Source organism: Salvelinus namaycush, chromosome 38, assembly GCF_016432855.1.
Source record: "Salvelinus namaycush isolate Seneca chromosome 38, SaNama_1.0, whole genome shotgun sequence".
Lineage (NCBI taxonomy): Eukaryota > Metazoa > Chordata > Actinopteri > Salmoniformes > Salmonidae > Salvelinus > Salvelinus namaycush.
In genome coordinates this window covers 20,144,134-20,216,222 of record NC_052344.1, presented here as the reverse complement: position 1 = coordinate 20,216,222, position 72,089 = coordinate 20,144,134, and the positions used below count along the sequence as shown (strand labels likewise).

At 43.9% G+C, this 72,089-nt stretch overlaps 2 protein-coding genes and 1 long non-coding RNA gene across 4 annotated transcripts in view; all 3 read left to right on the top strand.

Annotated features, from left to right (window-relative positions):
* The window catches only part of LOC120032324, an 11,808-nt gene extending 9,068 nt beyond the window's left edge, over positions 1-2,740 (top strand). Inside the window, exons 3-4 of one of the 2 annotated variants that reach the window (XR_005473807.1) lie at positions 1,639-1,690; positions 1,946-2,740. This is a non-coding gene — a long non-coding RNA (uncharacterized LOC120032324). Of the gene's footprint in view, positions 1-1,638; positions 1,695-1,945 lie in introns of both variants that reach the window. The other variant, XR_005473808.1, reaches the window with a different exon arrangement.
* A 7,916-nt stretch (positions 2,741-10,656) lies between these two features.
* Positions 10,657-27,215, top strand: LOC120032086 (neuroepithelial cell-transforming gene 1 protein-like). Its single transcript, XM_038978029.1, has 3 exons — positions 10,657-10,868; positions 22,923-22,989; positions 27,114-27,215. The coding sequence occupies exons 1-3, from the start codon at positions 10,732-10,734 to the stop codon at positions 27,213-27,215; spliced, it is 306 nt and encodes a 101-aa protein (XP_038833957.1). The 5' UTR covers positions 10,657-10,731.
* Positions 27,216-35,465: 8,250 nt separating this feature from the next.
* LOC120031753 (neuroepithelial cell-transforming gene 1 protein-like) lies at positions 35,466-43,831 on the top strand. Its single transcript, XM_038977547.1, has 8 exons — positions 35,466-35,706; positions 39,154-39,438; positions 40,174-40,236; positions 40,476-40,649; positions 40,839-41,096; positions 41,211-41,381; positions 41,740-41,926; positions 42,050-43,831. The coding sequence occupies exons 1-8, from the start codon at positions 35,614-35,616 to the stop codon at positions 42,493-42,495; spliced, it is 1,677 nt and encodes a 558-aa protein (XP_038833475.1). The 5' UTR covers positions 35,466-35,613; the 3' UTR covers positions 42,496-43,831.
* Positions 43,832-72,089: the final 28,258 nt, after the last annotated feature.

The following is a 72,089-nucleotide window of genomic DNA, read 5'->3' as shown; positions in this document are numbered from 1 at the left end:
GTGTAATGATGAGAACATCCTTTCCAGAGTCAACCCTCCATCATCCCACATCTCCTTTCATCATTCATTCTCCTCTTATGCACCTTGACCACAGTCTACCCTCTCGCAGTCCCCCCACGTCCACAGAGCTCCGTCTGTCTGTCTCCTCCTCTTGTGGGAGGCGTTTATGTGTGTTTGAAACTCAGAGTGGACGACTTGCAGCACACACCGCTTCCACCCTTTTCTGAAACTAACAAATTAATAACCTTCTGTCACTTTTTTGGATGAGTATAAGATGAAGTCTAATCTCACTAAATAGGTGTGCCGCAAGGCAGATGTGCCCATACAAGTTTGGACAAAAGAAAGATGCTACTCTACCCAGCATAGGAATAGGCCGGCCTCTCCCTGAAAAAGGAATCTCATATAATTTTCAGGAAAATTACCCCCCCACCCCACTCCACCACCATCCAGGCTGTTATATAAACACACAACCGTCACTCTCTCTCTTTCTTGCTCTCTCTTGATCTTTTTGATACCCCGAGTGAAGGAATGGAGGAGCAGCAGCAGGAAGGGGGACATTACCGTCACCCGCAGCAGCTAGGGCCTGCCGGGCCGGTGTGTGGGATTCTCTATCTCTGCATGTTACTTCCTGGGAGAGAATGAAACAGAAAGCGCAACGGCCAACCCTCCACAAGGGCTCCTTTCACATGGGGGGAGAGAAAGGGAGCGGTAGAGTTGAAATGTGTCTCTTACTTATTCATTCATCCCACAGGGTGTTGTTAGGTTTGAGGTTGGCGTCTCTCTTTCCTCTCCCCTACCATGCTACGGACTGGTGCTGGTGGGTGACTACTTATGGTGTGGTTTATGTTGTTATGCTGCCCCCTGGTGTCCAAAGGCAGGACTGTAGAAAAGTGTCACGTGATGATACTGTTCCATCCAACTGTGTTTTCCTTCTTTACAACATGCTCTGACATACACTATGCTATATGGCCAATACAGGTCATCCAACACCCAGCATTCAGACACCTGTGATTGACTGTGAGAACCTCTGGGACCAACTGCTATTAAGCTGTGTTGTCATGGCGACGCCATGGTTACGTAAGTGTTTTGGCCTGGTTCTCATAATCACACAGCACAGAGCTCTTTGTGTCCCAGTCGTTTTTTCCGACACTGAACACCCCAGCTGCGATCTGTTCACTCACTGTACATTCCTCCACCTGAATGTGATATGATGAAGATCAGGTGGGATACACAGGTGTGTGTGCTGCCTGCCACGCCCTATGTGAAACACACATGTGTGTGTGTTTGTGTGAGGTGGGTGGTCATGATGTCATCTTCAACACTAGCCCCATTGTAAATAGAAATAGGGTTTGGGGAGGTGCACAGCGGTGTGTCACTCTGTCACATGGACAGCAGCCTGTGCCCTGCCGTGTCCATAGATACCTGCAGGACAGGTACAGTAAGCAGGACACAATAAGGAAGCTATTGTAAGGCTATGAGGCAAGCACTGTAAAACAGGTAAGATATCACGACTAGTGTTTAGTGGCTGTGAGAGTAGTTTGTTTGGTTACCCATGGATGTGGAGTGTTTGCCCAAACACACACACAGACACAGACACACACTCAGTGGTCATGTGGTGTTTCTATGTGTTTTTCCCAGGACCCTTGGCAGGCAGAGAGGTCGCTGAGCTCTGAGAACAACAGTTAGTTGGGTGGGTGAGTAACATTGTGTTCATGTTTGTTGGATGAGTTCTAGAATAGAAGACTAGTAGACTGGTTAGATGTTGTTACCTATTTCTTACAGTCATTTATTGTTGATAGATAATGATTGCTGTAATGAATTGTGCATACAAAATTGTATCATTGTCCGATACTGTCTAATATTGTAATGTGTTATGTTTTCTTTATGTTGACGTGACGAGAATAGTATCTAAAGATATTTTATTATTCTTATAATGTTACTGCAGATCTTCTTCACAGCTCTACTGTTAAGAGGTAGTGTCCAAAGTGTGGAGGATGATGTCACACGTCAGCTGTCCTCATAGCTGGGCTTCCATGGCAACGACATTCATCAGAATGACTTCCTGCAAAAGCAAAGCACTGTCACGATCACTTTCTGTACTGACAGATCACTTTATACGGATAATTATTGTGTTTGTGTAAGGTTAAGCATTGAAATGCTAAGCCAAATGAGTGGACTGTCTTTGTAAATCTACTTGTCATCCATGTCACAACTGCTGCACAGAGTTTCGAAATAAGCAAAGTATCCTCCAAAATCTTTGCTGCTGCCGTGCAACCACTGCATCCCTATTGTCCAGCAGGGAAAGTCTTCCCCCAGAGGCTGGTTTCACATGGTGGTTTAGATGAATGTTCCCAGTGTCTAGCACCATTTGAAATCAGTGTTCTTGGGGACAGGAGAACAGCACTGGGCCTCTGATAGTGTCAGTCAGTCTACTGGAGCCATCCTCTCTCTCTCCCCTTTAAAGGATGACTGATTTCCTCTGGTGTTTAGAGCCCCTTAAAGCCTTCTAGCACCATTTGAAATCGGTTATAATGACTGGGGATCAATGCCTCAATGTCTTCACGATGTCTACATGTCAACTCTACAGTCAAGCAGACAGGAAATGAATTGGATGAATGTTCGTATTATACAGGGTCTGCTCTACAGATCCTGGAATCTAAATGAGTTGGACAGGAGCTCATTTCCAGTGGGACAGTTTTAAAGTTTTTATTGAATAAATGTTCAATAAAACTGAATTGATATTGCATACTTATTTTGCTTCTTCCTGTGTCTATGTTATCAAATTTGTGTCCGTGGTTCTGAACCTGCATGTGAACTATATAACCCTGCTCTGCTATGTATAAAACTTATCAGAGCTCAAGGGATCATAAGTCTTTTCACAATACCCTCACTCATAACAGATTTAATCACTGTTATATCTAGAAGCACTCAACACAATCCAACACTTACTTTATAGCGTGATAATGGAAACAGGAAAGGCTTTTTATTGCAGGGCTTGTACCAGACACTGCACAGAACCACAGAAGATAGCGTCTACTGAGTACAGAATCTTAAACCAGGAAAGTTCCTGTTCTATAATGTGGATGAATGAGTTCCAAGGAAGCCTGATGTTTTCAGTAAGATTTTAAAGTTGTGGAATTTTATCTTATCTCTGCTCAGTGTCCCTGTCGCCTGTGTTACCATGTCACTCTCCGGGTCTGACAAGACATGCAGTGCACAACCAGTATCTATTCATTTAGTGTGTTGTTAGGTGTAGATAAAGGTGTTGTGGATAGGGCGATGGCATTGATGGTGGTTAACATGGTAGTATGAACATGATCATGGAGTTGAACTTGGAGACCATCCCAGAGAATGCAGTTGAACTGGGAGAGGAAGAGGAGGAGGCAAAGGAAAAAAAATAAGTGCCTCTCCGCTACAGAGGTACAACTTGGACCCGAGGTCATTCTGTGTACATGATTATTAGCTGAGATACTATGCAATTTCAACTCATATCATTATTTTAGAACCTGCCATTATTCCATAATGAGCTATTTCCCTTAAATCAATGGGGTTTTAATGGGGCCTAGTTGTCCTTGCATCTTTCCCGTTGTACTAGGCCTAGGGCACTGCAGTAGTACACTTTTCCTATCACCTTGATGGTCTTATATGAGTCAAATGCAAACAGACATCAATACCACCAGTGTGTTACCTATCTCCTGACTGTATGGGTGTTTCAACCCCCATAGATGAGCTTTTCACAGGTGGCTGATGGTACCCTAATTGGGGAGGACAGGCTCATTGTAATTGCTGGAATGGCATGAACGGTAAGAAACACATCAAACCTGTGGTATTATGAGCCATTCTCCCCTCACCAGCCTCCTGTGGAGCCTGTATTGGCTAGGTTGAAGACAAAATAGGTAAGGACAAGTTGTATTCATGAAATTAAACAGATTCATGTTTATTCTAGTTGATAACTAACATCGCCTGGTCGTTCTTTAAAAGTAATTTCCTCACCATCTTAAATAAGCATGCCCCTTTCAAAAAATGTAGAACTAAGAACAGATATAGTCCTTGGTTCACTCCAGACCTGACTGCCCTCGACCAGCACAAAAACATCCTGTGGCGGACTGCACTGGCATCGAATAGTTCCTGCGATATGCAACTTTTCAGGGAAGTCAGGAACCAATACCCTCATTCATAACAGATTTAATCACTGTTATATCTAGAAGCACTCAACACAATCCAACACTTACTCGCCCAAGCCTCCCCAGCTTCTCCTTCACCCAAATCCAGATAGCAGATGTTCTGAAAGAGCTGCAAAACCTGGACCTGTACAAATCAGCTGGGCTAGACAATCTGGACCCTCTCTTTCTAAAATTATCCACCGCCATTGTTGCAACCCCTATTACCAGTCTGTTCAACCTCTCTTTCGTATCGTCCGAGATCCCTAACCCTAACCCTAAAGATTGGAAAGCTGCTGCGGTCATCCCCCTCTTCAAAGGGGGTGACACTCTAGACCCAAACTGTTATAGACCTATATCCATCCTGCCCTGCCTTTCTAAAGTCTTCGAAATCCAAGTTAATAAACAGATCACTGACCATTTCGAATCCCACCGTACCTTCTCCGCTGTGCAATCCGTTTCCGAGCTGGTCACGGGTGCACCTCAGCCATGCTCAAGGTACTAAACGATATCATAACCGCTATCGATAAAAGACAGTACTGTGCAGCCGTCTTCATCGACCTGGCCAAGGCTTTCGACTCTGTCAATCACTGTATTCTTATCGGCAGACTCTACAACCTTGGTTTCTCAAATGACTGCCTCGCCTGGTTCACCAACTACTCCTCAGACAGAGTTCAGCGTGTCAAATCGGAGGGCCTGATGTCCGGACCTCTGACAGTCTCTATGGGGGTACCATAGGGTTCAATTCTTAGGCCGACTCTTTTCTCTGTATATATCAATGATGTCAATCTTGCTGCGGGTGATTCCCTGATCCACCTCTACGTAGACGACACCATTCTGTATACATCTGGCCCTTCTTTGGACACTGTGTTAACTAACCTCCAAACATGCTTCAATGCCATACAACACTCCTTCTGTGGCCTCCAACTGCTCTTAAACGCTAGTAAAACTAAATGCATGCTCTTCAACCGTTTGCTGCCCGCACCCGCCCGCCCGACAGCATCACTACTCTGGACGGTTCTGACTTAGAATATGTGGAGGAACTACAAATACCTAGGTGTCTGGCTAGACTGTAAACTCTCCTTCCAGACTCATATTAAACATCTCCAATCCAAAATTAAATCTAGAATCGGCTTCCTATTTCGCAACAAAGCCTCCTTCACTCATGCTGCCAAACATACCCTCGTAAAACTGACTATCCTACCAATCCTCGACTTCGGCGATGTCATTTACAAAATAGCTTCCAATACTCTACTCAGCAAACTGGATGCAGTCTATCACAGTGCCATCCGTTTAGTCACCAAAGCCCCTTATACCACCCACCACTGCGACCTGTATAGTCTAGTCGGCTGGCCCTCGCTACATATTCATCGCCAGACCCACTGGCTCCAAGTCATCTATAAGTCTATGCTAGGTAAAGCTCCGCCTTATCTCAGCTCACTGGTCATGATAACAACACCCACCCGTAGCACGCGCTCCAGCAGGTATATCTCACTGGTCATCCCCAAAGCCAACACCTCCTTTGGCCGCCTTTCCTTACAGTTCTCTGCTACCAATGACTGGAACGAATTGCAAAAATCGCTGACGCTGGAGACTTATATTTCCCTCACTAATTTTAAACATCAGCTATCTGAGCAGCTAACCAATCGCTGCAGCTGTACATAGCCCATCTGTAAATAGCCCACCCAATCTACCTACCTCATCCCCATATTGTTTTTATTTACTTTTCTACTCTTTTGCCCACCAGTATTTCTACTTGCACATCATCATCTGCTCATTTTTCTCTCCAGTGTTAATTTGCTACATTGTAATTACTCCGCTACTATGGCCTATTTATTGCCTTACCTCCTCACGCCATTTGCACACAATATACACTGCTCAAAAAAATAAAGGGAACACTAAAATAACACATCCTAGATCTGAATGAATGAAATATTCTTATTAAATACTTTTTTCTTTACATAGTTGAATGTGCTGACAACAAAATCACACAAAAATTATCAATGGAAATCAAATTTATCAACCCATGGAGGTCTGGATTTGGAGTCACACTCAAAATTAAAGTGGAAAACCACACTACAGGCTGATCCAACTTTGATGTAATGTCCTTAAAACAAGTCAAAATGAGGCTCAGTAGTGTGTGTGGCCTCCACGTGCCTGTATGACCTCCCTACAACGCCTGGGCATGCTCCTGATGAGGTGGCAGATGGTCTCCTGAGGGATCTCCTCCCAGACCTGGACTAAAGCATCCGCCAACTCCTGGACAGTCTGTGGTGCAACGTGGCGTTGGTGGATGGAGCGAGACATGATGTCCCAGATGTGCTCAATTGGATTCAGGTTTGGGGAACGGGCGGGCCAGTCCATAGCATCAATGCCTTCCTCTTGCAGGAACTGCTGGCACACTCCAGCCACATGAGGTCTAGCATTGTCTTGCATTAGGAGGAACCCAGGGCCAACCGCACCAGCATATGGTCTCACAAGGGGTCTGAGGATCTCATCTCGGTACCTAATGGCAGTCAGGCTACCTCTGGTGAGCACATGGAGGGCTGTGCGGCCCCCCAAAGAAATGCCACCCCACACCATGACTGACCCACCGCCAAACCGGTCATGCTGGAGGATGTTGCAGGCAGCAGAACGTTCTCCACTGCGTCTCCAGACTCTGTCACGTCTGTCACATGTGCTCATGTGCTCAGTGTGAACCTGCTTTCATCTGTGAAGAGCACAGGGCGCCAGTGGCGAATTTGCCAATCTTGGTGTTCTCTGGCAAATGCCAAACGTCCTGCACGGTGTTGGGCTGTAAGCACAACCCCCACCTGTGGACGTCGGGCCCTCATACCACCCTCATGGAGTCTGTTTCTGACTGTTTGAGCAGACACATGCACATTTGTGGCCTGCTATTGGTCATTTTGCAGGGCTCTGGCAGTGCTTCTCCTGCTCCTCCTTGCACAAAGGCGGAGGTAGCGGTCCTGCTGCTGGGTTGTTGCCCTCCTACGGCCTCCTCCACATCTCCTGATGTACTGGCCTGTCTCCTGGTAGCGCCTCCATGCTCTGGACACTACGCTGACAGACACAGCAAACCTTCTTGCCACAGCTCGCATTGATGTGCCATCCTGGATGAGCTGCACTACCTGAGCCACTTGTGTGGGTTGTAGACTCCGTCTCATGCTACCACTAGAGTGAAAGCACCGCCAGCATTCAAAAGTGACCAAAACATCAGCCAGGAAGCATAGGAACTGAGAAGTGGTCTGTGGTCACCACCTGCAGAACCACTCCTTTATTGGGGGTGTCTTGCTAATTGCCTATAATTTATACCTGTTGTCTATTCCATTTGCACAACAGCATGTGAAATTTATTGTCAATCAGTGTTGCTTCCTAAGTGGACAGTTTGATTTCACAGAAGTGTGATCGACTTGGAGTTACATTGTGTTGTTTAAGTGTTCCCTTTATTTTTTTGAGCAGTGTATATAGACTTTATTCTTTTTTCTATTGTGTTATTGACTGTATGCTTGTTTATTCCATGTGTAACTCTATGTAGTTTGTGTCACAGTGCTTTGCTTTATCTTGGCCAGGTCGCAGTTGTAAATGAGAACTTGTTCTCAACTAGCCTACCTGGTTAAATAAAGGTGAAATAAAATAATTTAAAAAAAAATCACTGGTCCGTTTGTTTAGAAATTGTTTACAAAGCTTTATGGGATATTAGAAATCCTCCTAACCTGGGTATCTTCAACCTAGCATATTATTGCTTCGATGTCACAACATACAACTTTGGGGGTGTTTCAGCAACAGTGCAAAGTTCTACAGTACACTATGACATCACCCAAAGACCTGTAGAATGCTAAATATCATATCTAAATATGATGGAACGGTGCTTTCACTTAAGCCTCTGAATCACAATGTCAGTATTCTCATTGTAGCAACTTGTTTTTGAATCCTCCATGCAGGCTAAAAAGTACGGTTTGATTTGATAAATGATTAGAGTTTGTTATTATAATACTTATTGATTGCAATATGAATTGCCTGTAGTGAGATTGTCCATGCATTGATTTACAGGGCTTTAGGGAATAAGGCTTTCCTCCAGCCAGTGAGCAAGGATGAGATTATTGCTCCAAAGGCCCCTGAGATCTTTCAGAAAGCAAAAGGTGAGAGAATCATTCTAATAATGCAAATATATGACCGGGTTCATGCACTGAAACACAATACAAACCATCAAATGTTTTATCTGTGTCTGGATTTTGCTACATTGCTGCTATCCTTGATACAGTAGACAGACTACAGTACTAATGAGCAGTATTGTCTGTTGAAGTGAATGACGTGTCACATTTTCCATATGTCTGTAACAGTCCTGGATTCCAAAGAGATCTGGAACATTCTTAGGGAGGAGTCGGAGTCCAAACTGGCTCGGACGGAAACAGCCATTGACGTGCCCGCCGTGATCAAGGTTTCCCTGATACAACACACAGAACACATCCTGTCACAATGTCACACACCGTTACCAACCATGACCTGTGTCATCTTTATAAGACATTCAACTAATGCAAACTCTGTTTGTTGTCTATAAAAACAGTCATGAATGAAAAACCAACATGTAGATTTCTAGATACTTGCTTAGATTAGATTTCACTCTTTCTTTTTCTCTCTCTCAGGCGTTTAATGACAGGATGGAGTGTCAGAAGCTGCTGGAGGTTCAGGGTCAAGGGAAGTCTAGCCGACATAAGAATCGAGTGCCGCTCATGTTCAAGGCCTTGGAGGCCAACCTGGACAGGACAGCCCTTACTCATAGCCAACAACCCCCTGCCTGACCTCCATAACCTGAAGGAGGGTGACAGCCCCACCAAATACCTGGCAGGCAACCCCCTCGCACCTGCCCCCGCCCCCACCAAGGTAAGAGGTCATTTAAAAAATCATGTGATGTTGAGCAAAACCCCCAAGCCTGAATGCGCAAAAAGCAAGAGTAATGTGGAAAACCTGAATATTGAATGCTCTTAAATTGATCAATTGGCTGTTCCCTCAGAGGCTTGAAGTCATTCGAGGTCGTCAGAGTGGTTTGCCCCCTCTGAAACATCCTCTTAAATTGCCATCTGGGACGAGAAGAGAGGGTAATTAGTGGAGCAGCATGTGCGTGTGCTGGGAAAGAGTTGAGTGGTCTTGAGTTGTTTTCACAAGTCATTTGAAACATTATATTTCTCTCCATTACCATGTACAGTTAGGGATATTGATGAATGGCAATACTTTGTTGTCCCACAGAGCTGCATCAGGGGTGCGAACAAGTCTCTGTGTGCAGTTCTCTGAGGATAGGTCAACTTTTTCAGACAGGGACAACTGGCAAGAAGGTATTTCATCACACGCGACAAGACATTGACTTTGGTGATGATTACAATGATATAAATATTGTGTGTGTGTGTGTGTGTGTGTGTGTATCTAGGTGCTGCCTTAGATTTGACCCAGAGCACTGAGGTTAAAGATCAGTGCACTGAACTGTGTGAGCCCCTCACTCTCTCGGCCCTGCTGGAGACTGCAGTCACAGTAACAGCACCAGGACAGGGGGCGTTCCGTTACGGACAGACCGCCTACTGGAACGTGACCAGCAGCTGTGAACTGCCACCATGACTTCTGAAGCCTGGACCTTTCAATGCATGCACGCTATATTTGGAGCTGTTTGACAACTACGTGTTGAAATTCAGCAATACATACTTTGTGTGTTGGTGTGTGTGTGTGTGGACTCACTAAACACAAATACATCTTTTGTAAATAATGTGTTGGGAGTGTGCCCCTGGCTATCCGTACATTTTAAACAAGAAAATGTTGCCGTCTGCTTTGCTTAATATAAGACATTTGAAATTATTTATATTTTTACTTTTGATATTTAAGTATATTTTAGCAATTACATTTACTTTTGATACTTAAGTATTTTCAAAACTAATAACTTTTAGACTTTTACTCAAGTAGTATTTTACTGGGTGACTTTCACTTTTACTTGAGTAACTTTCTATTAAGGTATCTATACTTTTACTCAAGTATGACAATTGGGTACTTTTTCCATGTGTGTGTGTGTGTGTGTGTGTGTGTGTGTGTGTGTGTGTGTGTGTGTGATTCTATCCAGAATAGTTCATTTTACATCAGATGATCCCATCTGCCTTTTGCAGTTGCATAACAATAATGTAATATTTTAAATCCTTGCAGAACACAACTGTTTGTTGAACTGAACTATCAAAGAGGGGAGAAATGCACAACATTAGTATATTACAATACAAAAACACGGTAGAGTGCATTGACATTTAATTGTGTCAAAGGGTTGTTTTGTGCAGATAATAGAAGCAAGTTCATTGTAACAGCATTTCCAATTGTTATTAGAGGTGCTGGCCCCGCCCAGAGTCGTCTGTTTAAGGGTATGACCCCTCCCATTTAACCATATATCCTAGCAACTAGAACCTCAGGTCTTTCCTTATTGGTCATTGTTCGGATTTCCGCCATATTCAAAGAATTTCAAACATCCGTCTACTGTTATTATTTTTTCATTAATAGTTATCTATTATTCTCACCGTTAACATTGATTTCTGGTTTTGCATTTCAAATGGAGGAAACCGGTGAAGCACAGGTTCAAAGTTCGATACCAGAGAAGCAGAATGACAGACCAAAGAGAAAGGCAAACATGAAGAGGAAGTTCACCATTGATGATGAGACATCCCCCGAGAGAAATAACAAATCAAGGTGAGACAAAACGCGGCCTTAACTATTGAGTGCAGGGGATGAAGCGAATATAAGTGTAAAATATTTATATGGCGTTAACGTATTACCAACAGACTCTAGCTAACATTATTTAGATAGCTAATAAAATTACAGTTACGTCAGTTGAAAGTTTGTTTCGAAGGCTAGCATGTGCCTGGCTGACGTTACAATTCGAGTAAGTTGTCATTGTTACAGCCCAGCTCATGGTTCTCACAAGGGAAGTGAAATTATAGGCTTGATGACTTTGCTCATGATCATGCACGCCTCAAATGACATGTTACTATAAGTACCTTGAATTTTCTTTCACCGGTGCCTTTTCATTATCGTTCTAGATAACGTTACACCTATCAAAGCATGGCGTGTGTGATGAATGGTCAAAACCATTAATCTTGGAGCGACAGGGGGAGCGGGTTTGCGGAATGCTGTCATATCACGTAATTATACCATTTTATAAAATTTAGATTTATATATATATATATATATTAGCTAAAAATTAAGTGAAAATGTACAAATTATCCAATGGATTATGGTATTTTTTTCCCACCAAAGAGCACAAAAGGCTGTTTGGCGCATCTATCATGAAGAGGAGTAACTTTGCAGCTGTTTCTGATTAATAAGCAATGCCATGCTGGCGGGTGGTAACCAGTGGCGATTTTAGCATGTAAATCTTGGTGGGGCAACCTCAACAAAAAATGTTTTATTTGCATGCCAGCAAAGCCACAACACTAAACAAGTCATTCAAATGGTGCCCACAAACTGTTAGGGCCTACATAAAGCTGTCCCAGCAGCAGAGTCCCAACAGCAGTCCCAACACCTGGATATCAACTAAGACTTGTCTGGCAGCGAAACAGTTCATTCAGCCTCATTTACTGCCTTTAACAAAAAAACACAGCTAATATGGCTGACTTTGTTAAACAAATGTGGATAAGAGGCAATCTGTAATTTTGATTAAGACATTAATGAGCTAGGATGGACATAGTCAATATAACTATTTGTTCAGCACTTTTGAAATGTACAGCAACAGAATTCAGAACAGGCCGTTCTTACAGTATTCTCCCTGTACACCAAGTCAGAACTGTAGTATAAATAAAGGGGGCATATATGCAGACAATGAAAGTGCTTACAATATTCAATGATGACATTTTTCTAAAACAGGCTATAGGCTACATGTGCACCACCAAGTCCGAACAGTAGGCTAAGTTATTGGGGGAAAGGGGACCAAATTAATAGGGTGAGGCACACAGGCTACCAACAGCTTACTACACAACATACATTAGTATTACTTTCTTAACTGCAGTATACATATCTCCCTGGCATATTACATCATTTATGCAGCAGTATACAATACATTTTTGGACTCACCTTGTGCTGTGCTCACTTGAACAAGAAGGTGGCGCGGTGGTCCTTTGTGGGCAAATTCTGTCATCAAAGTCTGGCATCCTCTTGATTTATGGTGCTATCTCCCATTGGCCATCTAGCTAGCTTTGTTAAACCCTGATTGGGGCTTATTTGACAAAGATACAGTCGTTCAAGTGATGGCCGCCCGCGTCATCAGTGTGCCATGAAGGCGTCACTCTCTGACCAAATATGGTGTCCTATAGGATATACTACACCCCTAATGAAATAGTGAAGTCTTGTTACCTTCTAGGATCTCTGAGGAATAGATACGAACGTGATTTGACTCGTTCAAACAACGTTCAGGGTGAGATTTTCACAGATTCCTTTCTTTGCAAATTGAACGAGTGGAAATACAAAATCGATCGTGCGTGCTATATGGACCTTTTTAGGATATGAAAAACGATTTTATCTAACAAAACGACACTTCATGTTATCTCTGGGACCCTTTGGATGATACATTCTGAAATCTTGCTCCAAGTACACATTTCACCTTCAGAGGTAAATTTATCCAACCTATTGCGTTGAAAAAAGTGTTTTGTTGTTAGGAGCTCTCCTCAAACAATAGCATGGCATTTTTTTTGTAAATTGGACAGTGCAGTTTTATATATCATCTGAAAGGTTAAATTCTTGTTAATAAGACACGTCTATGTACCAACATGTGTTGTTACTCTAAAATCTGCGATCTTGATATAACGCGCTGCATGATTTCTAACTGTCCCGTTAACGGAACGCAGATCCTTAATTAAACAAGCAAACACATTTATATTGCAGCTAGAAGGTAGTGCTGGTTGCATATTCCAAGTCCTTGGAAAACTATTTTAGCTGGTTACTTTTGCATGTTCCCGTCAGGACCTAATTATCCTTTTGTGTCAGCACATGCCATAATTGTAAACTTTTATACAGACAGTCGGCTACAGATAGCAAGTACTGCAAATAATTGTGTACTACTGGACAGTTTGCTGCAATACTGTAATAGACACTAGTTGACCACAAGGTGGCAGTAAATATCAACAAATTAATCAAGGAACCACGAATAACAGTTGGTGTGGGTGTTTGGATGATAGCTAAATAGAGTTTATTAGTCACATGTGTAGGGACACAGATGTAATTTCCGGGTACAGTGAAAATCCTATGCGCCGTGCTCCAACAGTGCAGGTCATTAAATAAATAAAAAGAAGTGAGTGAGACAAAATAAAGATGATAATAATATATACACATTTACAACTGTGGGGGCAGGGTAAGAGTGAATGAAACAGAAATATAAAAAATAATACTATATACTTTACATAGTTAAATAAAGGTTACATTTTTTTTATATAATTAAGCAAGTCAGTTAAGAACAAATTCTTATTTTCAATGATGGCATAGGAACAGTGGGTTCAGGGGCAGAACGACACATTTTTACCTTGTCAGCTCGGGATTCGATCTTGCGCTCTAACCACTAGGCTACCTGCCGCCCCTTACACTGTAGCAATGATAAATGTCCATTGGGGGTAGTAAATGTCCATGGGGGGGGGGGGGGGGGGGGGTAGTAGGTAGCTGCCTAGTGGCTGATGGTCTGGGGGTAGAAGCCAGTCTGACAGTTTTTGTCAGTGTTGGGACGTGCCAAGTATACATTTTAGACTACCTATCAATTCAATTCAAATGGCTTTATTGGCAAGGGAAACATATATTTACATAGCCAAAGCAAGTGAAATAGATAATAAACAGTAAACAATACTCTCAAAAATTCCAAAGGAATAGAGACATTTCAAATGTCATAGTATGGCTATATACAGTGTTGTAATGATGGGTGAATATATGGGTTGTATTTACAATGGTGTTTGTTCTTCACTGGTTGCCCTTTTCTTGTGGCAACAGGTCATACATCTTATTGCTGTGATGGCACACTGGTATTTCACCGAATAGATATGGGAGTTTATCAAAATTGGATTTGTTTTCAAATTCTTTGTGGGTCTGTGTAATCTGAGGGAAATATATGTCTCTAATATGGTCATACATTTGGCAGGAGGTTAGGGAGTGCAGCTCAGTTTCCACTTAAGTTTGTGGACAGTGTGCACATAGCCTGTCTTTTCTTGGGAGCCAGGTCTGCCTACGGCAGCCTGTCTTTTCTTGGGAGCCAGGTCTGCCTACGGCAGCCTGTCTTTTCTTGGGAGCCAGGTCTGCCTACTGCGGCCTGTCTTTTCTTGGGAGCCAGGTCTGCCTACGGCGGCCTCTCTCAATAGCAAGGCTATGCTCACTGAGTCTGTCAAAGCTTTCCTTAATTTTGGGTCAGTCACAGTGGTCAGGTATTCTGCCTCTGTGTACTCTCTGTTTAGGGTCAAATAGCATCTAGTTTGCTCAGTTTTTTGTTAGTAGTTTCCAATATGTCAACTAATTATTGTTTTGTTTTCTCGTGTTTTGGTTGGGTCTAATTGTGTTGCTTTGTGTGGTCTGTTTGTTTGTGAACAGAGCCCTGGGACTCTATAGGTTCATCTCTCTGTAGGTGATGGCTATGTTATGTAAGGTTAGGGAATCGATTTCCATTTAGGTGGTTGTCGAATTGAATGTCTCTTTTCTGGATTTTTATAATTTGCGGTTATCGGCCTAATTCTGCTCTGCATGCATTATTTGGTGTTTTACGTTGTACACCAATATTTTTGCAGAATTCTGCAAAGCTCTGGCCTACAGAACAGCATATGTCTCATGAAGGGACTCTGCACTTCTTGTTCAAAGTCTCATAAAGATAGTGTCCAACCTCTACGGTTCCACATCTTGTAAGGAAGAAAATACTTGATTTGTTTATACTTTTTTAACCTTTCCTGTTTGAGTATACACTTTATGACACAAATAGTCTTCATGAATTTCCCCAGGCCTTTAAATCAAACTTTTATCATTTCAGTTTTAGACAGACAGCAGACTGAGAGAGCCAAAAGTCGATTTTATTTTGGGGTAATCAGTACTGAGAAAGTTGATGTTGGCAAGTGGCACACTGGTAGGCTTTCCATCCTTTGTGCCAAAAGGTCCCTGCCCTGTTGGGAAAACATGGAAAACTGTGACTATAAATATGACCCCAATAGCCAACCCTGCAGGAAAACAAGGAGAGTGTTGCTCAGTGGACTTTGGACTACTAGGTAATAGGTGTTTGATTGCATGTTACCTTTGTGATTATTGAGCCGCGTGCTCCTGTCTCGATCGTTATTCACTGTCCTTCAGCCTCAATTATGTCAACATTTTCTGACTTGCTTCCAGCCTATTCAGGTGTTATTCACCCACAGAAGTGTGTAACAGATCGGTCTACCTCTGAGTAAGAATCATACCCCTGCCTGTGACTTCCAATCACAAGCCCCAGGGACCGACCTTTGTCCCCTTTTACAATGGACAGGTGTCGTGGGAGCAGAATGGTCAGTAATGTTCTAGAAAAATAAACAACTAACTCTATAATGTCATACAAACCTAGATTGTAAAACTTCTATAGTTTTTAGACCCTTTAACAATCGCATTCAGGTGTATCAATGTAATGTATCCAATGTCACATTTCCCCCACGATGAGCTGTTCAGAAAGCTGATACCAGCCATTGTGCTGGTGTGTGGGGCCTTCTTATGCATACGTGATTGATGTCACTTCGTATTCACTTGGTCATAGTCAGCTTGGGAGCAAAGGCCACTTTCACTGTGCCAGTGTGAGAGAGCTGTATGTGCTGTGAGTATCATACTAGGCCCTGCCTTTGTTTGTCAGGTTAGGTTATGTAAAACTGATTCCAACCACCCCAACCTCCCGCTTCCCCGGCCTCCACTCTTCCAGTATTTCTCATGAGTTTACTTCACCTGGAAAAACTCTCTTGCCCCAGGTAAAGATTTCAGAGTAAATGACCTTCAGGCATGCACTCGGAGGGTTTTTTATGATGAAGTCTGTCAGGTGCACCACATTGCTAGGCTATCTCTGTTTTTTAACAGGTCAGCATCCATAAACATCCGGTCCACACAGGTAAGGTCAGATAAAAGGATATCATGTCTAAAATAATCATTTGTTTTGTCATTGGGATGTTTTTTCAGTTGAATGACCCAGGCTCCCGAGTGGCCCAGCGGTCTAAGGCACTGCATCTCAGTGCTTGAGGCGTCACTACAGACACCCTGGTTCGAATCCAGGCTGTATCACAACCGGCCATGATTGGGAGTCCCATAGGGCGGCGCTCAATTGGCCCAGCGTCGTCCGGTTGTGGCCCTCTGAACAACATTACATCCCATCGACATCTGAAATAATCGATTTAGGCTACGGTCAGGTGTTACTGTTATCTGGTGTGTGTTGTTCAGAAATGAGAGTAAAAGCAATGCTGGCCTAATCACTCTAGGATGAAACAACTTTGATGTAATTTACTGTACAGCGTGGGCATCAGAGAGGAAGAACCTTCCAAAACATCATGATTAGGCCTAAATCCTGTTAGCAAACACCTTTCCCAGTCTTTGGGTGGAATTATTTTCTGCATTAAAGGAGCTCTACAGGAATTATTTTCTGCATTATTACATAATGTACCTTTTACTGTGTTTGTTTAGAATGATGAGGGAGAATGAGAGACAGGACTGGGGGTGATATGTGTGTTGTTGTACACACACCCGTGTTCGGCTCAGGCCTCATTCCCTGCATGTTTTGACCACTGTCTGAGAAATAGCCCTGCTCTGGCCGTCCCTTGGCTTCTTCTGAGGGAACTACTGTGATTATCTAGTGTTCCTGTGAAGCTCCATTGCATTCCTCAGACACCACCACCAGGCGGACACCAGTGAACCACCCAGGTCGTCACAGCGTAGCAGCATAGCTTTCATTCATCACCTCACATACCTCAGTGTTCCTGGTGTCTACAGAACACACCGGTTCCCAGAACATAGAATAACACAAAGCATCACCTCACTTTATGAGCTCATTGGCTGCCAGATGTCACTGGGATGTCTATTGGACACTTATTACTGGTGTCTCTTCAGATTTGTTTCACATCATGGCTCATTGTCTGAGGTAATGTCATTTTGAATAATGTACACATTAATACACACCCTGGGGCGTTCTTGACAGTCGTCATTACCATCCTCCTCACCTCCAGGCCACAGCAGATCCAGTAACTAAACTCTCCCTCCTTTTTCCCACGTTATGGTGCGTTCCGTTGAATATTGAGTCAAACCGATCATCCAGTTCAGGCTGTGGTTCTGACTCATGCAGGAGCAGCACTGCTTGCGCGTAGGTCTGTCGCTCATTTTTTATTTATTTTTTATTTGACCTTTATTTATACAGGTTTTTTCTCATTGAGATAATATATCTTTTCCAAGAGAGACCTGGTCCAATAGCAGCAGGGGGAACAAAGTTTCAGACAAAACAACTTACATACACTAACACAACATTAAACAAAACTATAAACACACATACAGTACAACAATTACATATTACATTAAAAACACAAACGTCTTGATTAAAAACAGCTGGCCTAAAAACAATTACACTCTTCTATGATATATACATCGATCAAGTGTTTAAACTCCACCAACGAAACTAGATCATCACATTTTAAAATGTTCAGGAGAGAATTCCAGGACCACGGTGCTAAGTAACTAAAACTATTTCTACCATGACCTGTTCTAATTTTTGGTACTGTTAGAAGCAAATCAGAATGGGACCGTAATTGATATTTATTTACTGACCTGACTAAAAAAGAACGGATAAAATGGCATTTTATCCAATATGGCCTTATAAATCAGTGTATACCAGTGTTTAAGCCTACGCAAGGTCAATGATGACCAGCCAACAGCGCTGTAGCGATCACAATGATGTGTTAGACGTTTCTGATTTGTAATGAACCTGAAGGCTCCATGATACACTGAATCAAGTGCTCTCAGGGTAGTGGCTGAGGCCTGCATATATATAACATCACTAAAATCTAAAACCGACAGTAATGTACATCGTACCAGCTCCTTCCTGGCCTCCAAAGGAAAAACAAGCCTTATGCCGGTAATAAAATCCTATTTTCAGCTTGAGCTTCCTTATCAAGTTCTCTACATGCACAGTGAAGCTCAGCTTATCATCAACCCACACACCCAAATATTTGTACACTTTAACTTGCTCTATAGTATGTCCAGCCAATGTAGCAATGACATGATTTGTAACATGCCTGGCATTTGAATATACCATACATTTTGTTTTACCTGAATTTAGAATCAGCTTTAAATCATACAGATTCTGTTGTATGATGTTAAATGCTCTTTGGGCATTCAAAAGCTAAAGATAAACTACTACCACTTGAAAAAGAACAGTATCATCTGCATAAAAATGAACATCTGCTGTTTCAATAAGCTCCCCAATGTTGTTGATATACAAAATGAACAACAGTGGGCCCAAAATAGAACCTTGCGGAACACCTGAGCATACCTCTATGGACTCAGATTTACAACCTTCCGCCATTACACATTGTGTACGATTTGATAGGTAATTTTGATAGGTAATTTATAAACCAATCTAGAGCAGGACCAGTAATTCCACAACATTTTAACCTTTGCAACATTTTAACCTTTGCACCCACTCAATGTTAGTGGTGGCTGACTGCATTTAGATGCAGGCAGCAAAAGATATAAAATTAATCACTAACCTTGACCAACTTCATCAGATGACAGTCTTATAACATCAGGTTATACAATACACTTGTGTTTTGTTCGAAAATGTGCATATTTAGAACTGCAAACCGTGGTTATACATTGTGAATATGTAGCATCGATTCACCAAATTGTCCGGAGCTATTTTGGACACTCACCTAATCTGACCAAAGAACTCATCATAAACTTTACTAAAAAATACATGTTGGACAGCAAATGAAATATCCACTAGTTCTTAATGCAACCGCCGTGTTCGATTTTTTAAAATAACTTTACCATAACAAACAGCTTATGTTATAGCGAGACAGCGCCCGCCAAAACGCGAATAATAGGACTCAACATTTTCCACAGAAATACGAAATAACATCATAAATTGTTCTTCATAAATTGCTGAGCTTCCATCAGAATCTTGTACAAGGAGTCCTTTGTCCAGAATAAATCGTTGTTTGGTTTTAGAATGTCCTTCTCTCCTGTCGAATTCGCTCCACAAGGCTAGCCAATGTTGATGACGTTCCCAATTTCTCTCGACGCAGAGAACGGAAAACTCCAAAAGTCCCATTAAACGTTGAATAAACTGATGAAACAACCTACTTTATGATGTTTTTCTAATATGTATCAAATAAAAACAAAGCCGGAGATATTAGCCGTGTATACCGAACGCTTATCATAAGACAATATGGAGGTACTTCCCGCGCCTAGGTAGACAAAGGAAATTCTGGACACGTCATTCCAAGAGCTCTTGTTCGACCTCAGATCAAGCTAGACACCCCATTCCACCTTCCACTGCCTGTTGACATCTAGTGGAAGGCGTATGCAGTGCATGCATATCCATAAATATAAGGCAATTCAATAGGCAGGCCCTGGAACAGAGCATCGTTTTCAGATTTTTCACTTCCTGTCTGGAAGTTTGCTGCAAAATGAGTTCTGTTTTACTCACAGATATAATTCAAACAGTTTTAGAAACTTGAGAGTGTTTTTTATCCAATAGTAATAACAATATGCATATTGTACGATCTAGAATAGAGTACGAGGCAGTTTAATTTGGGCACGATTTTTTTCCAAAGTGGAAACAGCGCCCCCATATTGACAAGAAGTTAAAAGCAGTGGTTCACGCTTTCAGTTTTGCGCGAATGCTGCCATCAATCCACGGTTTCTGGTTGGGGAATGTTTTAATAGTTGCTGTGGGTACGACATCGCAAATGCACTTGCTAATGAACTCGCTCACCGAATCAGCGTATTCGTCAATGTTGTTGTTGGACGCAATGCGGAACATATCCCAATCCACGTGATCGAAGCAATCTTGGAGCGTGGAATCAGATTGGTCGGACCAGCGTTGAACAGACCTGAGAGCGGGAGCTTCCTGTTTTAGTTTCTGTCTATTGGCTGGAAGCAACAAAATGGAGTCGTGGTCAGCTTTTCCGAAAGGAGGGCGGGGGAGGGCCTTATATGCGTTGCGGAAGTTAGAATAACAATGATCCAGGGTTTTACCAGCCCTGGTAGCACAATCGATATGCTGATAGAATTTAGGGAGTCTTGCTTTCAGATTAGCCTTGTTAAAATCCCCAGCTACAATGAATGCTGCCTCAGGATATGTGGTTTACATAGAGTCAATTAAAGTTCGTTCAGGGCCATCAATGTGTCTGCTTGGGGGGGGGGGAATATATGCGGCTGTGATTATAATCGAAGAGAATTCTTTTGGTAGATAATGCGGTCAACATTTGATTGAGGAATTCTAAGTCAGGTGAACAGAAGGATTTGAGTTCCTGTATGTTGTTATGATCACACCACGTCTCGTTAATCATAAGGCATACCCCCCCGCCTCTCTTCTTACCAGAAAGATGTTTGTTTCTGTCGGTGCGATGCGTGAAGAAACCAGCTGGCTGTACCGACTCCGATAGCGTGTCTCGAGTGAGCCATGTTTCCGTGAAGCAAAGAATGTTACAGTCTCTGATGTCTCTCTGGAATGCTACCCATGCTCGGATTTCATCAACCTTGTTGTCAAGAGACTGGACATTGGCGAGTAGAATGCTCGGGAGCGGTGCGCGATGTGCCCGTCTCCGGAGCCTGACCAGAAGACCGCTTCGTCTGCCTCTTTTACGGCGTCGTTGTATTGGTTCGCCGGCTGGGATTCGATCCATTGTCCCGGGTGGTGGGCAAAACACAGGATCCGCTTCGGGAAAGTCGTATTCCTGGTCGTAATGATGGTGAGTTGACGTTGCTCTTATATCCAGTAGTTCCTCCCGACTGTATGTAATAAAACCTAAGATTACCTGGGGTACCAATGTAATAAATAACACGTAAAAAACAAAATACTGCATAGTTTCCTGGGAACGCGAAGCGAGGCGGCCATCTCTGTCGGCGCTGGAGGTCGACAGACTTGTGCTCTCACTCGTGCTCTCTTTCTCTCACACTCATGCTCTTTCTCTCACACTTGTGCTCTCACACTCGTTATTTCTCTCTCACGTGCTCTTTCTCTCACACTTGTTCTCTCTTTCTCTCACACTTGTTCTTTCCCTCACACGCATGCTTTTTTTCTCTCGCACTCGTGCTCTCTTTCTCTCACACTCGTTCTTGCTCTCTTGCTCTCGCGCTCTCTTGCTCTCGTGCTCTCTTTCACTCACTCACTCATTCACTCACTCATTCACTCACTCACTCTTAGGGAATTCCTCCACTGTCCGCCAGGCCTCCACTACTAGTCGTTCAGTACCGATTTCTGAGTGCAGACCACATAGGAAGCTGTAAAGTGGAATCAAGGAAAGAATGTCAGGATTGTAGAGGTTGATTTCCTTTGAGGTCTCTCAATATATTAAGACCATTATCACCAATCTGTTTTCAGATATGATCTGAACATGTTGTTGACGGTTTCAGAAGATATGAGTGTTCATCTAAGTAACACCTTGACATTAACTCAAACCCAAACAATGTGGAAACTGGTCTTTTTGAAAGCTGTCCAATTTGGCTTCATCATCACTCATGTGGGTTGTTATCAGCTTGTGACAGGGCAATAATAGAAATCTAATCCTTCTGTCTCAAAAGACTGACAGAGGTTTTTAGGTGTGCTGACAGGGTGCCTGTCTGAAGGGTAATTGTCTAGTCAGACCAGAGGGAATAGATTGTGCTTTGTCTAAGAGCTCTCAACTTGTCCTGATCTGACCTAAACTAGCCCACTCTAATGGCCAGACTGACGTAATCCCTCAAAAATACCTCATACAGATCTCTCCCTCATCAGGTTATCATCAATGATTAAATATAATCTGAAGTTTAATCATTGATGATAACCTGATAAGGGTGAGTATTGTATTTGAGGGGTTCCATGAGGTTGGGGGTGACCAGAATGGGGCAGTAGACCTGCTTCATCTGTGTTTGTTTTAAAGCACTCCCTGCTCAGGCTCTCAGCAAACAAACTTCTGACAGGGGGCAACAGTTGCTTTCTTCCCCCAATTAGGAAAGGGGTGGGTAGGGTCCTCCTCTTACACGTGTGAGAGGGGTAGGCTGTCTGTCCTATAGATGTGGAGAGAATAGTATTGTGAGGACATCTTGGAGACCTGGTAACCCTGTGGGTGCTGCACAGAGAGTGAGGGGTGAAGGACAGTTCTCTGACTGGATCTACTCTGCTGGGTGTCTATCCTAGCTGGCCGTCTGAGGATGCAGCGAAGGGGACATCGCTATGGCTACAGCAGGCTGTGGTATGTACCAGAGCCCATACACCGTGTGCCACAGATGTATACGGTGGCACCTGAGCATGGGTCTTTGGGGAAGGCACTGAATGACTGAAGTAGTTATTGTGTTTGGGGCACTTCCTGCACTACCATGATTGAGCGTTCACAAGGCAGGGGTGAGCTTGTATTGTATTGTGTGGTTGTTACCTGGTGGCGTTGTGGTGGTGATGTTATGTCATCTCGTGCCCTGAGATGTAAAGGTCTTAGTAGTGTCACCTTTTTGAATTAGGGTGTAGGGTATGGTGTTATTCATATTGTACTAGTTGAATAAGCAATCATTTCCTGCTCTTTTTCCATCTTCATCTTGTAGGCCTGGACTGAGAAGAGGGAGCTCCTTCACCTTCCTCACCCCTGGACCTCAATGGGACTTTAGTCTGGTGAGTACAGCCTCCACCCAGCTCTTGTTTTTGTGTCTCCCTGTTCCCTCACAGAACCTCGGCTCATTCCACTATCCTCCACATTTTATCCTGGCGTTGTTTGGGAAGATTATGGCTATCCGGCCTGTTTGTGCGGAGAGAGAGTCCCTGTCATACCTCTGTCATAACTGTCTGTTTTGTCTTCAAATCTGGCCTTGGTGTTTTTAAACAGGCACGGAAGCAAATGGACCTGTTCATTCTCAAAGCTGTGAAGTTCCTTTGATTTGGACTACAGATACTGACTCTGTGCACTTAGGAAAAAGTCCTTTATTAGTAAGCGATGATGACAAACGACTGATCCACTTTGGTCTTAAGGTTTTGAGAGGAGGTTTGGACTGCATCTTGGATGCATCTGGCATCACCTGTGTTTCGGTATTCAGAACATAGTCTATTGTAACCCAGTCTTCACCCATTACTCCATAGTGGATGATGGTGTCACTCGGGCTCCCGAGTGGCGCAGCGGTCTAAGGCACTGCATCTCAGCCTGGTTCGAATCCAGGCTGTATCACATCCGGCCGTGATTGGAGTCCCATAGGGTGGTGCACAATTGGCCCAGCGACGTCCAGGTTTGGCCGATGTAGGCCGTCATTGTAAATAAGAATTTGTTCTAAACTAACTTGCCTAGTTAAAAAAATACACATTACTGCATAGTTCATGATAGCCTTGATCCCCAAAATAAAGGCGTTCAAACTAAACCTTGAATCGTTCATGCAGCTCATGCAACTCGCAATCACCTCTGAGTGAGAAGTGACGTAAGCATTCTGCAGGTCCATCTGATCCTCCATTCAGGAACTTTTTAATTGCATGACTCCCTCACAGCTGATGCCAGGCAGAGGACAGACTCCCCACACTACCCAGTGACCCACCAGTGAACAAACAAGAAAAATCTTCCTGTTTCTATTTCCCCTTCAACATAATGGAATCAACATAGCTCTTGTTCCTCTGATTGGCCGGCCTACTGTTTACAGTAAAACCTAGACCTCAATGCGATCAGTGATTGGAAACAGAGTTGAGAGGAGAGATTAGAGAAAGGAACGGAACGACAAGGCCTGGAGCATTCCAGGGTTTATGAGTGAACCCCAGCTGAAACCCTATCTATCACTCATCTGAGCCGGGGAGAGGAGGAGATGAAAAGAAGGGATGAGGGAGGGAGGGAGGGGTAGAGGAGAGGAGGCCAGAGGCTCTTCATCTTGTGCCAAACATTGCCTTTGATTCCACTAATTTACCTTAACTGGCATGCTTAGCTCAACCACTAAAAGCATATAGCGCTTGTTACCTAGGCAACCCCCCCCCCCCCCCCCATGACTCCACTATTATCTCAACTTTATAAATCTACCCAAAGAGAGAGAAATGTAGACAAACGGTGGGCTCCTTTCTTCTCCTTTGTCTCCCATCCCCTTTTATCTCTACCTTGAAACTTGAATAAGATCAGGAGGATCCTGTGCTTTGATGGAATGTAGGGGACTTTCTGGAGGCTGGGGCGGGCATAGTACAGTTTAGGTAGGGGGGGGGCTGTAGTGTTTCATATTATCTCAGACTACAGTAGCAAGGCCTCAGGGTACAGTAGGTAGTTCTGTAATGTTGAGAATGTCATTTAGGTTTCCAGCTCTGTGCAAAACCCAACTGCTGTTGTGTGAATATAGGCAGGTAATTAGTAGGGGAGATGGCAGCTTTTCTGTCTCTCCCAGCGACGTGTTCAGACAGCCAGAATGTCAGTCAGCATCGCTTTCCATGCAAACATTCCCACTTCAAACAGGTGTGTGTGTGTGTGTGTGTGTGTGTGTGTGTGTGTGTGCCTAGGAATTGAGATTGTATTTTGATGTGCCTATGTGTGTGTTAGAGCAAGCACCCTAATTCAATGATATTAACCTACCCAGCACATACCAAAACACTGAGGTTGGGTACTAAGTATACGACCACTGATTATCATAGTCTCTGTTCTAGAATCTCTCTCGTCCGTGGCATTCCTTAACACGGTGTCAACCCCACTGCCTCCACCTTTTTCTATGCCTACCTACCTCATACTTTGCTTTGTGCTGGTAATTACATAGGGCCAGCCAGGTTGTATTCTGGCAGCTGACCAGGTCATGGTTTTATGGTGCCATTTTCACGTGATGCACACAAACAGGCCAGCACAATAGTAGGCCAGTGTTACTCGTGAGAGAGAGCGAGCGAGTGAAAGAGAACTCCACTGTTGCCTCAGTCCCAACCCCCACTCTGCCCTTTCTACACCTCTCCCCATCCTCCCTCTACCACTCTCTCCTTCTCTCACTGTTTCCCTCTCTCTGTGCAATCGATGTTTCTCACCTACTGTTCTATCAAGCCGAACATGCTTAACAAATATCACCAAGTTCTTTATCTAATCCCACCTGACATTAATGCCCTTTTTTCTCAGGCCTAACTAAGCTGGGCTTGTTTAAAAGGTTAGTTTAGCCTAGCCCATGATGTCATGGTAATGTAAAATTGTATAATTTGCATGGGCAGCAGCAGTCAACAGAGACTCTGCCCTCACACAAGCCTTGTTGTCTGGGGGAGGCTCTGAAGAGCAGACCCCTCTAGCCCAGACTTGCATTGCATAGGCAGTAGTTTGTTAGGTTCATGAGCTGAGGAGCTTCTACATTATGCCTCTAGTCCAGTGTAAACGTTCCATCTAACCTGGCCCACCCTTTTGATGATTTAATCAAAAACTGACCCGAAACCCATCGTTATTTAAAAGCTAGCCTAGCACTATGCAGTTAAGCCCTCTGATGATAATAACAAGACATTTAAAGAGGTTTTCTCTGATCAATCACTTGAATTCCTTTTGAATGGGGATCATCTTAATGATTAGTTGTTCAGTCACTAGCTGATTAAAGACACTAGTCTAAAGCTATTGGCTAATGAGCCTTTTTTTATAGCTAGTTGATGACTGGCTGCACTGTGGCCTTTTGATCAGATTGCCAGTTTCAGCCTCTCCTTTTACCGTCAGCTCTACTATAAACAAGAGTTGAATTGATTGATCCATGATCCCACTTACCTCATTAGCTTCAGCAAAGGTCCTAACTGCCTCAATTAGCCTACCTTTAAAAAAACTGACTGAGTGTGGAACTACTGTATTCAACAGCTGTAGCACTAAATGAGAATCTCTTGATAAGGAGCTGTACTGTAGTGTTGCACAACTCTCTCTTAGCCAAAGCACTGTTCACTCCCCTTAGTAGGCTAGCTAATCATCTAGCCTTGTTCTCTCATCTGGGGCATTGCATATGGAGGCCCCTTGTGTCCCCTTGTAATTTATGAAAGATATTGCACAAGGAGTTCTCTTTATATTGTACAAGGAGTTCTCTTTACTGTGGGAAAGCTGACAGGTTTGAGGAAGAAATGCCCATTTACCCCCTTCAAAACAAACTATTCATAACAAATAAATACCTCAACATACTGTCTCACTCTGCACACCCGTGATCCCGTCTCGACTTCCTGAATGCCCTGTGATGGACCTCTACTCCCTCTGTGGTTAATGTGCCCTAATGACAGCGCCCTAATGACAGCGCCCTAATGACAGCGCCCTAATGACAGCGCCCTAATGACAGCGCCCTAATGACAGCGCCCTAAGAGCCCCGGCAGTCAGGCGACACCAGCGCTCCTCCAGCCTTTACAACCTTAGTCACATACACACAAACTCCGGGCCAGACCTCATCTCACCTGCCAGCTGGTCTTCTCCCCAGGTGTTCAAGTGCTCTTGTGCTTCATTAAGCCTTTCCTGTTCCCAATGGAACCTCCAGGGGTGAACATTGTCCCTGGGGCAATAGTGGCAGTTCTTCACTTCACTGGGGTTATTGTCAAACCTATGAGACCAGGATAGGACAGGGTAATGGAGCAGAGGGGTGGTGGTTGTCTATTCTTGTCTAACATCAGAGAACAGCAGGAGTCCAGACTAGATGTAGTTGTTTTGTGTGAATTGGAGAGACTCATGAGTGTGTGTAGCTATCTGTCTAAAGAGTATCTGTGGGAGTATTGGTGTGTCTACCTGTGTGTGTATATAATAGATATGGGTAAGTTTATCTGTCTAAATTGAATAATAACATAATCTCATTTCCATCTGTCCCCAGAAGCGGAAGTGCGGAGAGAAGGATGAGTCTGATGCAGTCAGCCTGTGCAGCTTTGACTTCAAGGTAAAACACACAATGAATCGGCCCATAACACTGATCTGAGTTCACAATATAGATGCCCTGAACCAGCATTACTGATCCTAGATCAGTTTGTCAAAGTGATGCACACAGTTCTGTAAACTGTTGTTGTCCCCAAGAGTTGCTGACATTCATGAATGTACGGGAAATTGCATTCTATACTTAGAATGTTATTGCAATGGATCATTTGGTGCCAACATGGAGGACAGTTTCCTGACCTCTGTATATCTTTGGCTGAGGTCTGAAGAAGCTAGGTCTATAGCCTATCCAAAGTCTAGCCCTGTCCTGTTTGTTTGTGATACTTGAGCATATCACTGAAAACCATCCAGATAAGGACCATGTTTGTTTATAGCAACCACCACAACACTCATCAACTCATGTTTGGGGAATTCCATCACCAAATCTACTGTAGTTACTAAGATTCTTATTTTTAGTAAATTGACAATCAGGACTCGTTGGTTGGAAAACGTCCTCATAATATGGGTCTATATTGTTGTCTGGGTGTTTGACTCTCACACTCAGGCTTGTCACCAGTATTCCAACTTGGAATGATTTTCTCAATAATCCCCCTTTTGGTAATGCTCTCTGTTTCCACAGAGGCTTCATTATCACACTCAATCTGGAGGCGAAAGAAACACACAGCTGTTTAGGTGAGGTGCTGGCTAGCGGAGTAGAACACTTGGTAAAGGAAAGCCGCACAGTCTAGGAGCTCAGATGCATTCTGAGTAATCAGATGATTAATAGTACCCTGTTAAATTTCTCACAAACCACTATGACAGGCCACATTTCTAGTGAACACTTTTACTTTTGATGACAACATGGAGGACATTAGTCCTTTCCTACCCAGCGGAGCCTAATCTTGTTTTTTTGATCGCTTCATATTTCTTCAGTAAAATGTTTGGGTCTGAAATGACTCGAAAGCTGAGGGTGACCTGATGAGACTGTTGATAGTAGTGCATTAAAGAGATTTGCCCATCACAATTTATAAACAACCCTACATCATTATGCTTAATCAGATTTGAGCCATTTTACTGGTAGTCTCTATATACAAAGACTTGTTATTGTCCTGTAGCATTGGGTTTTTTACATTTGAGGTGGTTTGTAGGCTGGTCTATGTATTGGTCTGTACCAGGGAACTCTGTCGGGGTCTCGACTTACTTTCTAGAGTTAAAATACTCGAATACACAAGGTGCAATTTCAAAATGTGGTTGTGTATCAGCAGTTTCTCTAATGTCAATCACTGATAGTCAGTCAATTAGCTCATGTCGGCTAATAGTTTTTTAGATTAGCGGTCAGCTATCTAAACTTGTTATCATTGAGGAATTACGACCAGGGGGCCCCCATTGATTTTGTTAGTCAGTCTCACTCGGATATGATATAAAAAAATGCTAACATTTCTCTCCGCCCCGTGGCAAAATGAATAGAATTGCATAAAATGACACTGAACAAAAATATAAACGCAAGGTGTAAAGTGTTGGTCCCATGTTTAATGAGCTGAAGAAAAAAATAAAAATAAATTCCATACGCACAAAAGTGCATTTCTCTCAAATTTTGCGCTCAAGTTTGTTTACATCCCTGTTAGTGAGCATTTCTCCTTTGCCAAGATAATCCATCCACCTGACAGGTGTGGCATATCAAGAATCTGATTAAACAGCATGATATTACACAGGTGCACCTTGTGCTGGAGACAATAAAAGGCCACTCTAAAATGTGCAGTTTTGTGTCACAACATAATGCCACAGATGGCTCAAGTTTTGAGGGAGTGTGCAATTGGCATGCTGACTGCAGGAATGTCCACCAGAGCTGTTGCCAGTGAATTGAATGTTCATTTCTCTACCCTAAGCTGACTCCAATGTCATTTTAGATAATATGGCAGTAAGTCCAACCGGCCTCACAACCGCAGACCACAATATATGGCGTTGTGTGTGTGTGTGGGGGCGAGCGGTTTGCTGACATCAACGTTGTGAACAGAGTGCCCCATGGTGCAGAGTATGCCTTGCCTTGTCTCTGTTGTTGCTTCATTCATTCCATGATCTTTGCCTGAGCTTCCACTTTCATGGTTGAACTGATTTCAGTCACCTGAAATCAGTGACTGGTATTATGATCCCATCACAAGGTATTATGATGGGATGGGCTATAGTGGAATGGAAGTGTGGATACAGACGAAATCCTGTCTGTCATTCAGTGGTATGAAAGTCTTATTTTTCCACTGTGTTACTGGTGATTTGTCAACACAAGGAGTTGTCAAACTGTCAGAAGGACCACTTCACCAACAGAGTTATTGTAACACAAGGTACGTCCATGCTTCAGTACAGAACAGCCATGCTGTCTACTGAGATCTAGCAGCCAGATTCACTTCGAAATTGGACGTCCATCCATGTCCCGAGGACGTCTGGAGATGCCTTCAGAATCCTGCTATGGCATTGTGGACGGAGATGGTGAATGAGCGTTAGCCACCCAGTGCTAAACAGTCGTTTTACATGTATTTGTTTTAACCCTATCCTTAACCTTGTTAGTTCTAGATCTGTCATTCTCATTGAAAGCAAGTCTAAGAAGTAGTAGATCTGTTCTATTTCTATGCTTCTTGTTCTTAAGTTTTGTTTTTGTCTTTTACTTTGGGTTTTGTACACCAACTTCCAACAGATGAAAATACAATCTTTTCGGTTATTGGAAATATATTTCACAGCGGTTTAAATGGTACAATGATTCTCTACACTATACGGTTAAAGGTGCATTATCCAGAAATCGCTCCACCATTTCCTGGTTTCTAAAATTCCAATAGTTAGTTTAATTTCAGTTTATGCTAAATTGCTTGTTTTGTCACTGAAATTAGGCAAACTATTAGAATTTCAGCAACCAGCAAATGGCGGTGCGATTTCTGCACATTGCACCGTTTTAACTGTTGAGTTGTTTTTGTTTGAACTCTATCCCAACCCTTAACTCTTAACTTAACCATTCAGAATGAGAGACAGCAGCGGTGCAACCCCAGATGCAGATGCTCCAGTAGGAGAAACCCAGGGTGTACAAAACACATAGACATTTTATGTTTGGCGCCACTTTTACATTTTGAGAAACATTTGCAGTGCAGTGATTTAAGCAAAGGTTAAAGGCTCTTGTAGTGTATGACTAACTGAGGTCAAACCACTCACTGACTCAAACTAAACACGATCAAAACAAGATTAGGCTCCGCTGGGGAAGAACAGACTAATTTCAATAAACTTGCCAAGTGATATTTCATAAGGTCGAAGTTGGGCAAGAATGGAGAGAGGAATGATTCACTGAACCACTCCTCTGTCATAAAGTATGTGTTTACTAGAAATGTGGCCTGTCATAGAGGTTTGTGACAAATTGAACAGGGTACTATTATTCATCTGATTAGAAAAATCTGCCGTTGTGTCCTTGAGCAAAGGCACTTAACCCTAATTGCTGCTGTAAGTCGCTCTGGATAAGAGCGTCTGCTAAATGACTAAAATGTCAAATGAACTCATTCGGCTGCTAGGTGAACAGTCTACTCTGGCGAATGGTCCTCGTTTAATGAAGTTAGATCAAAGCTGAATCAATGTCTGCATACAAGATCACATCATGATGGTATTCTACATAACTGAGTATAATAGCGTATTATAGTTTTCCTGTAAAACAAACACCACCTAATTTCTTATGAGATTTCAGGGTGATTGTGTGACTTGTTGCCTTTTTCTCTCATGTGGCCAGACCTTAACAACGTGCTCCAATAGGCTAAATATGTGCTTTGATTGAAACTAAACACAGGCATGCTACAGTTTGATAACCCATCTACACTCAAATCTGCCCACTGTCCATAATTGTAAACCACACTGTAGGCTACTTCAGAACAGCGCTGTGTAACTCCAGAAGAGCTAAATGTTTCTCCTCATGAAACTGATTGAGATCCAATAGTTGGCATGCAGACGCTGCATGGATGTTTCACCGGTAAAACTTGAAGAATTATTATTCCCGAGCGAAAGTGAGAAATGTGCAGGGAGGGTACCACAAAAATGTGTGCGTAAATCCCCCCCACATGCGCAGAACGTGATTTGGATCTTCAGCTCTGGGGGAGAAGGGATATAGGCGGGGACGGGGCGGTTAGCTACGGATTCGCAGTCTCGGCCTATTCGCAAACCTGTTGCACTCGACCAGATCCCCTCCCCCGCACACCTCTCCAAATCCACCTTCAACCCCCCATGCTGTCTGGCTCTTTGGCCCAGGTGGAGGGGGTTGAGGCAGGTAAACGACCTACGAACAATAGGCTACTTCCATAGTTCTCTGCCCCCCCCTCCTCCTCCTCAACCCTCCAGGTTTGACCTGCATGCTCACGCAGAGAGCCAAAATGTTGCCACAATAAAAACAGGGCAGGGGGGTTGAGTAGCTGACTAGAAGGTGTTTGCTGTAAATGCTGCACATTTACTGAGTATTTATTGAGTATCGCCAGTCCTGGCTGGAATCAGGGTTCCTTGAAAAACCTGAAGCCACAAGTTGTAACTTTCCAAGCTTATTTCACCACCCCTTTTTTCTCTTCTGCATGTTTGCTTGGTGGGTAAGCTAGATGTGTGTGTGCTCTCTATGAATGTGCAATGACAAACCTGTGGTTCTTGGTTACCTCCACACTGTTTGGTAGCAACCCATAGAAGCCCTGGTTATGTGTACTGAGTAAAACTCACTTAAGTAAACTATTGAGTAACCTGGGGATGTTTGTCTGGTGTGAAATCTATCGCTGGTATTGTGTTTAATGGCTGCTCTGTGATGGTTTTAGTGGGGCACTGCTGGATAAGAAGCCCTGTCCTCATCTCCCCTCCAATAGCTGCCGAAGAGACCGTTTAATAGGTTGATTGGCAGTAAGGCAGAGGAATGGAGACCACAGGAAATTGGGGAACAGGTATAGGTGGAAAGTGAATGGGAAGAATGGAGCGAGAACAAAGGAGGCAAATTCCAAATAGTGAGAAATGGGGCAATACAGGAGTTGGTGTATCAGAAACGAAACTGTTTTTGTTTTTCTCTTTGCCCACTCAATCTGGCAGTGCCTGGGCTTGATACGATCACACTAAAGCCGTGATTCATTATAGTATATGGACACCCGTAGGCCTATTCTCTTCCTGCCTCCTCAAATAAGGACTCACAGACCAAATGTATATAGGGAGGAATAATCCAGTAATATTAGATTCATTCTAGACCATATCTGCCATTTATTGTACCTGAACTCCTGCACCAAACTCCCACCACCAGGGGGCAATGGTTCCACCACTTGTTGAGTGAATTAGTCCCCTTGGAAAGTGTTGGCTGTTATGTTTTCCCCAGAACTCGAATAAACACTAGCCTTTTCCTGTACTGCTGATGTAGAGGGCATGTTCAGTCCGAACTGCAAGCCCCAGGGCTCTGTTTGTTCCTGGCAGGGAGGTACCGCGGTGGAATAGAGGGTAACGCTATGGTTGAGGTGACTCACTCCTGCCTGCCTCTGTGTGTATAGGGGGGATAGTAACGTGTGTGAGAGGGTAGTATTAAGTAAGTACGTGTGTGAATACACATTTGTTTGTCAGACCTTTACTACAGCTGACTGGGTGTTTGGGCCCGGCAAGTTGAGCTATTTTGTGTTTGGTTGTGTTCACAGCCCACCCACGGGTGATGGCCCAGACAGAGGGGTGACTCAGCCTCAGGTCTCCCCACATGGAGTGACTAACACTGAGATGCACCTCGTTGTCTTCCCTGTGTCTGGATGATTGCACGATACAGACTCTTTTCACAGACACAGGTTTTCACTTTCTCCACTGAAGGTGTACACTGGGGTAGTGGTGTGTTTTTTTTATAGTCTCTCCTCCAGACTGTCTGTATCCTGGTTCATATTCCAGCAAACAGACATTTTGTAAATATTATTATTCAGTCTCATCTGAATAATCATTCACACCATCCTCCCTTCTGGCAAACAGCTCTCCCCTTTTTCACAATTAATCTAATCATCACCCAAATCAACATGTAGTCAGACTTCCCCCCTGGGCTGTTAATTAGCATTTGATTCCTTGCCCGGAGCTGTGAATCCTAGCCACTTGTTGGGTCAGTTTGTGGAGTGAACTCTGCTTGTGGAGTGATGTATGCCAGACTGTCAGAGCCCTGTTGGTCTGTATAACACAATTTTACCTGTAAACAGACAGTCCTGACGAACACATTCTCAACCATGGTGCCAGTCCTCATGTAGTTTAGCAACAATAACCCATCTGTGTTTTCTCACTTCTGTCACCACACACACACACACACACGCGCACACACACACACACACACACACACACACACACACACACTTTCTCACTCTCACACTCACACATGCTTAGTTGCATATGTCCTGTTTCACACCTTACTATTGACACAGGAGGGTGAATTTGAGCCTTCACATTGGTCTAATTCGTTTGCTCAACACACACACGCACGCGCACACACAGACTGTGGCTAAATGACTAGCAAGGTTTTACATCCCTTCCACCACATAGCACCTCAGCACATTATCCAGTCCATCACACAGTCAACACCTTGGATTCTGCAGTCCATTTGCGCAGCAGTTATGAGTATGTAGCAACATGTGCAGGGTTTAGTGGCTTGCCACAGGTGTTTTCACATCTCTAATCATGTCTCAGTTAACTTTTATTCAAGTGGAGCATGAATGTGTCTGGCTGTGACATGAGTTTGTGCAGGAAAAGGGTAGCAGGCTTGTCTTTTACTTTAAAACTCTGTTTCAGAATGACCTGAGTTTAGTTTCTCACTTCTTTTTACTGTTAAACTGGGTGCAGATGTAATGCCCCCACCCCCCCCCCCCCCCCCCCTTTAAATGGATACTTTAGGATTTTGTCAATGAAGCCCTTTATCTACTTCCCCAGAGTCTGAACTTGTGGATACCATTTTTATGTCTCTGTGTGCAGTTTGAAGGAAGTTGCTAATTAGCGTTAGCGCAATGGAAGTCTATAGTATCTACTAGCATTCTGGGTAATAAGGAACTAAACACCCCTAATTTAAATCCACCCCCACACACTACACTTCTGCCCTCAATACACAGGGTCTTGTGTGTGATATAATAAGGAGGTGAGTGAGTGCTCCCCTCTTATTGATATTCTAACTGATCGCCCCCATCCCCTGCTGATCAGAGCCTGGTAACGGCTCTCTGTCATTAGCTAAAGCAGACAACGAACACTGGTGCACTTTACACCTTTCACACCAGAAAGCCAGGAGACAAAGAAGTGCTCCATAATTACTCACTCAATGAGGTGTGATATTGATTACATGATGGTTCACTACTTATAGGTTGTGTTTGAACTAGATTCTATAGGTGGAAATGTACAACTGCTGTTATCAAGGAATTTACATGATTAATTTTCTGAAGTAGAATTCCTCTAAACCTACTTTTTGACATTATTCATCAGTATGAGCTCCGAAGACATTTCTCTATTTTGTTTAGATTATAACACTTTTAAAAACACGAAGCAAGTTTCTCTCTGAGTTAGGGCTGCTCAATGAATCTAATTTTAATCGAAATTGCAATATTGTTAGAGGCTGCATTTTTTTATTTATTACTATTTTTATGCCATGAATATAATATTCAAATGTAATAAGGGTCTCCAGGGAAACTCTGACCAACACTTTGGGTTCCTTCCCTTTCACAACGTCTACTGTACCTGTCTTTTTCATTAGTTGTCATGACAAACAACACCGATCATAGAATTGGAATACTCATTTTATTTCTATGATTCTTACAGCGTTTTGATCTAAATCGGAAGTAAAATCGCAATCATAATATTGGGTTCAAAAATTGCAATTCGATTCTTTTCCCATATTGTGCAGCCCTAAATTGTTGGATGGTTTTGTTCTCTGATGCGAGAGCAGCAGATCTCTTATCAGATCTGTGACTGAATCAGCAACTAGCCCTGTTCTCTCTGCTATCTCCACTGAACACTGTACCTTACCAGGGTTTGTTTGTGTGTGTTTAGTCTCTGGCAGATTACTGCCTTGTAATACTGTCTGCACATGATGCGTAACTTTTCCATTCACTTTAACAACAGACCTCACTACATGGAATTCTCCCAGCACTTTTTTTGTTTTAATGTGTGTGTCACCAACAAAAAGCCAACGGGCTGCTTTGCCTGCATAGCCCTTCACACTTCCAAGAAGAGTCTGATTCCTCCAACAGTAACCCCCCTAAACAGTGGGAGGGGTTTGGAGCGCTTGCTCCTCCCTTTACCAAGGAGTATTTAAACCACCCCCTCCCTAACTCCACCTCAGACCAAAGTTTAGAATGAGAGAGCGGTAGTGTGTGGAGTGAATTTGTTCTACTCTCCCAAAGATATTTAGAAGAATAAAAACTCTTTCATATGGATTAATGAAGACTCACTGGATATAGCAGAAACCTTGTTGGATTTTCTTACTCAACGCTATGGTGGCTTACGATGAACTGGGTAGCTTGGTGCCTATCAAACGGACTCTACAAGCTATAGACTGTCAGAACCGAGGCAACAAAGACTCAGAGGTGAGATACTGGGAGAAGAAGGGATTGATCTAGTATGTTCTTTCTGCTGGCTTTGTCATTTGGTATCAGTTGGATAGGAACTTGTTCTCTGCTGCGATAGCCACTGATCTCTTATCAGATCTGAGTGAATCAGCACCTTGCCCTGTTTTCTCTGCTATCAATTTTTATTTGTCACATGCTCCGTATCTCACCTGAACACTGCACCTTAGTAAGGTGTGTGTGTGTGTGTGTGTGGTGTGTTTAGTCTCTGGCAGAACCTTGTTCAATTCAAACTTTTAGTATCATAGAACAAATATCTCTATCGGACAGAAGATTGCTCAACAGGTTGAAGTTGAGGTCATAAAACTATCCATCCCTTTAGCTTTGCTGGCTTTTGTGTGAATCTCTCTGCCCAGACAGGTAATGTATCCTAGCCCTGGGGGTTGAGTAGTACCTCATCAGCACTATAACAGCAGGGGACAAATAGCCATACAGAGATCAGCACCATGCTTTGCACCCCCCCCCCCCTTCTCAGAGCCCTGGGGGAGTGCAGTGAAGCGGCTCTCAGGTGTGAGTGCTCACACAGCAGGCTGAGAGCATTCCTCACACACAATTAAAGGGAGGGGGGTAGAACCCAGGTGTGCCTCTACTTCTCTGACTCACACAGAGCCACTGGTCAGCAGCAGCCTTCTTCACTTCTCTAGTCTCCTTCCTTCCCCCATTCAAGGTTTTTGTGGTTATATTTCGGAAGGGGTTTCAGGGGGAAGTCAGCGGTTACATTGTCGGTAAATCAGAAAGGAGAAGTTGAGTTCTTCAATGAAGTGAGTAGTCGCGTTTGGAAACCTAAGTCACCCCACAGTTACTCTTTGATGAGCTCTTTCGTTGGAGTCCAGGGTAAACAGTGGTGTTCCACTCCCTCAGAGCCTTGCTATCAGCTATGCTGTAATGAGAGAGAGAGAGAGAGAGATGCAGCAGGGAGGGACAGCCAAACCAGCAGGGATTAACACATGTGGGGTTACATCAAAGGGAGGCCAGGGGCACAGGAAGGGGCTATTGGGGGGGCTGGCTGAAAAAGTGGATACGTTTAGTTGATGAGCCTTTGGCTTTCTGGTTGGAGATAACGAGGGAGAAGGATAATTGTGGGTAGGAGAGGAGGAGGGAGGGGTGTTGTTATAAAAAGGGACCAATTTAGGACATTAGGGAAGATTTGAGTGAGTGCCCATGGTCCCTCAATCGGTGGTGGTGGGGGGTTCCAAAGACGGTACAGAACGATACAGTCCAGCAGCACAAACCCCGGATATGTCTGGCTTCCTGAAGGGAGCGAGACTGGACAGTATTCCAGGGAGTTCCCTGTAGTCAAACTGCCTGGAATAGGACTAGTTTCTATCAGTCTGCATGTTGTCTCTCCAGCTGATAGTAACACTTTGTGGGTGTACAAAGAACAGCACTAGTGGCCTTTGTTATTCCAGGGCCGGTCCCCAAATGACAGGAAAGGCACAATGGGCAACACACGTTTCCAAAGTTTACATTGGAAGACCCCTTGATTTCCAAAGCAAATTCCCCCTCTGTTTCCATTGTCCAATGGGGTTTACAGCAGAACTAGTTGGACACAGTGTGGCTGTTATGGTCCTCTCTCCACTCAGTAATGACGTCCATTAAAATAAAGTCCTAGAGAGGTTTAAACCAGGCCTGTGCTTTAGGATTGGGATTCCTTTCTGACTGCACCATTTCTGGACCACCGTCAGAGCGGTTCGGATGTGGTCAAGTGCTGGACCTCTCGGTTTATTGGCTCTGGGATACAGTGGTTTAGATAAGTTCCTGGACTGTCTGGCGGTCCCGGTCAAAGACCCCGACCACATTTGGACCATGACCCTAGCTGGCTGCAGCCACAGTGGCTTTCACACCAGACTCTGGGGTGGATCTGTTCTGCAGCTGTGGTCTGCTTCTGGGGCCAGGAGGAGCCTGAATGGCTCTCTGTTCCCCCAGTTTCGCTGAGCCAAGGCAAAACCCCATTCATCCTGAGTCAGGAGAAGGCTCAGAGAGTTTAAGAGCTTGGGGGTTCCAATAGAGCATGCAGCATAGATTTCATAAGACTTCTTTTTTTCTTCTTCTTTTTTTCTTCCCAAAATATGTCTAAGAGCATTATATTTATGGTTGTTTTTGAAGAGGTGTCTCTCAGTCTATGAATTTATTCCCTCAGATCTGCAGTGCTTTGATATGTTTGCTGCTGTTTGCAGCAGGCCAGTGCATTGGCAGGGGAGTGTTGCGCTCAGTACAGGGGAGTGAAGCGGGATTACCTGGTGTGATGCTTCTCTCACGCGATGAGGGCTCCGGGGCCTGTTCCGACTCGCACCCACAAACCCCACGCCACCCCCTGTGACTCCTAAAAAAGACTGAGACTTCCAGTATTCTAGTGCCTGTTTAGGACGAGGCCTGTTAGTTCCTCTCTGTCTCTCACTGGTGGTCTTTCGTCGAGAGTCACACATCAGTTTTACTGTGGCTGTCCAAACACAGCACCGTCCTGTCTCGTACCTCACTGAGCTCTGGGAGACGGGAGTTAAACGATGAGGCCTTTTGTCTTCCCATGTTTGAGTGACTGAACAGCCCCAGTCTCACGGTCCGTTTGCTGTAGTTAAGCCATAATGCTGAGTAGTTGTGTGACATAGTAAGTGTGAGTGTGTTGGACAGCTGAGAGCAGGGGTCCCGTGCATTCCTGGCATGCCTCCAGGCCCCTTCTCTGGTCGGCGCCTCTGGGCTGCAGTCTGAAAGGGGGTCTTTGTGCTCGCCCAGCCTGCCCTGGGCTCCTCAGTCCTCACATGATGGAGGCAACAGCTGCTGGGGTTGCTGCTTCCTCCTGCCCGCTGTCTCTATGGCCTGACCCCAGCTCCAAACCCCTCCTCCCTTTTGGAGGGAGTGTCATCAATAAGGATTCGTGGCTGGCATCATCAGGGCAATGTCATATCACTAATGGGGAAGCTTCTAGCTGTTTCCTGGTGAGGCTTCTGCTAAAGGAGTTGACGTTCTGATGGTTGAGGTTTATGATAAAGGAGTTGACGTTCTGATGGTTGAGGTTTATGATAAAGGAAGTTGACGTTCTGATGGTTGAGGTTTATGATAAAGGAAGTTGACGTTCTGATGGTTGAGGTTTATGATAAAGGAGTTGACGTTCTGATGGTTGAGGTTTATGATAAAGGAAGTTGACGTTCTGATGGTTGAGGTTTATGATAAAGGAGTTGACGTTCTGATGGTTGAGGTTTATGATAAAGGAAGTTGACGTTCTGATGGTTGAGGTTTATGATAAAGGAGTTGACGTTCTGATGGTTGAGGTTTATGATAAAGGAGTTGACGTTCTGATGGTTGAGGTTTATGATAAAGGAGTTGACGTTCTGATGGTTGAGGTTTATGATAAAGGAAGTTGAGAATCTGAGGCCTAATCTGTGTTTCCCCACCTCTCTCTCTTCTCTCCAGGAACCCAGCAACAAGCGCGTCCGTCCTCTCGGCAGGGTGACCTCGCTGGCTAACTTCATCTCCCCCGTGAGGAATGGGGCCGTCCGGCGCTTCGGCCAGACCATCCAGTCCATGTCCTTCCGGGGCGATGGCAATGGTGGCAAGACGCCGGGCGTGCCCCAGAAACCATGCAGTAAGGCGGCGGCGCCCACGCCGCCCAAGAGACGCAACAGCACGCTGTGGTCGGAGACATTAGACGTCCACCAGAAGGGCACCTTCTCCACCAAGGAGATCAAGAGACAGGAGGTGAGAGTCAACACCGTCACCATAGACTTCTCAAATCTCTCTTCACACAAATCCCAATAGAGAAAGAATGGGAACTCGGCTGCAACAATAGATGGTTTGATTAGATTAGAACGGTGTGAGGTGAGAGACTGAACCACATACCTGATGTCTAGTTCGGCTGGCCCTGCTAAAGTGCTCCAGATGACTGAGTGCGCTCCAGGTCACAAAGCCAGACGCCACGGTATTCAACCTAGCCTGGGACAGAGTTATTAAAGCCAGAGGGCTGGGCGCTTTTCCTGCTCTCCCGCCCCCTGCTTTTGCTCTGTTTTTCTCTTTTGATTCTCATACACGAGTTCAGACTTTTGTTTGTTTTGAAAGTTCCCTCGGTATTTGTGCTGAGTGAGCTAAGTGGGGTTAGAAGCGGTCAGGGCCCAGTCTGTCACCAGTCTGTTCCAGAGCTGGTGTCTGACGTCACTAATGTACCCCTGGCCTGGCAGACCTCTCAACCAACTGTCAGAATACTCTCAAACCATAAACAACACAGAGAGAGTAATTGAGAGAGAAGGGACCCAAGAATTTGGCAACTCATTGACCTCAGTAATTTGCCATTGATTTGTCCTCTTACTTTAATATGTCCTCAGTAATTTGGTGTCCTTTTTAGTTTGATGCTGTTTAATATGTCCTCAGTGTTTTAATTTGGCATGACCTCCTGTTCCATGGTGTTTTAAATATGTCTTTCATCTCCTTCGTCCTCAGGCCATATTTGAGTTGACTCGCGGAGAACAGGACCTGATTGAGGACCTCCAGCTCGCACGCAAGGTTCGTACTTTAATTCAAACCCTCCGAGAGTACATATCAGGCAAACCGATTAAATCTGACTAGTTGGCAGCTCTCCTCTAAACATGACCGACCATTACCCATGAGCTATAAAAAGAAATGATTCCATTTCTATCTCACTAAAACCTTTCCTCCAGAGCTATTCTTAGGCTCCCCCTCTCTTTCTAAATAAACCGTAAGCTGTTGAATGACTGCTTGGCTCTATTTTCTCTCTCCTCCAGGCGTACCACGACCCCATGCTGAAGCTGAGTATCATGTCGGAGGAGGAGCTGACCCATATCTTCGGGGACCTGGATGCCTACATCCCCCTCCACGAGGACCTGCTGGCCCAGCTGGCCAGAGCCACCGGCCCCGACGGCACCGTGGGACAGATAGGACAAATCGTTGTCAGCTGGGTACGTACCAGGGCCTGTGCCCACTCAATTTTGGCCTCTCTCTATCTTTCTCTACCTGTGTAAGTGTTTATCTAGCAGGGACCAAAGTGTTGAAGATGTCATAAAGATGCCCCTTTATGACATGACATCTGTATGTTTATCTAGCAGTGAATGGCCAAAGTGCTAACAGTACATCTCTCTCCCCACCAGTTGCCAGGGCTGAATGCATACCGAGACTACTGCAGTAACCAGGTGGCGGCCAAGGCCCTGTTGGACCAGAAGAAACAGGACCGGAGGGTGCAGGACTTCCTGCAGCGCTGCCTGGAGTCTCCCTTCAGCAGGAAGCTGGACCTGTGGAGCTTCCTGGACATCCCCCGCTCCCGCCTGTTCAAATACCCCCTCCTGCTCAAAGAGATCCTCAAACACACGACGCCCGAGCACCCTGACACTCCCCACCTGGAGCTAGCGGTGAGTAGAGAGAGGGAGACACACACAAACACTTATGAATACAGCTTTCTGAAACATCAAATATATCATTGTATCCTATCAGTTGACTATAACTGTGTGTGTGTGTGTCTCCAGATCACCATCATCCAGGGTGTGTTGTCTGACATCAACATGAAGAAGGGGGAGTCAGAGAGTCAGTACTACATAGACAAGCTGGAGTATCTGGACGACAGGCAAAGAGACCCGCGCATCGACCAGTGCAAGAGTCTGTTGTGTCACGGCGAGCTACGCAACAAGAGCGGAACAGTGAGTTTAGAACACACACGCATACACACACATTATAATGCTAAAATACACACACTCGCACCCCAATCCACCTAAAGCAATGATTCTTCCCTGGCTCCTTCTAACCCTCACGTGCACAAACTTGAGCTCTGCACCCCCAAATAAGGCAACCAGGGCCAAAACTTGGACCTTTTTTCATTTAAAATGAACCGAATAACACATGAATTACATAACCACATGAGAATCTCTACCAATAAAAATATGTTGGCAGATGAGAATGTGAGAAACTATGCCTGAAATTAAACAAAACTTTTGCAATGATCTGATTTTTAATATATATATATATATTTTTTCTTCCTTTCTTTTGTCCTCCCTCCAGAAGCTGCATGTGTTCCTGTTCACAGAGCTGTTGGTGATGACCCGGCCTGTGACGCGGAACGAGCACCACTGTTTCCAGGTGTACCGGCAGCCAATCCCGGTGCAGGACCTGGTGCTGGAGGACCTGCAGGATGGAGACGTCAAAATGGGTGGCTCCTTCAGAGGAGCATTCAGTAACTCAGACAAAGGTGAGCCCCTGACCCCTCACCTATGACCCCTCCCCTATGACCTTCCATGTCTATCTGGAGGTTAAAGCCTGTAACTGAAACTGATGGTTAATCTAAAGTCTTGTTCTCTGTTCATCTCCTCAGCCAAGAACATCTTCCGTGTGCGTTTCCATGACCCGTCTCGGGGCCAGTCCCACACGCTGCAGGTCAACGACGTCTTCCACAAGCAGCAGTGGCTCAACTGCCTGCGCAGCGCCATCTCCGTCCACCACCCTGCCGATGCCGCCGTCACCACGCCCGCTTCCTCCCCGGCAGCCGACGCCCACTCCAAGCGGCTCTCCTCCAAAATCTCCTCCGTCATCCACACGGAGGAGGCCGACGAGAACTGCCCTTTGACGCCTGCAGGTGCAACGTCCGCCTCCAGTTCGCTATGCGGGGACGAGACCCCCAGTCCCACCTCAACGTCTCCCTCCTCCCGCTCCTCATCCTCCTCTTCATCACCACTATCCTCCCCGTCGCCTAAACACAAAACCAAAAAGGACAAGCGCTCCCTCTGTGCTTTAGGGAAGAGGAAGGAGACCATGGTGTAATTAGAGGGGAGAAAAAGGACTCCTGGGCGAGCGGACAATATGTTTGTACATAAGGAGGAGGGGGGGGGCTGGGTGTTCCCTCCCCGTGGGACTTTTATTTATGCATCTGTGTGTTTATTACAACAGTGTTTTGTGTTACTGTCCCCATTGGCAGCTATTTACATTACCCTTCCATCCCTCCACTGTTTGGTTCTGTCCACAAAGGGGCTAAGTGCATACCATTCAGTATTCTGGAGAGGCCTGCTTGGCTTTCAGTAATTAGATAGAAGTCGTGCATATAGTCCTGTTTACTATTTGATTTTTTAAATTGAAGTTTTACTACTTTTTTTTTCAATCTGAACTTACTGTAGCTCTATGTTTAAAACGGCACTGTTTCTAGCTTTTTGCTGTTGTTATTTAACTCTTTTTGGGGAGGTGGATAGAAGGGAAGAGTTCCCACAATAGATGAGATGTATACGAAACTGAAAACTATACATTTTGATAAGTCTGATTCGTAGGTGTACTGGAGGATGGGTCTTATTTTTGTACATTCCTAATAACAGATATTTTTTTATGGTCCGGACACCTTTTTGCATCACCTGCAGTTGAAGGCATTAACTTTAATCAAATCGCATTTTAATGGGAAAAAACATTTATTGCTACAGAATGTAGTAATTTTATGTCAAAACACATATCAAATGAGATTTTGTTTTACTACAATGTAAAAACAATTTAAACTGAGCCATGTTGGTTTAAAAAGCTGACTCTTCCAAATGAAAATTGATCACTTTTCAATGTAGCAATCTTGCATGGAGCTTTAGTTGTTGACACTGCCACTACCCAGCCACAGTACTGGCAGGAGAATATACATGCTTGTCTGATGGGTTGGGATCTACTAAGGAGATGACGTATAGCTGAAAGAAACCACAAAGATGGGTTGAGAAAAGCAAAAGAGTATGTTAGAAGAAGACTTAAGAGATGTGGAAAAAAGAGGGAAATGTTGAATGTGTTTGAACTGAGAAGTTGGGGTTTTTGTTTTCAAGGTGTGTGTAGCCACTAGCCACGCAATGATGGAGCTGTGATGTGGTGCCTTGTCCAAAAATGGAGGTTTGAGGCACTGGTCAAAAGCCAGTGAGAAAAATGAAAAGAAAGACTATGTATGTTATAGGGAGAAAACTGATGAAGGTGTTATGAAAGTGTTGAAGAAGGAAAATGAATGAGGTTTGAAAAGGGGATGGAAAAGAACTGTACTGAAAAGTAAAGGGCTGTGATATGACTGCCATGGCCTGTATGTATGTGGTGTTAAAAAAACAACACAAAAATCTATAATAAAGATCTGTGTAAGAGTTGCATCTGACCTCTTGAGTTACGCTCTTCCTTTATATTTTCTACCTCAGTGGACTGAATGATCTGACCTGAATAACTACATGTGTCATACATAAACACACAATCATCATCATTGGCTGTTGGTTGCTGTCTTGGTAACTGTTTTTGAGTTCTCTGAATTGTTTAGATAGTTAATGGCGTGACGACAATGATTACACCATTATGGCATCTCTTAGTCTTGCTTATAACAGCCAAATCACATTTACGTAAGTATTCAGACCCTTTAGGCAGTACTTTGTTGAAGCACCTTTGGCAGCGATTACAGCCTTGAGTCTTCTTTGGTATGATGCTACAAGCTTGGCACCTGTATTTGGGGAGTTTCTCCCATTCTCTGCAGATCCTCTCAAACTCTGTCAGGTTGGATGGGGAGTGTCGCTACACAGCTATTTTCAGGTCTCATGAGATGTTCGATCTGGTTCAAGTCCGGGCTCTGGCTGGGAAACTCAAGGACATTCAGTAACTTGTCCCAAAGCCACTGCTGCGTTGTCTTGGCTGTGTGCTTTGTGTCGTTGTCCTGAGCGCTCTGGAGCAGGTTTTCATCAAGGATCTCGCTGTACTTTTCCCTCTTAATCTTTCCCTCGATCCTGACTACTCCCAGTCCCTGCTGCTGAAAAACATCCTTGCATAGTCACTTTAACTATACATTCATGTACATACTACCTCAATTGGGCTGACCAACCAGTGCTCCCGCACATTGGCTAACCGGGCTATATACATTGTGTCCCGCCACCCACCACCCACCAACCCCTCTTTTACGCTACTGCTACTCTCTGTTCATCATACATGCATAGTCACTTTAACCATATCTACATGTACGTACTACCTCAATCAGCCTGACTAACCGGTGTCTGTATGTAGCCTCGCTACTTTTATAGCCACGCTACTGTATATAGCCTGTCTTTTTACTGTTGTTTTATTTCTTTACTTACCTGTTGTTCACCTAACACCTTTTTTGCACTATTGGTTAGAGCCTGTAAGTAACCATTTCACTGTAAGGTCTACACCTATTGTATTCGGCGCAGGTGACAAATAAACTTTGATTTGATTCGATATTTTGCTGCCATCACCATGCTTCAGCGTAGGGATGGTGCCAGGTTTCCTCCAAATGTGACGCTTGGCATTCAGGCCAAAGATTTCAATCTTGGTTTCATCAGACCAGATAATCTTGTTTCTCATGATCTGAGAGTCTTTTAGATGCCTTTTAGCAAACTCGAAGCAGGCTGTCATGTGCCTTTTACTGAGTAGTGGCTTCTGTCTGGCCACTACCATAAAGGCCTGATTGGTGGAGTGCTGCAGAGATGGTTGTCCTTCTGGAAGGTTCTCCCATCTCCATAGAGGAACTCTGGAGCTCTGTCAAGTGACCATCGGGTTCTTGATCACCTCCCTGACCAAGACCCTTCTCCCCCAAGTTTGGCCAGGCGGCCAGTTCTAGGAAGCTGAGCTCAATTTTGAGTCTCATAGGAAAGGGTCTGAATACTTATGCAAATAAGGTATTTATGTTTTTTATTTGTAATACATTTAGAAAAAATTCTAAAAACATGTTTTACTTTGTCGTTATGGGGTATTGTGTGTAGATTGATGAGGACATTTGTTTATTTAATCAATTTTAGAATAAGGCTGTAATGTAACAAAATGTAGAAAAAGGGAAGAGGTCTGAATACTTTCAGAATGCACTGTACCTCAGTCTGTCCGCAGATCTTCCATTCCTCACAACACCACTGACCGTATTAACAGAAAAGCCTCACTCTGAAAGGGGGGACTTAACGGACGGACCATCAAAACCCTTTGATACCATTAGCATGTTAACAGTGGCCATTGAGGGTTCATATAGGTTGTTATGACAAGAGAGACTAGATTTGTTTGTTTTTTGCCTTTATTTAACAACAATTTCTTATTTTCAATGAAGGCCTACCAAAAGCAAAAAGGCCTCCTGCGGAGACTGGGGCTGGTTAAAAAAAATATATATAGGACAAAAAAAAGAGAGACAACACAACACTACATAAAGAGAGACGTAAGACAACAGCATAGCATGGCAACAACACATGACAACATGGTAGCATTAAACATGGCAGCAGCACAACATGGTAGCATAAAAAAACATGGTACAAACATTATTGGGCACAGACAACAGCACAAAGGCAAGAAGGTAGAGACAACAATACATCACGTGAAGCAGCCACAACTTTCAGTAAGAGTGTCCATGGTTGAGTCTTTGAATGAGATGGAGATAAAACTGTCCAGTTTGAGTGTTTATTGCAGCTCGTTCCAGTCGCTAGCTGCAGCGAACTGAAAAGAGGAGCGACCCAGAGATGTGTGTGCTTTGGAGACCTTTAACAGAATGTGACTGGCAGAATGGGTGTTGTATGTGGAGGATGAGGGCTGCAGTAGGTATCTCAGATAGGGGGGAGTGAGGCCTAAGAGGGTTTTATAAACAAGCATCAACCAGTGGGTCTTGCGACGGGTTTACAGAGATGACCAGTTTACAGAGGAGTATAGAGTGCAGTGATGTGTCCTATAAGGAGCATTGGTGGCAAATCTGATGGCCGAATGGTAAAGAACATCTAGCCGCTCGAGAGCACCCTTGCCTGCCGATCTACACTGCTCAAAAAAATAAAGGGAACACTTAAACAACACAATGTAACTCCAAGTCAATCACACTTCTATGAAATCAAACTGTCCACTTAGGAAGCAACACTGATTGACAATAAATTTCACATGCTGTTGTGCAAATGGAATAGACAAAAGGTGGAAATTATAGGCAATTAGCAAGACACCCCCAAAAAAGGAGTGATTCTGCAGGTGGTGACCACAGACCACTTCTCAGTTCCTATGCTTCCTGGCTGATGTTTTGGTCACTTTTGAATGCTGGCGGTGCTCTCACTCTAGTGGTAGCATGAGACGGAGTCTACAACCCACACAAGTGGCTCAGGTAGTGCAGTTCATCCAGGATGCCACATCAATGCGAGCTGTGGCAAAAAGGTTTGCTGTGTCTGTCAGCGTAGTGTCCAGAGCATGGAGGCGCTACCAGGAGACAGGCCAGTACATCAGGAGACGTGGAGGAGGCCGTAGGAGGGCAACAACCCAGCAGCAGGACCGCTACCTCCGCCTTTGTGCAAGGAGGTGCACTGCCAGAGCCCTGCAAAATGACCTCCAGCAGGCCACAAATGTGCATGTGTCAGCATATGGTCTCACAAGGGGTCTGAGGATCTCATCTCGGTACCTAATGGCAGTCAGGCTACCTCTGGCGAGCACATGGAGGGCTGTGCGGCCCCACAAAGAAATGCCACCCCACACCATGACTGACCCACCGCCAAACCGGTCATGCTGGAGGATGTTGCAGGCAGCAGAACGTTCTCCACGGCGTCTCCAGACTCTGTCACGTCTGTCACATGTGCTCATGTGCTCAGTGTGAACCTGCTTTCATCTGTGAAGAGCACAGGGCGCCAGTGGCGAATTTGCCAATCTTGGTGTTCTCTGGCAAATGCCAAACGTCCTGCACGGTGCTGGGCTGTACGCACAACCCCCACCTGTGGACGTCGGGCCCTCATACCACCCTCATGGAGTCTGTTTCTGACCGTTTGAGCAGACACATGCACATTTGTGGCCTGCTGGAGGTCATTTTGCAGGGCTCTGGCAGTGCACCTCCTTGCACAAAGGCGGAGGTAGCGGTCCTGCTGCTGGGTTGTTGCCCTCCTACGGCCTCCTCCACGTCTCCTGATGTACTGGCCTGTCTCCTGGTAGCGCCTCCATGCTCTGGACACTACGCTGACAGACACAGGAAACCTTTTTGCCACAGCTCGCATTGATGTGGCATCCTGGATGAACTGCACTACCTGAGCCACTTGTGTGGGTTGTAGACTCCGTCTCATGCTACCACTAGAGTGAGAGCACCGCCAGCATTCAAAAGTGACCAAAACATCAGCCAGGAAGCATAGGAACTGAGAAGTTGTCTGTGGTCACCACCTGCAGAATCACTCCTTTTTTGGGGGTGTCTTGCTAATTGCCTATAATTTCCACCTTTTGTCTATTCCATTTGCACAACAGCATGTGAAATTTATTGTCAATCAGTGTTGCTTCCTAAGTGGACAGTTTGATTTCACAGAAGTGTGATTGACTTGGAGTTACATTGTGTTGTTTAAGTGTTCCCTTTATTTTTTTGAGCAGTGTATAAATTATGTCTCCGTAATCTAGCATGGGTAGGATGGTCATCTGAATCAGAGTTAGTTTGGCAGCTGGGGTGAAAGAGGAGTGATTATCATAGAGGAAGCCAAGTCTAGATTTAACTTTGTCCTGCAGCTTTGATATGTGCTGAGAAAAGGACAGTGTACCATCTAGCCCTACTCCCAAGTACTTGTTTGAGGTGACTACCTCAAGCTCTAAACTCTCAGAGGTAGTAATCACATCGGTGGGGAGAGGGGCATTCTTCTTACCAAACCACATGACCTTTGTTTTGGAGGTGTTCAGAACAAGGTTAAGGGCAGAGAGCTTGTTGGACACTAAGAAAGCTTTGTTGTTGAGCGTTTAACACAAAATTCAGGTAGGGGCCAGCTGAGTATAAGACTGTTCCATCTGCATATAAATGGATAAGAGAGCTTCCTACTGCCTGAGCTATGTTGTTGATGTAAATTGAGAAGAGCGTGGGGCCTAGGATCGCGCCTTGGTTGCAGTGACACATCCATAACCTGAGCGGAAACCAGATTGCATACCAGAGAGAAAGCCAGTCAGTTGATTATTGACAAGTTTTTCCAACACTTTTGTTAAACACAGCAAAATAGAAATATATAACCGTTAGGATCAGCTTGATCTCCCACTTTAAATAAAGGATGAACCGTGGCTGCCTTCCAAGCAATGGGGAACCTCCCCAGAGAGGAGAGACGGTTTAAAAAGGTCGGAGATGGGCTTGGCGATGATGGGGGCAGCAACCTTAAAGAAGAAAGGATCTAAACCATCTGACTCAGATGTTTTTTGGGGGTCAAGTTTCAGGAGCTCCTTTAGCACCTCAGACTCAGTGACTGCCTGTAGGGAGAAAGTTTGTAGCGGGGCAGGGAAAAAGAGGGATCGGCATCGGGGCTAGTCGCATTAGAAGGGGTGGGAGATGAGGAAATGTTGGATGGGCAATGAGGTATGGCAGAGTCAAATAGGAATCCTTTGTTCACACATTTAGATATCAAAGTGCTTTTTATGAAAGAGGAGATATACACTGGGTATACTAAATATTAAGAACACCTGCTCTTCCATGACATAGACTGACCAGGTGAAAGATATGATCCCTTATTGATGTCACTTGTTAAATCCACTTCAATCAGTGAGGATGAAGGGGAGGAGACCGGTTAAAGAAGGATTTTTAAGCCTTGAGACAATGTGTCAAGAACTGCAAAGCTGCTGGGTTTTTCACGCACAACAGTTTCCCGTGTGTATCAAGAAGGGTCCACCACCCAAAGGACATACCGCCAACTTGACACAACTGTGGGAAGCATTGGAGTCAACATGGGCCAGTAAGACTCTGTGGAACGCTTTCGACACCTTGTAGAGTCCATGACCCAACTAATTGAGGCTGTTCTGAGGGCAAAAAAGGGAGGTACAACTCAATATTAGGAAGGTGTTCTTAGTGTTTGGTAAACTCAGTGTATAAGGTGTGTCCAATAATGTGATTGGTAAAATAGTGCCAACATAAGTATGGAGTTAAGTTATGGGCTATGGGCGAGAGAGAGAGATAGGGAGTCCATTGCAGACATCACTGTAAATACATTCATGTCCAGCAGCATAAAGTAATTTGTTAGACTGGTTTAACTTACAGCCATTTTAATTGGTCTCTGTGCAGCCAGTGCCGCTTGGCAGGGCCGAGCTCGGGTTCAGCTTTTATGGAGAAATGGCCTCATGTCTGCTTTTCAGTAATAGGAGAATTCTCCGAGCATTCGCTCATTCTCTCCACAAAACAAAACCTGCTGTTGCATATTTACTTTAACCCAGGCCTTATATACACAAGTACATAATTGTTACAATTTAACAATTGGACACTTAACTTTATTTGCCTGTGAGGTAATGTAAGGTTCCTATCAAGTGTCTGTGGTCAGTAGAAACTAAAACATTTACTTACAGTGGGGTAAAAAAGTATTTAGTCAGCCACCAATTGTGCAAGTTCTCCCACTTAAAAAGATGAGAGAGGCCTGTAATTTTCATCATAGGTACACTTCAACTATGACAGACAAAATGAGAAAAAAAATCCAGAAAATCACATTGTAGGATTTTTAATGATTTTATTTGCAGATTATGGTGGAAAATAAGTATTTGGTCAATAACAAAAGTTTATCTCAATACGTTGTTATATACCCTTTGTTGGCAATGACAGAGGTCAAACTTTTTCTGTAAGTCTTCACAAGGTTTTCACACACTGTTGCTGGTATTTTGACCCATTCCTCCATGCAGATCTCCTCTAGAGCAGTGATGTTTTGGGGCTGTTGCTGGGCAACACGGACTTTCAACTCTCCAAAGATTTTCTATGGGGTTGAGATCTGGAGACTGGCTAGGCCACTCCAGGACCTTGAAATGCTTCTTACGAAGCCACTCCTTCGGGCGGTGCCCGGGCGGTGTGTTTGGGATCATTGTCATGCTGAAAGACCCAGCCACGTTTCATCTTCAATGCCCTTGCTGATGGAAGGAGGTTTCACTCAAAATCTCACGATACATGGCCCCATTCATTCTTTCCTTTACACGGATCAGTCGTCCTGGTCCCTTTGCAGAAAAACAGCCCCAAAGCATGATGTTTCCACCCCCATGCTTCACAGTAGGTATGGTGTTCTTTGGATGCAACTCAGCATTCTTTGTCCTCCAAACACGACGAGTTGAGTTTTTACCAAAAAGTTCTATTTTGGTTTCATCTGACCATATGACATTCTCCCAATCTTCTTCTGGATCATCCAAATGCTCTCTAGCAAACTTCAGACGGGCCTGGACATGTACTGGCTTAAGCAGGGGGACACGTCTGGCACTGCAGGATTTGAGTCCCTGGCAGCGTAGTGTGTTACTGATGGTAGGCTTTGTTACTTTGGTCCCAGCTCTCTGCAGGTCATTCACTAGGTCCCCTCGTGTGGTTCTGGGATTTTTGCTCACCGTTCTTGTGATCATTTTGACCCCACGGGGTGAGATCTTGCGTGGAGCCCCAGATCGAGGGAGATTATCAGTGGTCTTGTATGTCTTCCATTTCCTAATAATTGCTCCCACAGTTGATTTCTTCAAACCAAGCTGCTTACCTATTGCAGATTCAGTCTTCCCAGCCTGGTGCAGGTCTACAATTTTGTTTCTGGTGTCCTTTGACAGCTCTTTGGTCTTGGCCATAGTGGAGTTTGGAGTGTGACTGTTTGAGGTTGTGGACAGGTGTCTTTTATACTGATAACAAGTTCAAACAGGTGCCATTAATACAGGTAACGAGTGGAGGACAGAGGAGCCTCTTAAAGAAGAAGTTACAGGTCTGTGAGAGCCAGAAATCTTGCTTGTTTGTAGGTGACCAAATACTTATTTTCCACCATAATTTGCAAATAAATTAATAAAAAATCCTACAATGTGATTTTCTGGATTTTTTTTTCTCATTTTGTCTGTCATATTTGAAGTGATGAAAATGACAGGCCTCTCTCATCTTTTTAAGTGGGAGAACTTGCAAAATTGGTGGCTGACTAAATACTTTTTTGCCCCACTGTATATTGTTTTTATCTGCTTGAGGAAAGGGATATTTTGTGCCTTTTCCTACAAAGAATGTCAAAATGAGAAATGATTGTCAGTGATTGTCATTTAACAACCCTGACTGAGACTAAACATGGACCAGTGTCAGCTGACTGCTTGAGGGGTTGTCAGGCTCCAAGCCCTCTGAAAGTATTACAACACCCTCATCACTGTGTTAAACTCATGTTTCGTTTCTTGTGTTTTCCTTTGACCCCCAATTTGGAGAACTGGGTAACATCCATCGTTGTGCAACACTATTATACACCATCTTACTTCGTCTTTGGAGCGGAAGGGAGGAGGGGAGTCACTCGGGAGAAAACCCCCAGGCGTTCGCTGTTGTCTTTTGTGCTTAGGGTGTTTCTAAACAAACGAGGGAACATTTGGCTTAAAGTGGTCGATAAAACTGCCAAGCACACCATTAACAGTAACAACTGCGGTTGCGTAACAGGGCTTTGTCTCAAGTGTGTACTTTTGAGGTGTGGATGTATGTAATTTAATGCATGGTCTTTGACGCAGACAGTTACACCATATTATTCTTTATGAGGCTACAGAGTCAAAGTATTGCTCTGGACACTGTTATACCTGTAGATATTGATATGGAGAAAGAGATTGATTTGGAGAGATATGCAGAGACCATATCAGAAAGTGATTGTGATACCACAGTGGCATCAGTTGTCAAAGTTATTGGGTATTCAACAAAGCTGGCTTGTATCCAGCATGGCAGGAAGCTGTCTCTTTAGGCCATGTAGTTGAAGCTACCCAGTGTCCTAACAATCAATCAATGCACACCTCCACAAAACCATGGCCAAAATCCCCTATTGCATGATACCATATAATTGCTACTAAATGTTGATATGTGAATACTGAATAATGCACAAACAAACACATATCAAAACTCTCGTCCACCCTAAAAAATATTCCTCTCAGCAGCTCATGGGGACATGTAGTTGAACGAGCTTGGGGGAGCTGATTGAGATAGACAGCTGTGGCTCGTTGCAGTAACTGATCACCCCTCCATCCGGTAACACTCATCCTAAACCCCCCACCATGCATCACTCATCCGAACTCTTCCGGATAGACAGCCTACTTCTCTATTACCCCTGGGGTGACAAAGAGACACAGGGATATGATTCAGACCAAGTAGGGAAGCAGCAACTTTTCTACTAAGTGACTAAGTTACATACACATATTACCTTAACAGTGCCATGGAAGTGACACTGTTACTCAGTTCCGGAATCAAACCAACTTGACAACGACTACAATGGGGAAAGGCAATAACACACTCTCCTCTAAACACACTCCCATATCAGTGCACTACCCCCGGGCTAGCTCAATGACCAAACTGTTTTTGTATTTCCTTAATAGTGCAACCCCACACTCCAATGCTTTGGACAAGCTCCCCAAGTCAATCCTCACCACCCCCAGTGAAAATGTAAAACATATGCACACGCCATCAAAGAGTCCTTTGAAATCAAATTGGTTCTGAATCGTAATAAGTGAGGCCCATGAATAGCCAAAAGGTCATCCTCCCCTACACACAAGTACATACATATTACAGAACAAGGATTATCATGTGATAGATGTTATGTTTGATGAAAAGCCCTCAACAGAGTTGCTTCCCTTATAGTGCCTGCGAGTCAGAACAGAGTGAACCTGCTAAACTCTTTGTTATGTCAGTGGGTCAGACTCTCAAGGTAGAAATGACCCACTTTGCACAGACCTAGGATCAGTTTTCCCAAACGACATCTCAAACTGAACTAATTTGGAGCTAAATATAACATATGACTTGAGGCCAGTGCTTAAGGCAACTTCTATGGACCCCAAGTCACACGGGTACAAAGGCGCCCCATTTGAAAGCCAGCCTTCATGTTTCTGTCACAGAAGCGGTCCTCCATCCTCACCCTGTCATACCAGGGCATCAGAGTGTAGAATCAAAAGGCACGTTGAGTCACCACTAACACCGTGTCACAAGGACCTGTCAGCTAAATGCATTTTCCTCTAAGACAAACATTCTCAGGGATTTCCGCCATAGACAGTCGCCTTAGGTGAGTGAATTCACCCTGAAAGACAGCTCAAAATGGACCCAAAATAAGATGAACCTGTTTCAGTCTGAAATGTAACTTCAACGTTGTCTTGCTCTAACGGCAGTTATCAATCCTTCATTCTTTAAGCTCCAAAAGATACAGTGAAGAATACCACCAAATACCAAGTAGGCCGTCATTGTAAATAAGAATTTGTTCTTAACTGACTTGCCTAGTTAAATTAAGGTTAAATAAAAAAATAAAAAATAAATACAATTCAATACCACTGACATTTAGAAGTCCTTAATCATGCCTTCAAGTGTAGAAGGTCACTAGTTTAGTAGAATGGGTGGATAAATCTCTATTGACAATGGGATAAACTTAAATGTGACTGAGTCATGTGTGGTATTATACTAACTTAATATGTAACCAATTGTCATCTTGACTATAACATTTTCTGGTTCATATCAATCTGATGCTCACCATTATCTTTCCAACCTAGTTTTTGAAGCATGATACTTCTGTGTAATCACTCTCACCCACTTCTCAGATATTTAAATAGAAACTGTTTAAATAGAAGATGTATAAAATGGTATAAACATGCAGGTGTGGCTTTAGGCGAGTAACCCAGAAACGACACACCTTGGTTAACTCACAAAACCAAATGGATTAGCAGTGGGGTAAAGTACTTAAGTAGCTATTTTTGGGTATCTGTACTTTACTTTACTATTTATATTTTTGACAACATTTACTTTTGCTTCACTACATTCCTAAAGAAAATGATGTACTTTTTACTCCATACATTTTCCCTGACACCCAAGTACTCGTTACATTTTGAAGACGGAAAATGGACCACACTTAACAAGACCCAGGTCATCCCTACTGCCTCTGATCTGGCGGACTCACTAAACACAAATGCTTTGTTTTTAAATGATGTCTGAGTGTTGGAGTGGGACCCTGCTATCCATAAATAAATAAAAAACAAGAAAATTGTGCCATCTGGTTTGCTTAATATAAGGAATTTTATTCATACTTTTACTTTTGATACTTAAGTATCATTAAAACCAAATACTTTTAGACTTTTCCTCAAGTAGTATTTTACTGGGTGACTTTCACTTTTACTTGTGTCATTTTCTATGAAAGTCTTTACTTTTACTCAAGTATGAGAATTGAGTACTTTTTCCACCACTGGGGATTAGTTTGCCATAATCACAAGTACCTAATGGGCAATGCATGGCAGGCTCATTGCCATTGCCATTTTTCATACCAGTCACAACACCCCTATCCTGGTTCATGTCTGGCCTCTTTACACACATGGAATTTTACTAGTGCTGTGTTATTCATGCGTATTGAGCATAAATCTATGGTGTTATATGGAGGTTGAGTTGTTTTCCCCCACAGTTAGGACATATCTAAGGATTTTCAATATGTCTGGAATATGTTTGGGGAATATGGGGAACGGAAAGGGGAAACCTAGTCAGTTGCACAACTGAATGCATTCAACTGAAATGCGTCTTCTGCATTTAAAGAGACATTCCGGTAGACTATTTTGGCGACTACAGTAAGTATTTTTTAAACCTCTCTCTTGGGTTGGATGTGTCAATGTGTAGTTCATACATGCATTATCTATGAGCAGAATTACTGTTTTACCTTAATGCAAAAAAGATGTTGAATTCAGACTGTCATTGTTTTACCACTATTCACTACGTTTTTTTTAAACTACGGTGAGTGACATGATTCTGCATGCCAATAAATCAGCACAATATACTTTTTAGTTTTTTCATATTGCCAGTGTACACTGGGCTAATGACAACACACAAAATAGTAAGTCTAAAGGAGAGAAATGTACAATACAGCGAACTTAGCAAACCAGACATTTTGTGGTGAGTGCATGGGGGCCGCCACCTTTATAAACCTCCGCTATTAGCCACGAAATCCCTAGTTTGAAAGCGATTGTTTTCTGCAAGCAGTGTGGTGAATCATTCTTGATACACACGGGAAACTGTTGAGCGCTGCAGTTCTTGACACCAGAACTGGCGCCTACTACCATACCCCGTTCAAAGGCGCTTACAATTTTTTGTCTTGCTCATTCACCCTCTGAATGGCACACAATCCATGTCTCAATTGTCTGAAAGCTTAAAAATCCTTCTTTAACCTGTCTCTTCCCCTTCATCTAGTGGATTTAACATGTGACATCAATAAGGATCATACTGTAGCTTTCACCTGGATTCACCTGGTCTGTCTATGTCATGGAAAGAGTGTTCTTAATGTGTTGTATACTCAGTGTAAAATGAGTGACACAGCAGAGAGAGAGAGAGCGAGATAATGTACTGCACATTATCTGCACATATATGACTTTGTGTGAATTATTATGTCTATTAGAATTAATGGACATGTTTGTGGAGGTTGATAGATTTTTTCGTAAGGGAAAATCAAGTCTGAAATTTAAAAGTGGAAATTACAAGCTTACGAAGACTTTTTAAACCTCAAGTTTAAAATGTCCTACATGGCAGGAAAGTTCTACTGCAACAGGGTGATCAAATTAGGATCCTACTTCTGTATGTAGACCGTATGATTTTGAGGTGGGATACAATTTGGTACAGTATTGCCAGCCAACTGCATCTTAGGAATGTACTAGTAGTGTAGCCAATTAGTGCAAACAGTACATGCTTTTTGAGGCAGAACATTATTAGATGCCTTATAGTTCAAATCTGTGTTTATTCCCCCAGTATTCTGCCAATTTCTGGTGTGACAACCAGGTAGGCTACATATTGCTCATGAAGCAGTCCTTTAATTTCTTCTGCAAAAGCCTGTGGCTTTAGGGGTCTAAACCACTCACTCTGCTCAGACTGAAGTGGAGTTTTTCTTGGATGCCTGCACAGCTACGTCAAGCATTTCTCTTTCCCAGTCATTTGTAACGTTGTCCTGTGGTAGTGAGTGTGTAATCGACCGACCCTTATATGCCGAGATACTGAGGCCAGCAAGGAGAGGAGCTATGAGTTCTGTCTGCCCAACTGTCTGCCAAGACTGGCATAAATGCACACAAATAACTTCATAGATGGTTATCACACACACAGAGAGAGACACACACACACACACACACACACACACACACATACACACACACACACACACACACACACACACACACACACACACACACACACACACACACACACACACACACACACATATATATATATATATATATATATATATATATATATATATATATATATATATATATATGTGTGTGTGTGTGTGTGTGTGTGTGTGTATATATATATATATATATATATATATATATATATATATATACATACATCCATCTAGATTCACATCATACTATTTTAGAGGCACGCACACTGCAGATAAGATATTTTTGAGAAATCTGTGAGAAGTGCTGAAATTCCACCCCTTCATTTTACTTTACTCTGTCTTTCACATCACGGAGGCCCCGAAAATAAATCTACATTTCCTTCAGTATCTATAGGCTCAGATTGTCTTGACTAATGGTGTCTTGGCTTTGCCTTTGCTTTGGCCCTCCCTGCGGGTTCTTATATGAATGGTTCAGTGACAGTGTCGACCCGTCATTCAGGGCAGGTGGGGCAGCATACAGCATTTTAATGACCAAACCTTATGTTTCTTAAAAAAATAAAAATGTGTCAAGATCACCGATTCATTATAGATTTCTGCTGACAGGTTCGATGATGGTCCGGAGAGACTAAGCCAGAGCTGTGGCCCAGTGTTAGTGTGTCTCTGTCTAGGTAAACCCCACTTCATTACTGTATTATGTAAGATTGGTTCTCCATATCTCATGCTCTGCTACTGTCGCCAGATAAGGAGGGAGTCGTGTATGTATGTGTGTGTGTGTGTGTGTGTGTGTGTGTGTGTGTAACGGATGTGAAATGGCTAGCTAGTTAGCGGGTACGCGCTAATAGCATTTCAATCGGTTACGTCACTTGCTCTGAGACCTGAAGTAGGGTTTCCCCTTGCTCTGCAAGGGCCGTGGCCTTTGTGGAGCGATGGGTAACGATGCTTCGTGGGCGACCGTTGTTGATGTGTGCAGAGGGTTTCTGGTTCGCTCCCGGGGCGAGGGGATGGTCTAAAGTTATACTGTTACATTGATGCTGTTGACCCGGATCACTGGTTGCTGCGGAAAAGGAGGAGGTTGAAAGGGGGGTGAGTGTAACGGATGTGAAATGGCTAGCTAGTTAGCGGGTACGCGCTAATAGCATTTCAATCGGTTACGTCACTTGCTCTGAGACCTGAAGTAGGGTTTCCCCTTGCTCTGCAAGGGCCGTGGCTTTTGTGGAGCGATGGGTAACGACGCTTCGTGGGTGACTGTTGTTGATGTGTGCAGAGGGTCCCTGGTTCGCGCCCGTGTCGGGGCGAGGGGACGTACTAAAGTTATACTGTTACATATGTGTGTGTGTGTGTGTGTGTGTGTGTGTGTGTGTGTGTGTGTGTGTGTGTGTGTGTGTGTGTGTGTGTGTGACAAATAACTTGTGATTGATTTATTGTAAACTCAGCAAAAAAAGAAAGGTCCCTTTTTCAGGACCCTGTCTTTCAAAGATAATTTGTAAAAATCCAAATAACTTCACAGATCTTCATTGTAAAGTGTTTAAACACTGTTTCCCATGCTTGTTCAATGAACCATAAACAATTAATGAACATGCACCTGTGGAATGGTCGTTAAGACACTAACAGCTTACAGACGGTATGCAATTAAGGTCACAGTTATGAAAACTTAGGACACTGAAGAGGCCTTTCTACTCACTCTGAAAAACACCAAAAGAAAGATGCCCAGGGTCCCTGCTCATCTGCGTGAATGTGCATTAGACATGCTGCAAGGAGGCATGAGGACTGCAGATGTGGCCAGGGCAATAAATTGCAATGTCCGTACCTTGAGACGCCTAAGACAGCGCTACAGGGAGACAGGACGGACAGCTGATCATCCTCGCAGTGGCAGACCACGTGTAACAACACCTGCACAGTATCGGAACATCCGAACATCACACCTGCAGTACAAGTACAGGATGGCAACAACAACTGCCCGAGTTACACCAGGAACACACAATCCCTCCATCAGTGCTCAGACTGTCCGCAATAGGCTGAGAGAGGCAGGACTGAGGGCTTGTAGGCCTGTTGTAAGGCAGGTCCTCACCAGACATCACCGGCAACAACGTTTTGTCTCAACAGGGGTGAATGTCGGATTTGCGTTTATCGTCGAAGGAATGAGCATTACACCGAGGCCTGTACTTTGGAGCAGGATTGATTTGGATGTGGAGGGTCCGTCATGGTCTGGGGCGGTGTGTCACAGCATCATCGGACTGAGCTTGTTGTGCGCTGCAGGGAAGACATCCTCCTCCCTCATGTGGTACCCTTCCTGCAGGCTCATCCTGACATGACCCTCCAGCATGACAATGCAACCAGCCATACTGCTCGTTGTGTGCGTGATTTCCTGCAAGACAGGAATGTCAGTGTTCTGCCATGGCCAGCGAAGAGCCCAGATCTCAATCCCATTGAGAACATCTGGGACCTGTTGGATCGGAGGGCGAGGACTAGGGCCATTCCCCCCAGAAATGTCCGGGAACTTGCAGGTGCCTTGGTGGAAGAGTGGGGTAACGTCTCACAGCAAGAACTGGCAAATCTGGTGCAGTTCATGAGGAGGAGATGCACTGCAGTACTTAATGCAGCTGGTGGCCACACCAGATACTGACAGTTACTTTTTATTTTGACCCTTTGTTCAGGGACACATTATTCCATTTCTATTAGTCACATGTCTGTGGAACTTGTTCAGTTTATGTCTCAGTTGTTGAATCTTGTTATGTTCATACAAATATTTACACATGTTAAGTTTGCTGAAAATACATGCAGTTGACAGTGAGAGGACGTTTCTTTTCTTGCTGAGTTTACATGTGTGTGTGTGTGCCTGCAATACTAGCTTTTATTGTTTGTTTGCATATTGTACAAATGTGTATGTCAATCAATCAATCAAGTTTATTTTATATAGCCCTTCGTACATCAGCTAATATCTCGAAGTGCTGTACAGAAACCCAGCCTAAAACCCCAAACAGCAAGCAATGCAGGTGTAGAAGCACGGCGGCTAGGAAAAACTCCCTAGAAAGGCCAAAACCTAGGAAGAAACCTAGAGAGGAACCAGGCTATGAGGGGTGGCCAGTCCTCTTCTGGCTGTGCCGGGTGGAGATTATAACAGAACATGGCCAAGATGTTCAAATGTTCATAAATTACCAGCATGGTCAAATAATAATCCGGAGTAAATGTCAGTTGGCTTTTTATAGCCGATCATTAAGAGTATCTCTACCGTTCCTGCGGTCTCTAGAGAGTTGAAAACAGCAGGTCTGGGACAGGTAGCACGTCCGGTGGACAGGTCAGGGTTCCATAGCCGCAGGCAGAACAGTTGAAACTGGAACAGCAGCAAGGCCAGGTGGACTGGGGACAGCAAGGAGTCATCATGTCCGGTAGTCCTGACGCATGGTCCTAGGGCTCAGGTCCTCCGAGAGAGAGAAAGAAAGAGAGAAAGAGAGAATTAGAGAGAGCATACTTAAATTCACACAGGACACCGGATAAGACAGGAGAAGTACTCCAGATATAACCAACTGACCCTAGCCCCCCGACACATAAACTACTGCAGCATAAATACTGGAGGCTGAGACAGGAGGGGTCAGGAGACACTGTGGCCCCATCCGATGATACCCCCGGACAGGGCCAAACAGGAAGGATATAACCCCACCCACTTCGCCAAAGCACAGCCCCCACACCACTAGAGGGATATCTGTGCTCTATGTCTGTGCTGTTTCATTTTTACTCACATGCGTGTATTCCATTGTGAGTGAGAATGTATTTTGTGTGTGTGTGTGTGTGTGTGTGTGTGTGTGTGTGTGTGTGTGTGTGTGTGTGTGTGTGTGTGTGTGTGTGTGTGTGTGTGAGTGTGTGTGTGTGTGTGTGTGTGTGTGTGTGTGTGTGTGTGTGTGTGTGTGTGTGTGTGTGTGTGTGTGTGTGTGTTTGTTTGTTTGTTTGTTTGCTTGTTTGTTTGTTTGTTTGTTTGCTTATTTGTTTGTTTGTTAGGAGGCTCTGTATGTACAACAGACCAGGGCTAGAGAACACTGCCCCATGAACAGAGGAATGCGATAGTGATTTATAGGTGTCCTGAGTTACACAGTTCTATTTGTGTACACAACATGGACCTTTAAATGAAGACTTGGCTTTAGTCTCTGTGTTCCTCTCTGGAGTTCTACTTTAAAAAAGTCAACAGAGTTTGAATTAGCAGCCTTTTGTTAAAGATGTAGAAGAACTTTCCTGCAATGCAGGAAATGTAAAACTTGAAGTATATTTGAGGTCTTTGGCAATTTTTTCTCTCGAGGCAAGCCGAAGTCTACGCCCCATCATCGGTGATTGGTCAACAGTAGTGATTCTTCAATGAAGTGTTTGTTGTCATTCAGCGAGAGACAAATCGTTTTCATGCGAGAAATACTGCAATAACATCTTAGTTTGCGTGACTAAGATCTCCTCTGCAAAAATGTCAAAATTAATGACAGATTTCTTGAGTTATCTTAGATTAATTCAGACTATTTTGAGGAAGTATACTGGCTACGGCCTCAAGGGGTCTTTTAACTTCTACTTGGTCACCATCCCGGATCCGGGAGCATCCTCATCAGTAAAAAAGCTGACTAGCATAGCCTAGCATAGCGCGACAAGTAAATACTAGCATATAAATATCATGAAATCACAAGTCCAAGACACCAAATGAAAGATACACATCTTGTGAATCCAGCCATCATTTCCGATTTTTAAAATGTTTTACAGCGAAAACACAATATGTATTTCTATTAGCTAACCACAATAGCAAGACTCAACCACATATTTTCACAATTTTTTTACCGCATAGGTAGCTATCACAAAACCGACCAAATAGAGATATAATTAGTCACTAACCAAGAAACAACTTCATCAGATGACAGTCTTATAACATGTTATACAATAAATCTATGTTTTGTTCAAAAATGTGCATATTTGAGGTATAAATCATAGTTTTACATTGCAGCTACCATAAAAAATATCACCAAAGCAGCCGGAATAATTACAGAGAGCAACGTGAAATACCTAAATACTCATCATAAAACATTTATGAAAAATACATGGTGTACAGCAAATGAAAGATAAACATCTTGTGAATCCAGCCAATATTTCAGATTTTTTAAGTGTTTTACAGCGAAAACACAATATAGCATTATATTAGCTTACCACAATAGCCAACCACACAACCGCATTCATTCACCGCAAAGGTAGCGATCGCAAAAAAACAGCAAAAGATATAAAATTATTCACTAACCTTGACAAACTTCATCAGATGACAGTCCTATAACATCATGTTACACAATACATATATGTTTTGTTCGAAAATGTGCATATTTAGCGGTACAAATCGTGGTTTTACAATGTCAATACGTAGCCAAACTGCACAAAATTATATATTTGGAGATATTTGGACAGTCACCTAATCTAATCAAAGAACTCATCATAAACTTTACTAAAAAATACATGTTGTACAGCAAATGAAAGATACACTAGTTCTTAATGCAATCGCCGTGTTAGATTTTTTAAAATAACTTTAGTACGACATACAGCTTACGTTATAGCGAGACAGCGCCTGCAATGAGGGCGGAAAATAGAACTAAACATTTTCCACAGAAATACGAAATAACATCATAAATGGTTCCTACTTTTGCTGAGCTTCCATCAGAATCTTGTACAAGGAGTCCTTTGTCCAGAATAAATCGTTGTTTGGTTTTAGAATGTCCTCTTCGCCTGTCGAATTAGCAACCTTAGCTAGTCAAGTGGCGCGAAGATGTCCATCTTCACCAAACGCAGAGAACGGAAAACGCCAAAACTCCCGATAAACGTTCAATAATCTGATAAAACTATATTGAAAAAACATACTTTACGATGATATTATCACATGTATCAAATAAAATCAAAGCCGGAGTTATTAGACGTCTATACCGAACGCTTTTCAGAAGCCAATGTCGATGTCCTTCCCGCGCCTTGCTAGACAAAGGAAATTGGGGTCACGTCATTCCAAGAGCTCTTGTTCGACCTCAGATCAAGCTAGACACCCCATTCCACCTCCCACACCTGTTGAGTTCTGTTTTACTCACAGATATAATTCAAACGGTTTTAGAAACTTGAGAGTGTTTTCTATCCAATAGTAATAATAATATGCATATTTTACGAGCAAGAATAGAGTACGAGGCAGTTTAATTTGGGCACGATTTTTTACAAAGTGAAAATAGCGCCCCCCTATTGACAAAAGGTTTTAACACTTGTTCGCTTCAGCCGAACCGAAGCATGCGGACGGCTCTAGGCAACTCTACCTCTCCTTCATACATACACCAGTATCCCACCTTCAGTAGTCCCCTGTTCTCTGTTTTCAGGATAATGTAATGGTTATTTGGAGAAAAAAAATACTCTTCTAAAATTGATATACTGACTTTGGAAGTATGGTATATAAGAGTACTCCACTCAGGTATTTTGGAGGTCTTGAGTCTCTCAATTAGGAGGACCATACAGTTACATTTCTGGATGGTTGACCTGCTAGGAAATCGGTAGGATTGTATCCCGAGGCCTTTCCCCCTAGCTGTGTGGTCTAGGAATAAATATCTCTTAAAAAATTGTGATATTTATGAGCCAAGTTCAGGATCGTAGAGACTGATCTCCCTCTGAATTGTCAGTCTTCCAAACCGGCGTCAGAAATGTAAAAAATCATACAATTACATTAACCCTCAGAGCTGGGGAGGAGGTGGGTTCTGGGTTATGTGGATGGGTGGGTGTGAACTCAAATCCTTCTCTGAGGCTATGTGGTTAGCTTGAGTTATTTAGACTTGTTGAAAAATCCCCCATCTCCCCTCTGTGCTATGTCTGTATTCCTGGTAAACCAGATTTAGAAGCTTTTAGGGAGCTGCAGAGGAGTCAGCATTGAACTACTGATCCATTGTTCTTCAGTGAACCTTGTGTGGCCCCTGTCCCCGCCCGGTGGGTTTCAAACAGGTTAACTCCAATTTGTCATGTCTTCACACTGGGCTTAGCATGGTGGATGAGGAGCAGTCACAGAGATGAGTGTTTCCCCTAGGATTGTTTGAAGCAGCAGTGGCAAAGTTAGTGGCGGGTAGTGGGCGGGGTAGTGGGCGAGGTAGTATGCATGGCCAATGCCACGGTCTCCGGCCACAGAGACAAAATGTTGCTGTTTTAAAGCAAATTTCCTGCAATTCTACACTTTTTACCATGGCTTATGCCGTGTTCTTCCTCAAACCTTTTAACAAAATCAATGGAGGCCCCATGCCATGACATTTGGGAAATGTTAGATTCTTCCTGACTGTCTGGTTTTTATTCTGGTGGTTGTTAGTTCTCAAAGATTATCTTATTTAAAAATATACTTATTTAAAAACTCCATTATCTTTTCTACATAATGTATGTCTGGTTTTAGTTGTTTAAGTTTATACTGAAAGTGTTTTATCATCCCAAAAACGATTTAAAATATTATATTTTTTGGAGTGGAGGCCACGGCCGCCGCTGCTAAATTAATATAGGGGAAACACTGGACAACTATTGCTTTTGTACAGGAACACTGTAATCTAGTTTGGTTCAATTTGAATAATTTTCCATAGCGGACAAAAACAAAAATATTCCTTTAAAAATTAAGGAATTCTGAATGGCCGTTTTATGTAGGTTTTACCTTCTGGTTTCTGAGAATCAGTGTCTCCTGTCATGTAAAGTATTCTGATAGCGTTCTGAACAACATCCACCTCTGTAGCGTCAAACAGCTAGAATATACAAACACCAACCCATGGCCCATTATTGTACAAACATCTCCGTCCTCCCCGCCCGCCCTCTTTCCGATCTTGTCCTCTGCCTGTTAAACAAGGTGAGCAAGTTCTGTTTAGTCAAGACCTTGATTTACTTCCAGACCATCGCTCCACTCCACACCAACATCAAAGCGAGAAGACAGTGTCCTCAAGCTCAAATGATGTGTTCCCTTTTCTGACTGTTGGGAAACTTAATGTCTTTGATTCCAACACAGCAGGTTGGTTTTTAATCCCCTATGTCTCTTTCTCTCGCATGTCTTTCTTCTCATCTGTTTTTTTTCCACCTATGTCTGTCTCTCATTTCTTTCTTGTCTCAAAAGGGTCATCCGGACAGGGAACATCTCGTTAAAATCGACGCTCAGTTTACTAGCATCAACGTCATCCTCCTAAACTATTATCCATATTGCTTAGAAATGGCATTCACATGCAATGTTAAAATAATGGAGTGTGCTCTTATGAAACGCTAATTTGACTGTAATTATATTTCATAATCACTACTTAAGGGCAAATGTCTAATGATCATGTCAGCCTGCAGGTAATAACACGTGTTCTTTACTTTGTGTCCCTGACATGGTAGCATGGAGAACATAGCTACTTAGATCTGTACATGTCAAAATAGACAGCAGGTCGATTGTGCCGATGAGGCAGAGAGAGGCTTCGACTTGCACCTATAACCTAAAAGAACTATAGCGGTACACATACATGCTCTCTACATGTGGATGTTTCATAAGAGTTCCACAAACCCAAACCAGAAGCCATGAATGTCCTATAGTGTTGCTGCAATGCAGCAGCTCAGGTGAGAGGTTGAAAGGTGAGAGTGAGTGTGTTTCTTTTTTGCGCAATATGTGGTAGAAGACTGTTTTTGTGTGTCAACAAGAAAGAGATTGAGTAACAATGTGTTTCTAAGTGAGCGATTAACAATGAGTGTGTGTGTCTGTTTGTGGGTGCGTGTGAGTGCAGGTTTGGGTGGAGTGCTGAATTTCTTAACCACCGATGACAGACACGTTGGTGTCGGTCAGCCGTCTGGGCACTGAGGTGTGTCCAGTATGCAAACTCTCTGCTCTGAAAGTTTCTGCACACGATTCCCAAACACACACCCTTCTGTCTCTATATTCTCTGGAGCTGGGAAACCCCTCCCAGAGTGTCACTGGGCCTGGTCTGGTCCTTACCTGGGTCAGGTCAACCCGTTCCCTGCAGCCGATCGCGTGTGAGAGGCCCAGCCATCTGGATCTCATCCATGTCCTCGGGAACACCATGTGTTGTTCAAGGTGTTATTCACTGTGTTACTCATTCACTCCCTCAGTTTACCTCGGGCCTAGCAGTACACTCTCCAGTACAAACTTTGGCCTGACACCTTTTTGTGGGCCGGCCTTCCTTTGACAACACTGGTTGAGTCACCCCTTGCCAACAGTCAACTTGGCTACGGAGACAAACAGAGAGAGAATACAGAGCTGTGCCATCCGTTAAGCTGCCGGCGACACGTCAGACAGCACGCCTCAACAGAGCACTTCAAGTTGAATTACAACAACACAGGTAACACAGGTTACATTCAATAACAAAACTCTTCACCCCAAATACAATCATGGCTGACAAGCTGAAACATCAAACAGCTGCAGCGCGGTACAGTATTACATCTCTCAGCAGGCTAAGAAGCTCAAACATGACAATATTGTCTTTCTCCACAGGAGTATTCCTATGAAAACACTGGTCCTCGTCTCTTGTGCTCTCTTCAGCCCCCAAGCGACAATAGCAACCGTCTGGGTTTAGTCCTGGTGGTCAAAACATTTGAGCATGACGGAGGGCCCACTGTACTGTCTGTGCATACCAGTCCTTGTCTGGCCCTCTAGCAGACTGACTTGGAGGGAAGGAGGTTCTTAGGGTATCCATCCCAGTGTATTATAGGCCTAACTGCTGCGGGGTTTATCTAGGTGCAATATTGACTTTGGTATGCTCTTCAAAGTTGTTGTAATACTTACCTTTATTTGACCTGGATTGAACACTCAGATCATTTACAATGAAGGCTCTAGGAGCAGGGAATGTAAACCAGAACACCTGGCAGAACCATGCACTCTCCAACCTGTTCCAAGGTGTCGAATGTCTCCACTCTAAAGCCATCAGGCTTACACCTGGATCACGCTGTTAAGGTTTGGTTTACTAGGATTTGGGGCCCATAAGCCTCTTGTTCAGAAGCTTACTGAGGTGTTTCTAGGACAGATTTAGATAATGTCTCCTTTGTCTTTGCATGCCTTCTCCAGACTGATACCTCTTGCATGTATGGGACAGAGGACGTAAACAGGTGAGTATGAAAAAAGACCCAGTGCAGGGACAATAGGACACTCCAAAAGGGTTCTTCGGCTATCTCAATAGGATAACCCTTTTTTTGGTTCCAGGTAGAACCAGTTTGGGTTCCATGTAGAACCCTGTGTGAAAAGGGTTCTTCCTGCGAAAAAAAGGGTTCTCCATTATTTGGCTGTCCCAAATAATTATTTTAGGTTCTAGAAAGCACCTATTTTTCTAAGAGTGTAGATGAGAGATCACATAGCTTCAAAATACATTTAAATAAATAAACTATAAATATAAATTACATACTTTTTTATCTATCCAAAGTTCCTACCTAAATAAAACAATAATCCCTGTGAGTTCAAAATGTCAGAGGCAGGCAGTCAACCAGAACAGTGAAATCAAGCTGTTTGTGAGAAGAGTCAATTTAACTGAGCCAAAGGGCAAATGAAATGGAAACATTCCACTGCAATAATCGTGAAGCCCTCATCAGTCTAGTAACAATGTCCACTAAGACTTTAATAGTAATACATTATCCAGTGGGGGTAAAGTGGGCGGTATTTTCAGAGGGCCCTAAGGTATTACCATAAAAACACAGGAGTGGATGTGGAGGATGTACATTTCTCTGCTAACATAATGCTTCGTAAGATATTCTTTTTCATGGTTGTAAGGTTTTATTATCCTTCCTTTTAAAGAGGGAGTTGTTTCCTCTCTGTTTTCCACTAACTGAAAAAAAGGCTTTTCCAAAGTGTAACCTTGGCAGCAGTATCCTGAGCTGTTTACATGTTTAAAAAAAATCTGCACAAAAAAATACATTTGAGATGAACAAGCCGTGGTAAGACCTGTCAGCTGCCTAAAGCTAAACAGAAGGCCCTCAGAACAGCAGTTATTGTATTCCAATAAGTAATCTATATCTAGCCTTTTGTTTACTGCATGTTGTAACCCATACCTATGGGGGACACCCCTTTACATTGTGCTACATCTGTAAAACACAAATACACTCAATTGAGGGATGATCGCCTGGTATGGATAGCATACAACACCATACTATACACACCCAACTCCACTTGAGTTTACAGTTCAGTGGTAAGCTGATCCGCTGGGCTTTCCATACATACACTATGACCGGCGTGAGAAAGGCAAAGGGAAAACTCCCCTTCTCATTATGGTTTATCAGACACAATATTACAGCATGACAACTCGAGGGCAGGTTGGTTTACCCCTCAAGCAGTGATAGAACACTTGGGAAAAACGTCAAGCTTTTGTTGAATTGATTAGAGATAGATTGCTTGTGTGTCGGTGGCAAGGTGGTGTAAGGTTGGGTTAAACTCCCAAAGCAGGTCAGAACATGCTTCAGACCTGGTAGTGCAGGGGCAAAACTGAACTGGTAGGGACACAGTGTGAAATGTGTGATCATCTTGAAATTGGAATTACAGATGAAATTGTTGAAAGGTTGGGACACTTTTTATTGGAAATGGAATTACAGATGAAGCTAATCAGCGCTCTATAAACTAATGAGGAATTTGGCTACACCACGGAGACCGGGAGAAATTCCTTTTGTGGATCTAGTTGCTCTCTTTCAGACTCATCACAATCCAAAGCCTTCAGTGATTGTCCAGAGGTTCAAATTGAACTGCCATTTTCGGGAAAACAGGTCAGTCTGTTGCTAACTTTGTTGCTAAATTACGTGAACTCTGAATATTGTGAGTTTGGGGCTATGTTAAAGGACATGCTCCGTGACAGATTAGTCTGTGGCATTAAGGAGGACAGCATACAGCGCCGTTTGCTGGGAGAAGCCACACTGACATTCAAGAGAGCATTGGAACTATCTGGCTCACCAAAATACAACTGAACTGGGGTGAGATAAAACACACCTGAGTGACTGAGGATGTCATTCAAAAGTACCCTGAGATATTCAAAGATGAACTGGGCACACTGCATGGCACTGCAGTTAAGCTGTTCGTGGATCCTCAGACCGAGCCTCGCTTTTTCAAGCCCAGGACAGTGCCATACGCCATGAAAAAGAAAGTTGAGGATGAGTTGGAGCGGCTGCAGGATACAAACATCATTACTCCCATTCAGTTCTCCCGCTGGGCAGCTCCAATCGTTCCCGTTCTGAAAAGTGATGGCACGGTGCGTATATGTGGGGACTACAAGCTCACCATCAACAGGGCCTCTAAGCTGGATGCTTACCCGCTGCCACAGGTGTAGATCCTGTTTGCGACTCTTGCTGGAGGCAAGATGTCCTCAAAGCTTGATATGAGACACCTACCAACAGCTGCTCCTGGACGAGGACTCAAAAGAGTATGTCACAGTCAACACACACAAAGGCTTGTTCAGGTACAACCGCTTGGTTTTCGGAGTGGCATCCAGTCCGGCCATTTTCCAGAGGACAATGGACAATCTGCTGTAGGGGATCCTTCATGTAGCAGTGTACCTGGACGACATCCTGGTTACAGGGGAGACGGAGGAGGAGCACCTCCACCATCTGGATCAGGTGTTAGAGAGATTCTCCAAGGCAGGGCTGCGCCTGAAGCGTAGCAATTTCACATTCCAAGCACAGAGTGTGACATACCTAGGTCACAAGATCACAGCGCAGGGTCTGTGTCTTGTGGAGTACAAAGTCAGGGCAATCAAGGATGCTCCAAATCCCAAGAATGTGTCTGAGCTCAGGTCGTTCCTGGCCATGGGGAACTACTATGGTAAGTTCCTCCCGGACCTGTCAACAGTGTTGACTCCACTTTATCAGCTGCTCCACAAAGACTGTAAATGGAAGTGGAGGCCAGCTCAAGAGAAAGCTTTCCAGGAAGTGAAGCACTACTACAATCAGCACAACTGCTGGTTCATTTTGACCAAGACAAAGAGATCATTCTGTCATGTGACGCCTTGCCCTATGGCGTCGGGGCAGCACTCTCTCATCAGATGGAGGATGGGTCAGAGAAACCCATTGGACTCGCATAACGCACGCTGACGAGTGCTGAGAAGGGTTATTCAGTTACACAAGGAAGGTCTGGCCATAGTTTTAGCTATGAAACGCTTTCATCAGTACCTCTACGGCTGTCATTTCACCATATGCACTGACCACCAACCACTGATGAGCCTTTTCAGTGAACCAAGATGCATTCCTCCCATGGCTTCAGCAAGGATACAGCGCTGGGCCCTCACACTGTCAGCTTACCAGTACACTATCATGTACAGAGCGGGGAAGGACAATGCAAAAACAGACGCGTTCAGCCATCTTCTGCTACCAGAGATACCCGCCACAACTGTGGTGCCTCCCGAGACAATTTTCCTAATGGAGAGATTGTCAAACCTCCTGTGAATGCCACACAGATCAAACAATAGACAGACCGGGATCCTATCCTGGCCCGAGTGAAAAGATTCCTTATGCAGGGCTGGCCTCCTGTAATAGAGGATGATGGACTGAGATCTTATGCCAAGCGTAAAACTGAGCTGAGTGTGCAGGATGCTGCATAGTCTGGTGGTCCAGAGTGGTTGTTCCGCCCCCTGTCCATTCACAAGTCATGGATGAGGTCCATGAGGCTCACCCGGGTGCCTCCCGGATGAAAAGTTTAGCCAGATCTTTCATCTGATGGCCTAACACAGATCAGGAACTAGAAAACAAAGTGAAATCATGTTCTGAGTGCCAGATCAACCAGAAGATGGCGCCACCCGTGCCACTACATCTGTGGGAGTGGCCTGATCACCCATGGTCCAGGCTGCACATCGACTTTGCAGGCCCTTTCGTAGGCCACATGTTCCTTATCATGGTGGGCACGCACTCCAAGTGGCTGGAGGCTCACATCATGAGCAACATCACAGCGACCACAACCATCGAAAAGTTTCGTCAGGTGTTTGCAACCCATGGCCTGCCTGACTCTCGTGTCCGACAATGCAACAACCTTCACCTGTGATTTGTTCCCAAAAAAAACGGGATTCGCCATGTCCGCAGTGCGCTGTTTCACCCGGCCTCGAACGGCTTAGCGACACTGAAAGAGGGGCTCAAAAGGATGACTGGGGGAACCATCACAACTAAGCTCTCTCGGTTCTTGTTCCAGTACCGCATGACAACACAAAAAACAACAGGACAGACTCCAGCTGAGATGTTGATGGGCAGAAAGCCAAAAGCTCACCTGGATCTACTGCGTCTGGATATCAAAGCACGAGTGGAACGGAAGCAAGAGAAACAAAAAGAGAGACATGAACACCACGTGAGGGAGAGACAGTTAAAACCCAATGACACTGTCTACATCCGCAACTTCACAAGCAGCCAACGTTGGTTGCCAGGTACCATTCTGAGTCAGAGTCAGAACAGCTGCTGGTGGTAGTATACAAGTGGAAACCCCACAGGAAACAGTATCTGAGGAACAGGGGCATTCAGTTGTTCCTGCAGAGGGTGATGGACTTCCTCTCACAAACACCCAACCCGCTCCTGTGCCCTCAGACCCAGCTCCACTGGGAGACACCTTACCTGTGTCTTGTGGCACACCAGGAGTACTGCGCAGATCACAGCATAGTCACAAGCCCCCTGAAAGACTAACTCTGTAGTTGAGACCGAGAGCCTGGTGGTGTTAGTGTTTGTTTGGAACAGCAGACTTAGTTGAAAAGAAATAAGGACTGTCATTGTTTGTTTGTTTACATTTACAGTAACACCAGCATAAGTCCTAAAGTGTTGAAAATAAAAGAAAACACTGATGTGGTTTACTTGTTAATGTTATGTTTGGCATTATTGCCATTGGCCTTGACCGTGATATTGAATTGCGTGTGGGCATTCCTTGTCAAGATGACTACAATGTGCAAGATTAGTCTTCCCTGTTCATGTGCTTGTACTTAAACTCACATTCCTTCCCAATTAGCACTTGTACATTGGACTAACAAATAGCACACCACCAGTTACAGTAGATATCAAACATCATCAGTTACAGTAGATATCAAATACCACCAGTTACAGTAGATATCAAATATCACCAGTTACAGTAGATATCAAACATCACCAGTTACAGTAGATATCAAACATCACCAGTTACAGTAGATATCAAACACCACCAGTTACAGTAGATATCAAATACCACCAGTTACAGTAGATATCAAACATCACCAGTTACAGTAGATATCAAATACCACCAGTTACAGTAGATATCAAACATCACCAGTTACAGTAGATATCAAACATCACCAGTTACAGTAGATCTCAAACATCACCAGTTGCAGTAGATATCAAATATCACCAGTTACAGTAGATATCAAACATCACCAGTTACAGTAGATATCAAACATCACCAGTTACAGTAGATATCAAATACCACCAGTTACAGTAGATATCAAA

Coding starts and splice junctions, on each gene's coding strand:
- LOC120032086 (XM_038978029.1), top strand. CDS start 10,732: ATGGAGGAAACCGGTGAAGCACAGGTTCAAAGTTCGATACCAGAGAAG. Junction 10,869..22,922: donor GAGAGAAATAACAAATCAAG/GTGAGACAAAAC, acceptor TTCATCTTGTAG/GCCTGGACTGAGAAGAGGGA. Junction 22,990..27,113: donor CTCAATGGGACTTTAGTCTG/GTGAGTACAGCC, acceptor ATCTGTCCCCAG/AAGCGGAAGTGCGGAGAGAA.
- LOC120031753 (XM_038977547.1), top strand. CDS start 35,614: ATGGTGGCTTACGATGAACTGGGTAGCTTGGTGCCTATCAAACGGACT. Junction 40,237..40,475: donor ACCTCCAGCTCGCACGCAAG/GTTCGTACTTTA, acceptor TCTCTCCTCCAG/GCGTACCACGACCCCATGCT. Junction 41,097..41,210: donor CTCCCCACCTGGAGCTAGCG/GTGAGTAGAGAG, acceptor GTGTGTCTCCAG/ATCACCATCATCCAGGGTGT.